Raw genomic sequence first — 72089 nt, forward strand, 5'->3', positions numbered from 1 at the left:
GACCATAGTCGGGCAAAGTAGACTCAACTACTCAAACCTATCAGTATATGCCCTGTGCTCGCCACTATCTTGCTTCAGAGAATCAAACTCTTTCTCCAACACTCGTTGCTCATGACGAGGATAAAACTCCCTCATTATAAGAGCTCTTAGTTCAGCCCACGTCTGTGCTAGAGCAACTTCTACACCACGGTCTCTCATTACCCCATTCCACCATGTAAGAGCCCTCTTCTGAAACACGCTTGAAGAAAACTCGACCTTGCGATTATCCGGACACTACACATGGCGAAAAGTATTCTCGATGCTCTCGAACCATTGAAGAAGCCCAGTTGCTCCCTCAGAACCACTAAACTTGAGTGGTTTAGCCGAGTTAAAGTTCTTGAAATTGCATGTACCATTGTTGTTGTTGTTGACTTGGTTCCACTGAGCAAAGAGATTTGGGAGTGCAGCAGCCATCTGCTGTGCAATAATTTCTGCCAGTTCGGCATTTGCCACTTGATTCTCGCGTCGAGGAGGCATTCTAGAAGAGGAAAACATGAAATGAAACGAGTGAGATGATTGGATGAAGAGAATGAGATGAAACAGAATCAACAAAAGCAAAGATGGGGGTTACGCATCGCAAAGCAAACAAGCGACACGAATGTCTAGTCAAAGTAAGTGAGTCAAAAATAATGTATCGCGAAGACATGTTCGCCTATAAGTGAACACTTACCCCAAGAGTTCCCAGGTAAGAGTGACTGGTCTGATTATGTGGATTTGTACGAACACTCTAGCCTTAGACAGAAAACTCAGGGTACAGGCATTCACTCTTCCAGTTCGCACGTGTTCACACTATTAAAACCCGAAAAACCTTGACGAGACTTTTGAAAATTCAAAGGGGTTCAAAACCTTATAACAGAGGGTTCAAAACCTAGTAATCAATCATCCTAGAATAGATGATTAATTTTCAAAGCGGATTCGGAACCGAAGTTCCCGTTGTGGTTATCACCTAAGGATAGGTGAAGTGCATGTTTTAAAATCTAAACACAAGATAACTTGTGTTAGGGTCCTAGAAAGTTATAGTCTAGGTCAAAGCATTACTAATAACCTAATTCCCTATAACCATTGGCTCTGATACCAACTCTTCTGTCACACCCCGGCCGCGTGTAACGTGCAACCGCGGCGGAAACGCCAGGGAGTGTTGTGGACAGAATTAATTGTTTCATAACCTTGGAAATTAAAGTTACATTTTATTTATTAAACACGAGTGTTACATTATTTCAAAACAGGAAATAGAGTGTTCAGAACATAATTAAACTATTCAATCTTCATTTTTAGTCTCTAAGGCACATGTCCGCCCTAGTGTCACCATTGTCATCCTACACAATAGCTCCTGAAAACACATGTGAAAGTAGGTACGTCAGCATAAAAATGCCTGTGAGATACATAGGTTTTGTGAAAATGGGATTCATGACTTGAGTTTAAAGAAATGTTTAATAACAGTCCGTCATGAACCTTGTAATTTGTCTTGCTTTGTAAACCATTTGAAAAACGATAATATCAGATGATATGTATAGATAAGTGTAAGGTTAAACGAGTAACCAAGTAAAATGAGTTGAATAAGATAAGTTGTTTGTAAAAATAATGTCTTGTGAAGAGTATGTTATTTGTGTAAAATGTAATGTGTCTAAACTGAAATGACTTAGATAACGCTACGATATGTAATATTATACAAGCATTTATATATAGGAAGTACCAGCGGCGTATCCACCATGTTTGTATCATATTACTTACGCCACGTTACTCTAACCATTTACCCAAACCAATCCACCATGTAAATTATTCATGTATAAATCAATTGTCAAGTGTTATTGTGTTAACCATATCGAAATGTCTATGTTTAATGTAAACCACCAAGTATGTATATCAATGTCAAAATGTTTATGTTTAATGTAGATAATGTAATGTGTACCCAAAATATATCTTGTATGATAAGCGAGATGTATCAACTCAACCATATGTAAAATGCACAAAACAAGGTGTTGAAGTAAAACATGGTTTAAATCAACGTTATGTTTTGTGGAACAATGCATCCTCTACTGATATAAACATTTGTGCGGTATTGTGAAATATGCATACATTCAAGCCTTGAGACTGTGGCGATAAACCCTTAAACAAATTAAAGGTTTATCTAAGTTATGTATATCGAATTCGGTCATTCCTTCTGATCCAAACAAACCCAGGATTTCAGGAACGGGAGTTGTCAATTCCTATGGTACCACTACCTACTAACGAACGGCGTAGCTAATGTTAATGAATGTATTGTTCCATGTTAAACAAACCAAATGCTATAACAAAATGGAGGCATGTGATGTAAACAATTGTACTAAATATGCACACAATGGGCATAAATAGCATGAAATGTAATGTGAAACGATGTACTAAGTACGCACACAATGGGCATAAATAGCATGAAATGTAATGTGAAACAATGTACTAAGTACGCACACAATGGGCATACATAGCATGAAATGTAATGTAAAACAATGTACTAAGTACGCACACAATGGGCATACATAGCATGAAATGTAATGTAAAACAGTGTACTAAGTACGCACACAATGGGCATACATAGCATGAAATGAAATGAAATCATGTACTATAATGTACTAACGAACATAGCAGGTATACGATGTGAAAACATGGAAAGCATGAAAGTAACAAGTAGGCACATGTGTTTCACCCCAAAACAGTTTAGAAAACAGTAAAAGAGGGGGTTCAATGTACTCACCTGAGATTGCTTTGAATTCCTTGTGTAATAATCACACAATGCTAGAGATCACGGGATATCAAACGGCACCTAATAGGTAGCTATATTAATATACCGGACCAAAATCGGAAGGATCAGATAGTATGCGGGTTCGTAAACCAAACGAGTATGGAGACTCGTGTAATATGGTTTAACAAAGCCTACATACTAAAATGAAACCTAACCTAAGTGCTTGCGACCCATTACGACCCGTTTAGGTAGCTTATGCTACCTTAATGCGTCGTTCGCATAGAACGCGTTTGGAACGCCTAACATCGTGACCACAAGGTATAACCTCGGAAGGTTACAGCTATGGTCACCTAATGTGTTTGGTCGGATCCTAATGATCGACCAAATGGGTCGGGTTCGAAATTATAAGCGATTGTTTAGATCGCTTACCTTACGACCCTATATAAGCACTATACTAAAAGTGACGAGCTAAGCATGTTAGAACATGCTTAACTATGTTTAGAAAACAGGTTTGGCATCAAAACAAACGGCTTTGATGCCCACGAGTAGATTGGTTACAAAAATACACAAGAATGCGCATTTTGGCTGAAACTACGACTCGTCACTGAGCCTAGATAACGTGGTAATCAGTAGGTATAGTCGCCATGGACTATAACCATCGTGATCACGCTCACGTTATGAAGTTCCATGAACTTCGTGTTGACCATAGGCTGGTCAATGCAGAAAGTCAACAAAACGTTGACTTTCGGACTCGAAAAGCGAATAAAAGAACGAAAGAATACTTACGGAGGGTCCCCGAATGCTAATCTAGATCAAAATAGCTCAGGTATGAAACAAAGGTTCCAACTTAGAGCTTAGATCAGATTTTTGTGGGTTTTATTCAAAAGGGGGGTGGGGTATTCATAGTATTTCCTGAACCGTTAGGATCGTTTCTTGAAAAACGTGATCGAATCTCGTGCGTACATTTGTCGAAAAGTTGTGGTTACTGAAAATGACCCTTAGTGAGCTGAAAGGGCAAGTGAAATCATGTGGTTGTGGTTTAATCAGCTGAGATTTGCTGACTAATTGATCTTATCTGATCTGCATGTCCCACGCGGCCCGCGTCAGGATTCACACAAGGCTCAGGCGGGCCGCCTGGCCCTGTCTGATCCGCACAAACTTTCAGCAATTACAGTTTTAGTCCCTGTTATGTATTTAAGCCATTTCCGACACTTCTAAGGCCCGTAAAGCCAACTTTAGGGCCCTAAAATGATGCCTAAACATTGTGGACATGAAACATGCTCAAAAATATGTCGGATGTTGGTTCGTTTGGCCGTACGATCGCGATGTTCGCTTAATTACGACGGAATGCGCATAAGCGCGAAAAACGATCCAAATGACGCGACGAATGGATTTTTCTCATGCCACACACTAAGGCATAATATAAGGATGCTTACATAAATTTTTGGATCTCCGGATGTATTCAGAACGTAAGTTATGCGCGAAAGTGAAAACTTGTGCACTTTTTGACACTTTTAGTCCCTAAATGATCCAACAGTTTGTTTTAGCATACCAAACCCCTCAAAGCCTATTTCTAAGCTATGTAAAGGATATTTATGGTATGTTTAACTTATGGACATGTTCCAGAAGGTTCGTTACAGTTCAAATTGGCATACTTTCGCAGTTTGTCAAGTTTAGTCCCTGTAAGCGAATTAACTTGTTTTTGCCATACCAAAGCCTTCAAAACTTATTTCTAAGTTATGTAAGGGTTATTAAAGGTATGTTGAGTATATGTTGATGTTCCGGAGTGTTTGTCGCATTAAACTGAGTATGTTTAAGCACCAGTTAGCGTATAACTCTCCAGAAAGCGATGTAGAGTTTGAAATTGAACAAAAGTCAAAACATGAAAAATGTAAAACACAACCAAACAAACATTGGGATCGAATAACATTGTTTTATTGATAATTGAACTGTTCACAATGATTACAAGCACAAATGTTACAGTCTCCCCTACTTGTGGAAATTTCGTCCCGAAATTTATTTAGAGGAAACTCGTGGAAAAAGATGTGGATATGTTGCCTTCATTTGATCTTCGCGTTCCCAAGTAAACTCGGGTCCACGCTTAGATTCCCAGCGAACCTTGACCAAAGGAATGTGCTTGCGTTTAAGCCACTTGACTTCACGTTCCACGATTTCTACCGGTTTCTCAACAAATTTCAGTGTTTTGTCAACACGAATTTCGTCAAGCGGTATGTGGAGGTTTTCATCAGCTAAACACCTCTTGAGATTGGACACGTGAAAGGTTGGATGAACATTTCCAAGTTCAGGAGGTAACTCAAGTCTGTAGGCTACCTTACCGATTCTTTCGACGATCTTGAATGGTCAACGTATCTAGGTGCAAGTTTTCCTTTCTTTCCGAATCCGATCACACCTTTCCAAGGTGAGACCTTAAGTAATACATGATCACCGACTTGAAAATCCAAGGGCTTGCGTTTTAGGTCCGCGTAACTCTTTTGACGGCTTCTAGCTGTCTGAAGGTTATCACGAACTTTCTTTACCTTATCTGTTGTCTCTAAAATGAGGGCAGGTCCAGTAAGTTGAGCCTCGCCAATCTCATTCCAGCAGACTGGTGAACGACATTTTCGACCATAGAGAGCCTCGAAAGGAGCCATGTTGATGCTGGAGTGATAACTGTTGTTGTAGGAGAATTCAATCAACGGAAGATGTGAATCCCAACTACCACCAAAATCGATCACACAAGCTCTAAGCATATCCTCCAGTGTCTGGATTGTTCTTTCAGATTGACCATCTGTTTGCGGATGATAAGCTGTGCTCAGATTAAGTTGAGACCCCATAGCAGATTGCATGGTTCTCCAAAAATGAGAAGTGAAACGAGCATCTCTGTCAGAAATGATGTTCAAAGGAACACCATGTCGAGCTACGATTTCATCCACGTAGATTTGAGCAAGTTTGCCAGCCCAAAAATCCTCACGGATTGGCAAGAAATGCGTTGATTTAGTAAGACGATCAACAACTACCCAGATGGCATCGTGACCTTTCTTTGTGCGCGGGAGTTTAGTAATGAGATCCATGGTAATGTTTTCCCATTTCCAAACTGGGATCTCTGGTTGCTCCAATAAACCAGAAGGACGCTGATGTTCAGCCTTAACCTTAAGACAAGTAAGGCATTTTGATACGTATAAGGCAATGTCTTTCTTCATACCAGGCCACCAATATTGAATACGAAGATCCTTATACATCTTATCTGAGCCAGGATGAATAGAATAACGAGACTTATGGGCTTCATCCATAAGCAAGGTACGAAGATTATCTTGGCTTGGGACCCACAAACGGTCCATGAAGTAATACGATCCATTGTCCTTCAGTTCAAGAGCAGGTGTTATGTGATAAGGAAATTCCTTATCCATCAAACCTTGTAAAACACAAGCTTGTTGGGCCTGAGAAATACATGCTTGGATATCGGATTGAGCTTGAATAACAGATTAGACACGTACACAATGAAGCTTAGTACGTTCCTTGCGACTCAAAGCATCGGCTACGACATTCGCCTTACCAGGATGGTAGCGAATTTCGCAGTCATAGTCATTTAGAAGTTCAACCCAACGTCGCTGTCTCATGTTGAGTTCTTTCTGGTTGAAGATATGTTGAAGACTTTTGTGGTCTGTGAAAACCACACATTTTGTACCGTACAAATAGTGTCTCCAAATCTTAAGAGCGAAGACAACTGCACCCAACTCGAGATCATGAGTGGTGTAGTTCCTCTCATGTATCTTCAACTGTCTCGATGCGTATGCTATGACTTTGTTTCTTTGCATCAGGACGCAGCCAAGACCCAATTTAGATGCGTCGCAATAAACGACGAAATCATCATTGCCCTCGGGCAAGGTTAGAACAGGTGCGTCGCAAAGTTTTTGTTTCAAAGTCAGAAACGCTTCCTCTTGTTTGACTCCCCAATCAAATGGCTTGTTCTTCTGAGTTAGAGCAGTTAGAGGAACTGCAATCTTCGAGAAGTTCTCAATGAAGCGGCGGTAATAACCCGCTAGACCAAGAAAAGAACGAACTTCAGTAGGGGTAGTAGGTGTATCCCAATCCTTAATCGCACTGATCTTGGAGGGATCTACATGAATACCTTGTTCGTTGACAATATGTCCTAAGAATTGAACTTCTTCAAGCCAGAATTCACACTTGGAGAATTTGGCGAAAAGTTGCTCTTTCTTTAGGAGTTCCAAAGTAAGACGGAGATGTTGCTCATGATCAGCTCGCGTCTTAGAATATATCAAGATGTCATCAATGAAAACGATGATGAACTTATCTAAATAAGGCTTGCAGACCCTATTCATCAAGTCCATGAAAACAGCAGGAGCATTAGTCAAACCGAATGGCATGACTGTGAACTCATAATGCCCATAGCGAGTGCGGAACGCTGTCTTAGGAATATCTTCTTCATGCACACGGAGTTGATGATATCCAGATCGCAGATCAATCTTTGAAAAATAAGAAGCGCCTTGCAATTGATCAAAGAGATCATCAATGCGAGGTAGGGGATATCGATTCTTGATGGTGAGTTTGTTAAGCTCACGATAATCGATACACATCCTAAAAGATCCATCCTTCTTCTTGACAAAGAGAACGGGAGCACCCCAAGGTGAAAAGCTAGGACGGATAAAACCTTTGTCAGAGAGCTCCTGAAGCTGCTTAGATAACTCTTGCATCTCAGACGGTGCAAGACGGTATGGAGCTCTGGCAATGGGATTTGCACCAGGTACGAGATCAATACGGAACTCGACTTGGCATGCTGGAGGTAGACCAGGTAAATCCTCAGGGAAAACTTCAGAATAATCCCGAACAACAGGAATATCTGAAATAGACTTTCCCTTGCCTTTATCTGCGGTAACATGTGCTAAGAAAGCCACACAGTTCTTCCGTAGATACTTTCGTGCTTTAAAACAAGACATGAGTTTGAGACCACCGGCAGGCTTCTCACCACGAACCTGTAGGATCTCGCCTGTCGACAACGGCACACGAACAATCTTCTCAGAACAAACTATCTCTGCACGATGCTTAGATAACCAATCCATACCCACAATAACGTCGAAGCTTCCAAGTTGCATAGGCGTGAGGTCAATAGGAAAAAGATGGTCGTTAAGGTTCAACTGGCAGTTGCGGAGAACAGAATTAAGAACAATGGGTTCACCACTGGCAACCTCTACTGTCAAAGGTTTACCTAGTTTCGTTCTAGACACGCGAAGCAATGGCTCAAAAGTCAATGACACAAAGCTCTTGTCGGCACCCGAATCAAAAAGAACAGATGCAGGCTGATTATTAATAAAGAACGTATCGTTCACCACTTCATTGTTTGCTTGTGCCTCTTGAGCATTCATGTTGAAGACTCGCCCTCGAGCCTGAGCCTGATTCTGGTTTGCATTCTGGTTCTGGTTGGCTAGTCTTGGGCACCGGTTTCTGTAGTGGGTCAGATCCCCACAGTTATAACAAGCACCTGGTAGGTAGTTTGGTCGTGCAGCCTGACCCTGGTTGCTGAGCAGGAGGCTGAGCAACTTGTTGAGCAGGGTTCTGAACTGCGCGATTTTGAGCAAACCGACAAACATCGGTAAGATGACCTGACTTCCTACAGTTAGTACAGAAACGGCACTGATGTTGCGGCTGATGGTGACTGTTGCATCGATTGCACAAAGGTGCACTTCCTGAATAGGGCTTCTTTGCTGGAGGCTGTGCGGCTTGGTTGGGAGCTGCCTTGTTAGCTTGGGCAGTGACAGCAAAATTTTGGGAAGCCTTACGCTTCCTTGACCCCCTTGAGGAACCAGAATCCTTTCCCTTCTTGTTTTGACCTTTCTTGCTATCTTCCTTGTCAGCCGACTGTTTCTTGCCCTTGTCACCCTTCCTGTGTAATTTATTCTTCCGAATCTGTGACTCAGTCAACGTCGCTGATAACTCGATCGCCTGACAGAGTGTGGTAGGTTTACTACCAGTAAGGATGTCTTGTACCGAGTCAGGCAGGCCGTCGATGTACCTTTCGATAGCCTTGTCGAGTGGGGCGACCATAGTCGGGCAAAGTAGACTCAACTCCTCAAACCTATCAGTATATGCCCTGTGCTCGCCACTATCTTGCTTCAGATCATCAAACTCTTTCTCCAACGCTCGTTGCTCATGACGAGGACAAAACTCCCTCATCATAAGAGCTCTTAGTTCAGCCCACGTCTGTGCTAGAGCAACTTCTGCACCACGGTCTCTCATTACCCCATTCCACCATGTAAGAGCTCTCTTCTGAAACACGCTTGAAGAAAACTCGACCTTGCGATTATCCGGACACTGCACATGGCGAAAAGTATTCTCGATGCTCTCAAACCATTGAAGAAGCCCAGTTGCTCCCTCAGAACCACTAAACTTGAGTGGTTTAGCCGAGTTAGAGTTCTTGAAATTGCATGTACCATTGTTGTTGTTGTTGGCTTGGTTCCACTGAGCAAAGAGATTTGGGAGTGCAGCAGCCATCTGCTGTGCAATAATTTCTGCCAGTTCGGCATTTGCCACTTGATTGTCGCGTCGAGGAGGCATTCTAGAAGAGGAAAACATGAAAGGAAACGAGTGAGATGATTGGATGAAGAGAATGAGATGAAATAGAATCAACAAAAGCAAAGATGGGGGTTACGCATCGCAAAGCAAACAAGCGACACGAATGTCTAGTCAAAGTAAGTGAGTCAAAAATAATGTATCACGAAGACATGTTCGCCTATAAGTGAACACTTACCCCAAGAGTTCCCAGGTAAGAGTGACTGGTCTGATTATGTGGATTTGTACGAACACTCTAGCCTTAGACAGAAAACTCAGGGTACAGGCATTCACTCTTCCAGTTCGCACGTGTTCACACTATTAAAACCCGAAAAACCTTGACGAGACTTTTGAAAATTCAAAGGGGTTCAAAACCTTATAACAGAGGGTTCAAAACCTAGTAATCAATCATCCTAGAACAGATGATTAATTTTCAAAGCGGATTCGGAACCGAAGTTCCCGTTGTGGTTATCACCTAAGGATAGGTGAAGTGCATGTTTTAAAATCTAAACACAAGATAACTTGTGTTAGGGTCCTAGAAAGTTATAGTCTAGGTCAAAGCATTACTAATAACCTAATTCCCTATAACCATTGGCTCTGATACCAACTCTTCTGTCACACCCCGGCCGCGTGTAACGTGCAACCGCGGCGGAAACGCCGGGGAGTGTTGTGGAAAGAATTAATTGTTTCATAACCATGGAAATTAAAGTTACATTTTATTTATTCAACACGAGTGTTACATTGTTTCAAAACAGGAAATAGAGTGTTCAGAACATAATTAAACTAGTCTATCTTCATTTTTAGTCTCTAAGGCACAGGTCCGCCCTAGTGTCACCATTGTCATCCTACACAATAGCTCCTAAAAACACATGTGAAAGTAGGTACGTCAGCATAAAAAAGCCTGTGAGATACATAGGTTTTGTGAAAATGGGATTCATGACTTGATTTTAAAGAAATGTTTAATAACAGTCAGTCATGAACCTTGTAATTTGTCTTGCTTTGTAAACCATTTGAAAAACGATAATATCAGATGATATGTATAGATAAGTGTAAGGTTAAACGAGTAACCAAGTAAAATGAGTTGAATAAGATAAGTTGTTTGTAAAAATAATGTCTTGTGAAGAGTATGTTATTTGTGTAAAATGTAATGTGTCTAAACTGAAATGACTTAGATAACGCTACGATATGTAATATTATACAAGCATTTATATATAGGAAGTACCAGCGGCGTATCACCATGTTTGTATCATATTACATACGCCACGTTACTCTAACCATTTACCCAAACCAATCCACCATGTAAATTGTTCATGTATAAATCAATTGTCAAGTGTTATTGTGTTAACCATATCGAAATGTCTATGTTTAATGTAAACCACCAAGTATGTATATCAATGTCAAAATGTTTATGTTTAATGTAGATAATGTAATGTGTACCCAAAATATATCTTGTATGGTAAGCGAGATGTATCAACTCAACCATATGTAAAATGCACAAAACAAGGTGTTGAAGTAAAACATGGTTTAAATCAACGTTATGTTTTGTGGAACAATGCATGTTCTACTAATATAAACATTTTTGCGGTATTGTGAAATATGCATACATTCAAGCCTTGAGACTGTGGCGATAAACCCTTAAACAAATTAAAGGTTTATCTAAGTTATGTATATCGAATTCGGTCATTCCTTCCAATCCAAACAAACCCAGGATTTCAGGAACGGGAGTTGTCAATTCCTATGGTACCACTACCTACTAACGAACGGCGTAGCTAATGTTAATGAATGTATTGTTCCATGTTAAACAAACCAAATGCTATAACAAAATGGAGGCATGTGATGTAAACAATTGTACTAAATATGCACACAATGGGCATAAATAGCATGAAATGTAATGTGAAACGATGTACTAAGTACGCACACAATGGGCATAAATAGCATGAAATGTAATGTGAAACAATGTACTAAGTACGCACACAATGGGCATACATAACATGAAATGTAATGTAAAACAATGTACTAAGTACGCACACAATGGGCATACATAGCATGAAATGTAATGTAAAACAGTGTACTAAGTACGCACACAATGGGCATACATAGCATGAAATGAAATGAAATCATGTACTATAATGTACTAACGAACATAGCAGGGATACGATGTGAAAACATGGAAAGCATGAAAGTAACAAGTAGGCACATGTGTTTCACCCCAAAACAGTTTAGAAAACAGTAAAAGAGGGGGTTCAATGTACTCACCTGAGATTGCTTTGAATTCCTTGTGTAATAATCACACAATGCTAGAGATCACGGGATATAAAACGACACCTAATAGGTAGCTATATTAATATACCGGACCAAAATCGGAAGGATCGGATAGTATGCGGGTTCGTAAACCAAACGAGTATGGAGACTCGTGTAATATGGTTTAACATAGCCTACATACTAAAATGAAACCTAACCTAAGTGCTTGCGACCCATTACGACCCGTTTAGGTAGCTTATGCTACCTTAATGCGTCGTTCGCGTAGAACGCGTTTGGAACGCCTAACATCGTGACCACAAGGTATAACCTCGGAAGGTTACAGCTATGGTCACCTAATGTGTTTGGTCGGATCCTAATGATCGACCAAATGGTTCGGGTTCGAAAGTATAAGCGATTGTTTAGACCGCTTACCTTACGACCCTATATAAGCAATATACTACAAGTGACGAGCTAAGCATGTTAGAACATGCTTAACTATGTTTAGAAAACAGGTTTGGCATCAAAACAAACGGCTTTGATGACCACGAGTAGATTGGTTACAAAAATACGCAAGAATGCGCATTTTGGCCGAAACTACGACTCGTCACTGAGCCTAGATAACGTGGTAATCAGTAGGTATAGTCGCCATGGACTATAACCATCGTGATCACGCTCACGTTATGAAGTTCCGTGAACTTCGTGTTGACCATAGGCTGGTCAATGCAGAAAGTCAACAAAACGTTGACTTTCGAACTCGAAAAGCGAATAAAAGAACGAAAGAATACTTACGGAGGGTCCCCGAATGCTAATCTAGATCAAAATAGCTCAAGTATGAAACAAAGGTTCCAACTTAGAGCTTAGATCAGATTTTTGTGGGTTTTACTCAAAAGGGGGGTGGGGTATTTATAGTATTTCCTGAACCGTTAGGATCGTTTCTTGAAAAACGTGATCGAATCTCGTGCGTACATTTGTCGAAAAGTTGTGGTTACTGAAAATGACCCTTAGTGAGCTGAAAGGGCAAGTGAAATCATGTGGTTGTGGTTTAATCAGCTGACATTTGCTGACTAATTGATCTTATCTGATCTGCATGTCCCACGCGGCCCGCGTCAGGATTCACACAAGGCTCAGGCGGGCCGCATGGCCCTGTCTGATCCGCACAAACTTTCAGCAATTACAGTTTTAGTCCCTGTTATGTATTTAAGCCATTTCCGACACTTCTAAGGCCCGTAAAGCCAACTTTAGGGCCCTAAAATGATGCCTAAACATTGTGGACATGAAACATACTCAAAAATATGTCGGATGTTGGTTCGTTTGGCCGTACGATCGCAATGTTCGCTTAATTACGACGGAATGCGTATAAGCGCGAAAAACGATCCAAATGACGCGACGAATGGATTTTTCTCATGCCACACACTAAGGCATAATATAAGGATGCTTACATAAATTTTTGGATGTCCGGATGTATTCAGAACGTAAGTTATGCGCGAAAGTGCAAACTTGTGCACTTTTTGACACTTTTAGTCCCTGAATGATCCAAAAGTTTGTTTTAGCATACCAAACCCCTCAAAGCCTATTTCTAAGCTATGTAAAGGATATTTATGGTATGCTTAACTTATGGACATGTTCCAAAAGGTTCGTTACAGTTCAAATTGGCATACTTTCGCAGTTTGTCAAGTTTAGTCCCTGTAAGCGAATTAACTTGTTTTTGCCATACCAAAGCCTTCAAAACTTATTTCTAAGTTATGTAAGGGTTATTTAAGGTATGTTGAGTATATATTGATGTTCCGGAGTGTTTGTCGCATTAAACTGAGTACGTTTAAACACCAGTTAGCGTATAACTCTCCAGAAAGCGATGTAGAGTTTGAAATTGAAAAAAAGTCAAAACATGAAAAATGTAAAACACAACCAAACAAACATTGGGATCGAATAACATTGTTTTATTGATAATTGAACTGTTCACAATGATTACAAGCACAAATGTTACAGTCTCCCCTACTTGTGGAAATTTCGTCCCGAAATTTATTTAGAGGAAACTCGTGGAAAAAGATGTGGATATTTTGCCTTCATTTGATCTTCGCGTTCCCAAGTAAACTCGGGTCCACGCTTAGATTCCCAGCGAACCTTGACCAAAGGAATGCGCTTGCGTTTAAGCCACTTGACTTCACGTTCCATGATTTCTACTGGTTTCTCAACAAATTTCAGTGTTTTGTCAACACGAATTTCGTCAAGCGGTATGTGGAGGTTTTCATCAGCTAAACACCTCTTGAGATTGGACACGTGAAAGGTTGGATGAACATTTCCAAGTTCAGGAGGTAACTCAACTCTGTAGGCTACCTTACCGATTCTTTCGACGATCTTGAATGGTCCAACGTATCTAGGTGCAAGTTTTCCTTTCTTTCCGAATCTGATCACACCTTTCCAAGGTGAGACCTTAAGTAATACACGATCACCGACTTGAAAATCCAAGGGCTTGCGTTTTAGGTCCGCGTAACTCTTTTGACGGCTTCTAGCTGTCTGAAGGTTATCACGAACTTTCTTAACCTTATCTGTTGTCTCTAAAATGATGGCAGGTCCAGTAAGTTGAGCCTCGCCAATCTCATTCCAGCAGACTGGTGAACGACATTTTCGACCATAGAGAGCCTTGAAAGGAGCCATGTTGATACTGGAGTGATAACTGTTGTTGTAGGAGAATTCAATCAACGGAAGATGTGAATCCCAACTACCACTAAAATCGATCACACAAGCTCTAAGCATATCCTCCAGTGTCTGGATTGTTTTTTCAGATTGACCATCAGTTTGCGGATGATAAGCTGTGCTCAGATTAAGTTGAGACCCAATAGCAGATTGCATGGTTCTCCAAAAATGAGAAGTGAAACGAGCATCTCTGTCAGAAATGATGTTCAAAGGAACACCATGTCGAGCTACGATTTCATCCACGTAGATGTGAGCAAGTTTGTCAGCTCAAAAATCCTCACGGATTGGCAAGAAATGCGCTGATTTAGTAAGAAGATCAACAACTACCCAGATGGCATCGTGACCTTTCTTTGTGCGCGGGAGTTTAGTAATGAGATCCATGGTAATGTTTTCCCATTTCCAAACTGGGATCTCTGGTTGCTCCAATAAACCAGAAGGACGCTGATGTTCAGCCTTAACCTTAAGACAAGTAAGGCATTTTGATACATATAAGGCAATGTCTTTCTTCATACCAGGCCACCAATATTGAATACGAAGATCCTTATACATCTTATCTGAGCCAGGATGAATAGAATAACGAGACTTATGGGCTTCATCCATAAGCAAGGTACGAAGATTATCTTGGCTTGGGACCCACAAACGGTCCATGAAGTAATACGATCCATTGTCCTTCAGTTCAAGAGCAGGTGTTATGTGATAAGGAAATTCCTTATCCATCAAACCTTGTAAAACACAAGCTTGTTGGGCCTGAGAAATACGTGCTTGGATATCGGATTGAGCTTGAATAACAGATTAGACACGTACACAATGAAGCTTAGTACGTTCCTTGCGACTCAAAGCATCGGCTACGACATTCGCCTTACCAGGATGGTAGCGAATTTCGTAGTCATAGTCATTTAGAAGTTCAACCCAACGTCGCTGTCTCATGTTGAGTTCTTTCTGGTTGAAGATATGTTGAAGACTTTTGTGGTCTGTGAAAACCACACATTTTGTACTGTACAAATAGTGTCTCCAAATCTTAAGAGCGAAGACAACTGCACCCAACTCGAGATCATGAGTGGTGTAGTTCTTCTCATGTATCTTCAACTGTCTCGATGCGTATGCTATGACTTTGTTTCTTTGCATCAAGACGCAGCCAAGACCCAATTTAGATGTGTCGCAATAAACGACGAAATCATCATTGCCCTCGGGCAAGGTTAGAACAGGTGCGTCGCAAAGTTTTTGTTTCAAAGTCAGAAACGCTTCCTCTTGTTTGACTCCCCAATCAAATGGCTTGTTCTTCTGAGTTAGAGCAGTTAGAGGAACTGCAATCTTCGAGAAGTTCTCAATGAAGCGGCGGTAATAACCCGCTAGACCAAGAAAAGAACGAACTTCAGTAGGGGTAGTAGGTGTATCCCAATCCTTAATCGCACTGATCTTGGAGGGATCTACATGAATACCTTGTTCGTTGACAATATGTCCTAAGAATTGAAGTTCTTCAAGCCAGAATTCACACTTGGAGAATTTGGCGAAAAGTTGCTCTTTCTTTAGGAGTTCCAAAGTAAGACGGAGATGTTGCTCATGATCAGCTCGCGTCTTAGAATATATCAAGATGTCATCAATGAAAACGATGATGAACTTATCTAAATAAGGCTTGCAGACCCTATTCATCAAGTCCATGAAAACAGCAGGAGCATTAGTCAAACCGAATGGCATGACTGTGAACTCATAATGCCCATAGCGAGTGCGGAACGCTGTCTTAGGAATATCTTCTTCATGCACACGGAGTTGATGATATCCAGATCGCAGATCAATCTTTGAAAAATAAGAAGCGCCTTGCAATTGATCAAAGAGATCATCAATGCGAGGTAGGGGATATCGATTCTTGATGGTGAGTTTGTTAAGCTCACGATAATCGATACACATCCTAAAAGATCCATCCTTCTTCTTGACAAAGAGAACGGGAGCACCCCAAGGTGAAAAGCTAGGACGGATAAAACCTTTGTCAGAGAGCTCCTGAAGCTGCTTAGATAACTCTTGCATCTCAGACGGTGCAACACGGTATGGAGCTCTGGCAATGGGATTTGCACCAGGTACGAGATCAATACGGAACTCGACTTGGCGTGCTGGAGGTAGACCAGGTAAATCCTCAGGGAAAACTTCAGAATAATCCCGAACGACAGGAATATCTGAAATAGACTTTCCCTTGCCTTTATCTGCGGTAACATGTGCTAAGAAAGCCACATAGTTCTTCCGTAGATACTTCCGTGCTTTAAAACAAGACATGAGTTTGAGACCACCGGCAGGCTTCTCACCACGAACCTGTAGGATCTCGCCTGTCGACAGCGGCACACGAACAATCTTCTCAGAACAAACTATCTCTGCACGATGCTTAGATAACCAATCCAGACCCACAATAACGTCGAAGCTTCCAAGTTGCATAGGCGTGAGGTCAATAGGAAAAAGATGGTCGTTAAGGTTCAACTGGCAGTTGCGGAGAACAGAATTAAGAACAATGGGTTCACCACTGGCAACCTCTACTGTCAAAGGTTTACCTAGTTTCGTTCTAGACACGCGAAGCATTGGCTCAAAAGTCAATGACACAAAACTCTTGTCGGCACCCGAATCAAAAAGAACAGATGCAGGCTGATTATTAATAAAGAACGTACCGTTCACCACTTCATTGTCTGCTTGTGCCTCTTGAGCATTCATGTTGAAGACTCGCCCTCGAGCCTGAGCCTGAGCCTGATTCTGGTTTGCATTCTGGTTCTGGTTGGCTAGTCTTGGGCACCGGTTTCTGTAGTGGGTCAGATCCCCACAGTTATAACAAGCACCTGGTAGGTAGTTTGGTCGTGCAGCCTGACCCTGTTGCTGAGCAGGAGGCTGAGCAACTTGTTGAGCAGGGTTCTGAACTGCGCGATTTTGAGCAAACCGACAAACATCGGCAAGATGACCTGACTTCCCACAGTTAGTACAGAAACGACACTGATGTTGCGGCTGATGGTGACTGTTGCATCGATTGCACAAAGGTGCACTTCCTGAATAGGGCTTCTTTGTTGGAGGCTGTGCGGCTTGGTTGGGAGCTGCCTGGTTAGCTTGGGCAGTGACAGCAAAATTTTGGGAAGCCTTACGCTTCCTTGACCCCCTTGAGGAACCAGAATCCTTTCCCTTCTGGTTTTGACCTTTCTTGCTATCTTCCTTGTCAGCCGACTGTTTCTTGCCCTTGTCACCCTTCCTGTGTAATTTATTCTTCCGAATCTGCGACTCAGTCAACGTCGCTGATAACTCGATCGCCTGACGGAGTGTGGTAGGGTTACTACCAGTAAGGATGTCTTGTACCGAGTCAGGCAGGCCGTCGATGTACCTTTCGATAGCCTTGTCGAGTGGGGCGACCATAGTCGGGCAAAGTAGACTCAACTCCTCAAACCTATCAGTATATGCCCTGTGCTCGCCACTATCTTGCTTCAGATCATCAAACTCTTTCTCCAACGCTCGTTGCTCATGACGAGGACAAAACTCCCTCATCATAAGAGCTCTTAGTTCAGCCCACGTCTGTGCTAGAGCAACTTCTGCACCACGGTCTCTCATTACCCCATTCCACCATGTAAGAGCCCTCTTCTGAAACACGCTTGAAGAAAACTCGACCTTGCGATTATCCGGACACTGCACATGGCGAAAAGTATTCTCGATGCTCTCGAACCATTGAAGAAGCCCAGTTGCTCCCTCAGAACCACTAAACTTGAGTGGTTTAGCCGAGTTAAAGTTCTTGAAATTGCATGTACCATTGTTGTTGTTGTTGGCTTGGTTCCACTGAGCAAAGAGATTTGGAAGTGCAGCAGCCATCTGCTGTGCAATAATTTCTGCCAGTTCGGCATTTGCCACTTGATTATCGCGTCGAGGAGGCATTCTAGAAGAGGAAAACATGAAAGGAAACGAGTGAGATGATTGGATGAAGAGAATGAGATGAAACAGAATCAACAAAAGCAAAGATGGGGGTTACGCATCGCAAAGCAAACAAGCGACACGGATGTCTAGTCAAAGTAAGTGAGTCAAAAATAATGTATCGCGAAGACATGTTCGCCTATAAGTGAACACTTACCCCAAGAGTTCCCAGGTAAGAGTGACTGGTCCGATTATGTGGATTTGTACGAACACTCTAGCCTTAGACAGAAAACTCAGGGTACAGGCATTCACTCTTCCAGTTCGCACGTGTTCACACTATTAAAACCCGAAAAACCTTGACGAGACTTTTGAAAATTCAAAGGGGTTCAAAACCTTATAACAGAGGGTTCAAAACCTAGTAATCAATCATCCTAGAACAGATGATTAATTTTCAAAGCGGATGCGGAACCGAAGTTCCCGTTGTGGTTATCACCTAAGGATAGGTGAAGTGCATGTTTTAAAATCTAAACACAAGATAACTTGTGTTAGGGTCCTAGAAAGTTATAGTCTAGGTCAAAGCATTACTAATAACCTAATTCCCTATAACCATTGGCTCTGTACCAAATCTTCTGTCACACCCCGGCCGCGTGTAACGTGCAACCGCGGCGGAAACGCCGGGGAGTGTTGTGGACAGAATTAATTGTTTCATAACCATGGAAATTAAAGTTACATTTTATTTATTCAACACGAGTGTTACATTGTTTCAAAACAGGAAATAGAGTGTTCAGAACATAATTAAACTAGTCTATCTTCATTTTTAGTCTCTAAGGCACAGGTCCGCCCTAGTGTCACCATTGTCATCCTACACAATAGCTCCTGAAAACATATGTGAAAGTAGGTACGTCAGCATAAAAATGCCTGTGAGATACATAGGTTTTGTGAAATGGGATTCATGACTTGAGTTTAAAGAAATGTTTAATAACAGTCAGTCATGAACCTTGTAATTTGTCTTGCTTTGTAAACCATTTGAAAAACGATAATATCAGATGATATGTATGTCACGACCCCCGACCCACCCTGGCCGGAATCGGGAGCCGCGAGCAGTCCAGTGGTACCGGTGATTATTTTGAAAAACATTGCAGCGGAAATTTCATCAGGACCGTGAGTTAGGAAAATATCAGAGTTTAGAAACACCGGATTTTATTTAAATAGATGGAATAAATTCCATGTTTTACAAAGGTAGCTTTTAATAAAAACAATATTTCTTAATTTGATTTAATTAATAAAATAAGCCACTTCTTGAAGTCTTTTAGTGCTGAATCCAATCCTTACTCCAATCTACTGTAATTACCTGAAACGCGTTTTAAAAAGGTTTTGTCAGCGGGAAATACTGAGTGAATCATTCAGTTTACTAAAAACGACACATTTGTTATAATTCACAGTATTAAGGGTTTTTACATATGTTTATTATCAACCAACTTTCAAGAATAGGTATTTGTCACAGACCAGCTCTGTGACTGTGGTCATATCACCATTGGCTGTCCCAATGAGTGACGTATGTCACCTTAGGCTCGCCCACCTAATGTGAAGGAAACAATAATAATAATACTGTGCACAATACCCCACATACCGGCTGTAATTTGGTGATTACATAAACTTAATCACTGTAATTATAACTTTTGGAAAATGATTTGGAGTATTGTAACACAGTTGATAAAAAGAAGAATGACTCACTAATCAGCATGCAGGATTGAGTTAACAAACTTCTTGATTCTACTTCTTCCGATAATTAAGCATGCACTTTATTATTCTGGATCTTCTGATGATTTAATAGTTTGTTTGATTGTAAGGGTGTAGTTGGGAGTATTTTTGGTGGTTTAACAGAATGGAATACGTATTGGTGCAAAACCCAAATCAAACCTTAACGGTAGTCATGAGATTCGAACCTTAACGAATTTCACAAAAACCGGGTTAATGATCAATACAGCTTTTACGATAACTCACGAGATCAAATTCTCACAACGAACGACAAAGCGCGATACTTAAACATTCATCGAATTAACGACGAACGACAAAGTATAACCCTAATATGGGCGGCACTTAAACATCCATTGGATATATTGATCGGTCGGAAAATGAATCGTAATAGCGATTGAATGATTATGGGTTAGAACACCAACGTATAGAGAGAAGAAGAAAGAAATGAGCAAAGGAAAATGAAATCCTAGGCTCCTATTTATAGGTAAGAAGTATGCCTTTCTTAGCTAGGAAGATTTCTTAGTTATTAAGTTTTACTTTTATTTATTTAATTTTTTCTTAACTATTAAGTTTGCTTAACTATTAAGTTTTACTTAACCATTAAGTTTCCTTAACTATTAAGTTTACTTAACCATTTAACTAAATAACTTACTTAGCTTAATTAATCTTGCTTAGCTTAATTAATATTGATTAACTGATTAATTAATCATACTAAACTTAATTAATTAATTAATCTACTCAGTTAACTTAACTGCTAAGTTTGATATACTAGTTTAACAGCTTACTGATTATGAGTTCTAATTTCTAGACACAAGAACTCGTATTAGTGTATTAACTCAATTTAACTTTAACGATAATCACGAGATAAAACCTTCACAACGATTTACAAGTGCAATACTTAATAATTCAGCGGATTCACAACGAACGACAGAGTATAGCCCGAGTTTGGACAGCACTCAAACATTCAAGTTGAAATCACAATGAATAACAAAGTATAACTCAATTTGAGTAACACTTAGATAATCATTGGATAGTTATAATCGATCGGATAAAGTATCGTACCAGTGATTAGAGTTATTACCCTAATAACGGGCAGAGTTTAGGGATTTAGAGGGTAAAATCCCGAGCTATAAAAGTTTGACGGAAAGAAAAGAATTGAACAGCGATTGAGTTAATACCCTGATTGCGGCAGCGATTCGAGTGCGGTGTGTGTTTAATTGTGATATATTTGCTCTAATTCGACGTCTACAGAGAGTTTATGCGTCGTTTTAAGTTCAGAATTCGAATGCCAATGTCGGCTATTTATAGTGAAATTTGAGACTCGCTTACGGACCGTATGCTTGATCCCTTACGGTTCGTAAAGGAACCGGTAAGCTTACGGTCCGTAAGGACCTACCCTTACGGTCCGTAAAGGGTGCAGTCTATTTATGTAGACTAGCTGAGTTCGGGACTAGCTTAGCTGATTCATCAAAATTTAAAATTTTAATTGTGACAACGAATTTAGTTGATAATTATCAACTAGGGTTTACCACCCCTGAGTTTTAGGGGCCCTGATCCTGATTCCGATTGTTCCGAAAATTTTAGGGTTAGTGCGGAATTACTTGGGTGTCTCAATTAGGGTTTCCTTATTGACTAATTATCATTCTAATTATTAATTTTAATGAGAGTTGTTACATCCTCCCCACCTTAATAAAAATCTCGTCCTCGAGATTTGGACTATGATATTTTCTTGGGTTATGTTTCTTCTTCTAATTAAGAGAAACAATGTATCGTGGAATGGAATCAAAAGATATTTTGAGGGGTATGAAAATTTAAAAACAAAAATGATTTATAGGAACAATTGGATTCCATATTCGAAATGAATTTACTTTGATCAATTGAGGGAGATTCTGAATTGATAAATATCTATTTGTGAATGGGAGTATGGAAAATGATTTGTTAATGATTATCCGAAAATCAATATCGTTTACTTAGATGGTACTGGACAATAGAATTTAGTGTATCGTAATCTGAGTACATAATGGTACCAAGAAAATGACAAATCAAACGAACGACGTATGAATAGGGTTTAGCACAGGCTATAAATCTATTCGGACGCTACAAAGCGTTTGTAATGATTCAATGATGACCGAATAAATTCATTGTTTTCGAATTTGAGAGTTTCAAGGAAGCGAATCTAGATATTTCAAAAGATGATACATTCCGATGAAATGATATAGTTTCTAAGTTAATTATATTTAAGCCAAAAGATATATGATCTATAGATTCTTAAAATGAATGTGAAGAACTTTTTGGAATTAGTAAAATTCTTTGTCAGAATAAAACTTACCTTAATTGGTACCTAAGGAAGACTTAAGATTGACTGGTTTAAAATGAAATGAAAACATGAAAATGTTTTGTCAAATATTGAATTATGATATGAGAAAATTAATGTGCTGAGATGGGTGATTTGTAAGAATATATGAAAAGATAATAAAGTTAGTGTATTTTTGTCTTAATACATAATTGTATTCAGATGATTTTTAATCCAAATGTTTGATTTAAAGAGAGGTGATATTTTAGTTTACTAAATACCTTTTCCTTTTATGTTATAATAAATAAATATAGATAGGTTTTAAAATATCAAAACCCGTAATAATAATGATATATATTTTATAAATAGGTTTACCCAATATCGTAGAACTCATGATTATTATTTTTAAAATCAAGTATGTTTACTATAAGATTAGGGTATTTTAAATCATAAATGTTTATTTTAATATCAAGCATACTTAAATGTTGGTTGGCGTAAGTGACATTTGATATTTTACCATATATATATATATATTATTATAAAAGAATATTTCTATAAGTATTTAATAGTTGTGAAATATTAACCAAGATAAAAATTTTTATTTATAACATGTCTTGTTTATGAATATTTGGACGATTATTTAGATAATTTTATTCATCCCTTTATTTGTTTTATGAAAATATGTTTTCTCTTTACAGTACGAAGTATATATATATTTCAATATATAGAAAATATTTTTACATATAATTGAAATTTATTAAATAAGTATGATGACTTAATTTATATATATTAAATAGTTATTATCATGGTTGGATATTGGGTAGTGCTGCCTTGTTTAAGCATAGGTGGCCAGTCCATGCCTAACTAAGGCTAGGCTATTCAATACATGCCCTTGATAATAACTCTAGTATCTGAAATAATAATACTAATAATATTAATATTAATTGCCAAAAATGCATAAACTTAAATGAGAGTATAAAATTTTATACGTAAAAATATAAATTCTTTACCTTAATGGTTTAACAAGAATTTTAAATATAGGAATATTATATTGTAAGTTTCCATATATAATCAATTAAATTTATATAATGTTTTTCGATCAATGATGATAAAGTAAGAAATATCACGAAAGGCTCGATTGAGGTTGTAAGGACTACGGAATTAGGACATGAAATGGTGGATCATTATCTTAGTACATAATTGTGTTGAGATTGCTTTTATAAAATAAATCAATAAAGCGGATTCAATATAAATAAATAAATAAATAATTAAATCCTAGATTAGCGCAATCTTTAAATTTGTGAAAATGTCATCACAAAGTGATCGCGATCAAAGAAATGATTTGATGAATTTGAAGACTAAACAAGCATGTTATGGTTCAAGAGAATTGAAGTGCTTGTTGGGACTATTTCGAATATGATGGTTTCAATCCATCATATGGGACTTCGAATTGAATACGTATTACGAGCAAGTTAACTGGGTTTTGGATAAAACGAGTTTTAATAAGGAAGTTCGGACATGATCACAACAGAAACCATGTATACCCTTCAAAAAGAAAATCGAGTTTTTCAAGAAATTCATTGATTCGATATTAAAGAGTTATCGCTTTGTAAAACGCGGTTTATAATGCAAAGATTAAGTATAGCAAAACGAGATTTGAACTTTTGATAAAACAGCAGGTTAGAATGAAGCCCTCCAGTGGTCTTCATACGAACCACACGTGCAACAACCAGTGCATGTGTAACGTGTGGATTTATCAAGAAATGAAACAGATCAATATTCGCTACCATGAAAGAAATCCTTATGGTATGATAACCTTTTGTGACAACTGTGATCTGTAATCATCGTATTATGTAAAACAATGTCCGATAATAATAAAACAATGTGCTTTGGTGTTATTATATGTGTTTTTGTGCTATTATGTGTGTATTTGTGTTTGGTGATTTTTACAATTTGATTCGATTCCGATTTCAAGCTTTAGATCCCCTTCTGGAAGGTTATACGCAAACTGGTGCTTAAACGCAATCAGTTTAACGCAACGTACACACTCCGGAACTGTGACGTAAGCTAAACATACCCTAAATATCCCTTTTAGAACTTAGAAATAAGTTTCGAAGGATTTGGTATGGCGAAAACATGTTTATATGAACTAAAGAACTAATTACGACAAAACTGCGAAGCGAACGTTGGTGACCGCCCGGATAATATCTAAATCCCAAAAATATTCTGTTATGATTAACAATTTATTTTAATCAGGTCCATGTTGAAAAATAAATTAAAACGTTATTTTTTTTTAGTTTAAGCGCGTACCGTGAGTTTCTACGCGACACAGTGCTTTTACTGCGAAACGCGGACAACGCAGCCAGTCTTGGCAACTGAAATTTATTTCAGTAATATTTTGGCAAGATTATTTTTTTTAGAATATTAAAAATAATCTAGAACACCATAAACCGGGGTTTAAACGCTAGATAAAATACCCGGTATCCAGTTAAACACCCGTTTTAGCCTACATATAACATGTTTATATAAAAAATTACACATGGACCCCCTCCCCCATATGCTTATACGGTTATAATAGGTGTATGGACCCCATCAAATATTTGCAAATCTCATATATGATCTTATTGTGACAAGTGTTGTTGCATGCTCATGTATGAATCTTCCCATATCTTACATAATCCTTCCTATATCTTCATACCTCCCACACACTCAAACTTCCTCACTCTCTCTCTCTCTCCCCAAACCGTCCACCCTCTCTCTCTCTATCCATCTTCATGCATTCAATCTTCCTTCATCCAATTCCAACTCCATTTCAAGCATATTTCAAGTGGTTGTGAAGATCCAAGGGTGTTTCCAAGGTACATTCAAGTGATTTCAAGCTCTCTATCATCACAATCTCATCCAACAACTTACTTGAATCTTGAAGGTATAACATTTATGTTTAAATCATACTTTAGATTCTTGGATGATTCTTGATGATTTGAAGTTTCTCTTGAATCTTGGGATTTTCACTAAACTTGAAGTCTAAAATGAAATGGGTCTTGATACAAAAAAAAATGGTGGTGATATATATGTATGTATAACCGTATATATATATATATGTGTGGATGAGTCTTGAAATTTGATTTCTTGTTAAGTACATGTTTATGTTGTTGCATGTTCTAGAAAAATGGTCTAAATGCAAGTATTTGATGATTTGTGCAAAAAGTGATAAAAAAATTGGTTGTATGACAAAAGTGATTTTGAACAGATTATAAACACTAAAAATGACATTATTTGGTGTAATATAATGGCATAAAACTTTGACATAGGGTTGATAGCTTTGCATGTTGTACATATAGCTTAAAAAGTGGTGGAATATGTGAAATTTGCATGATTTATATGCTCTATTTAAGACCTGCACTATTGTGAGTATAACCATTATTTTATTCAGTAAATAACATGGGTTGTGTCAAAATTTCAAGTCGTTTCGATTTGGGATGGTTCGGGTAACGTTTGATGCAAAACTATGCGGTAAAACGGTTAAAAATCGCCTTTTCGGAGGATTTTATTAAACTGTTTTAGATCAGTAACCAAACTGATATTTTTGGTATAAAAATAAGTATTTTAACTTATATTAAGTTTACTTGGTGATTGGTTAGTCATACGTGACTTCCGACGCCCAAAAATGTCACCGAATCGCTAAAATAAGTATTTTTTTCGACGTAACTAGAATGGGTTGTTCATAAGTAAATTTAATGTGTCACAACGTGCTATGTGTTTTACAATATGTGTATGATGATGTGTTAGTGTTGACAAGATTATGCGTGTTACGCTTGAGTATATGTATATATACAATACACTAAAATAATCAAAAATAATAACTTTTCGAGAATACTCAAAGTTATGTGGAAATCCTAAGTATCGGAGAAACTTCGGTATTTATGTGAACTTTGATTATTAAAAATCATCCTTACTTTATTTAGGACGCATAAACAATTTGAGAGATTGTGTTAACATTTAAAAACGCACCCAAGGTGAGTACATAGTTCCCCTATTTTACTATTTTCAATTGTTTTGGGGTGATTCATATGTATCAAAACGATTTTGATATTTTAACGATGGTTTCACAACGATTAAGGTGGTTTATACAAAACTAATAACGATTTCGATAAGGTGTACACGACTTGTTGGTTGTAATTACATAACGAATGACATTCATTAGCATTGATCAAGCCGACCAGTATTAGGTTATGGTACCATAGGATCTGACAAATCCCGTTATTGCACTGCACCCATGGTTATGTGTGGGGGTTGTGGGTAACGACTGAATCTGATGAATGTTAACTTACCCTTTGGTGGTTTGTTAATACGAAACGAGTTGAACAATAAAAGAGTCACACAGGTTTGAATGTTGTTAACGAGACGACCAAAAGTAGTTTCACTACTAAAACGAATACGATTTCGAGACAAGTTAAACAATTTGAAACGAGATACACGAGGTGAAACGAGTAAACGATTGGTTTTGGGCAATGATTAGCTAATGGGACGGGTGTAGTATGATAGTATCATGATAGATGCGCCGCTGGTACATCTTATGTATATAAAGTGCTTCTATCATATTACATTGCGTGTCGTTATTTAGCTCACCGAGGAAACGATTTTGAACAATATCACACAACGATGTTTTTCTAAGAGATATAAATTATACGAGTTTTTACGAGATGTTTTTACAAATTGATTTTCAAAAGCAAATGTTTTTGGGTTAAGAATCATGGCTACGAGGTTTTATAAACTATAACCCACTTGAATCAAGTTGGTTAATTAAGTTGCAACATTATACTCTTTTCAAAACAAAGTTTTTACTAAAGTATTGCAACACTTAAACTAGCCATGAATTCGACACTCCTTTAAAACCTATGTACTCGCCAGCATTTCTTTGCTGACTAAGTTTTTACATATGTTTCAGGTGTTGATGCTTGAATGACTGCTAGGATGCATGCGTCACATAGGATCCGGACGAGGCCTTAGTGACATAATAACTATGATAAACAATATAAAACTTGTTTATTCTATGTTAAGACAATGAAATGCTTAATATTATCAATAAAACGAAACACTTTTTGTATCCATGGTTGTGAAACAATTGCTTCTGTTACAACACTCCCCGATGTTTCCGCCACGGTTTGTTGTCCTACGTGGTCGGGGTGTGACAGAAGAAAGTTGGTATCAGAGCCAATGGTTATAGGGAATTAGGTTATTAGTAATGCTTTGACCTAGACTATAACTTTAGGACCCTAACACAAGTTTACTTGTGTTTAGATTTTAAAACAATACCGTCACCTATCCTTAGGTGATAACCACAATGAGAACACAAATCCGAATCTGCTTCGAGAATTTATCATCCGTTCTAGGATGATTGATTACTAGGTTCTGAACCCTCTGTTATATGGTTTTGAACCCTTCCAATTTGATTCATATTTGGCTTAGTGCCTTTTTAATTTTCAAAATCTCGTCGAAGTTTGGGTTAAAATAATGTGAACACGTGCAAACTGGAAGAGTGAATGCCTGTACCCTGAGTTTTCTGTCTAAGGCTAGAGTGTTCGTACAAATCCACATAATCGGACCAGTCACTCTTACCTGGGAACTCTCGGGGTGAGTGTTCACTTATAGGCGAGCATGTCTTCGTGATGCATTATTTTGATTCATTTACTTTGATTAGTCACTGCGTGTCGTTTGGTTGTTCGAGGTAACGAACAAATGATCGCATTCCTTGTGTTTTGTCGATACATCTTTCGCTTTTCCTAATTATCAACCTTACCCGTTTCTCATATTTCCTTGTTAGACAATGCCTCCACGACGTGAAGCACAGTCTTTCACCATTGAAGAGATCGCAGCCCTAGTCTCTCAACAAGTAGCTGCTGTGCTGCCCGGTGTTGTAACTCAAGTTCACGAAATATACAACAATAACAATAATAACAACAACAATGCGCAGTGTAATTTCAAGAACTTCAATTCCGCTAAACCTCTAAAGTTTTCTGGGTCGCAAGGAGCAACTGCGCTCCTACAGTGGTTCGAGAGTATTGAGAACACATTCAGGCATGTGCAGTGTCCGAATGCACGTAAGGTTGAATTTGCTTCAAGCGTGTTTGAGAAGCGAGCGCTTACCTGGTGGAATGGTATTATGCGCGATAGGGGTGCCGAAGTGGCGTTGGCACAAACATGGGATGAGCTTCGGGCTCTCATGATGAGAGAGTTCTGTCCCCGTCACGAGATTCGAGCCTTGGAGCGAGAGTTTGACGATCTAAAACAAGATGGGGCTGAACATCGTGCGTACACGGATCGCTTTGAGGAACTCAGTCTATTGTGTCCCACCATGGTTACCCCACCAGACAAAGCGATAGAAAGATATATCGATGGTCTACCCGATTCTATGCTGGATATTGTGACCGCTGTGAATCCCACTACCCTTCGTCAAGCGATCGAGTTATCTGCTACCTTGACTGAATCCCAAGTCAGAAAGGGTAAACTCACCCGCAAGGGTGACAAGAAGAAATCATCTGATTCTGCGAAAGACAAGAAGAAGGGTAAAGGTAAAGAAGGTGAGTCGTCGAAGAAATCAAGGAAGCGAAAGGGTGCACATAACTTTGTTGTTACAGCACAGACTGCTCAGAACCCTCAGAACCCACCAACTCAACCTCCTGCAAAGAAAGCATATGCTGGTACCGCACCACATTGTGCTCGCTGCAACGGTCATCATGTTGCACAACAAGCTTGTAAGCAATGCACGACATGTGGTAGATTTGGGCATTTGGCCAATGTTTGTCGTTCAGGGCAAAATCAAGTTGCCCAGGTTCAAGCTCCGGCACAAGGGAATGCTGCTAGATTCCCACCAGGTTCATGTTTTAATTGTGGAGAGTTTGGCCACTTCCGCAACAACTGCCCGAGGCTGGCAAATGCTAATGCAAATCCGAATGCGAACGCCAATGTGAATCCTGCTCGAGGGCGAGCATACAATTTGAATGCAAACGAAGCGAGGGCCGACAACGAGGTTGTTAACGGTACGTTTCTTGTTAATAATCAACCCGCATCTATTCTTTTTGATTCTGGTGCCGATCGAAGTTTTGTTTCGTTATCTTTTGAACCTTTGCTTGCGATACCTAGAACTAAATTAAGGAAACCCTTATCTGTCGAAGTTGCTACTGGTAAACCTCTTGTTCTCGATTCTGTTATTCGTGATTGTCAGTTAAACCTTGATAGCCATCTTTTTCCTATTGACCTCACGCCAATGCAACTTGGAAGCTTCGACATCATCATTGGAATGGATTGGTTAACCAAACACCACGCTGAGGTGGTTTGCTTCGATAAGATTGTTCGTATTCCTCTTCCGTCTGGCGATATTCTGGAGATTCGTGGTGAGAAGCCATCTGGCGGTTTGAAGCTTATGTCGTGTACAAAGGCCCAAGGATATTTAAGAAAGGGATATGTTGCTTTTCTAGCACATGTCACCGAGGAGAGAAGCAAAAGTAAGAATGTCCAGGATATTCCGATTGTTCGGGATTATCCAGAGGTGTTTCCCGATGAACTGCCTGGTTTGCCTCCAGTTCGTCAAGTTGAGTTTCATATCGACCTTGTACCAAATGCCAGCCCGATTGCGAAGGCACCCTATCGTCTTGCACCGTCAGAGATGCAAGAGTTATCGAAACAGCTTCAAGAGTTATCTGATAAAGGATTCATCCGTCCGAGTTATTCACCTTGGGGAGCTCCGGTCCTCTTCGTGAAAAAGAAAGATGGGTCTTTTCGAATGTGTATCGATTATCGTGAGCTTAATAAGCTTACCATCAAGAATCGATATCCCCTACCTCGAATTGATGATCTCTTTGACCAGCTGCAAGGTGCTTCATGTTTTTCTAAGATCGATCTGCGTTCTGGGTATCATCAACTTCGTGTTCTCGAAGAAGATATTCCCAAAACTGCTTTCCGCACGAGATATGGGCATTACGAGTTCACAGTCATGCCTTTTGGCTTGACGAATGCTCCAGCTATCTTTATGGACTTAATGAATAGGGTCTGTAAACCTTATTTAGATAAGTTCATTATTGTGTTCATCGACGATATCCTCATTTATTCGAAGACTCGAGCCGATCACGAGCAACACCTTCGCTTAACGTTGGAACTCCTTAAGAAGGAACAACTTTTCGCTAAATTCTCCAAGTGTGAATTCTGGCTTAAAGAAGTTCAGTTTCTTGGTCATATAGTCAACGAGCAGGGTATTCATGTGGATCCATCCAAGATTGCTGCTATTAAGGAGTGGAATACCCCGACAACGCCGACAGAGATTCGATCTTTTCTTGGTCTTGTCGGTTATTATCGTCGATTCATTTCTAATTTCTCGAAGATTGCGGTTCCACTCACTGCTTTGACTCAGAAGAATAAGCCTTTTGAGTGGGGACCCAAGCAAGAAGAAGCGTTCCAAACACTGAAGCAGAAGTTATGTAATGCTCCTGTTCTATCTCTGCCCGAGGGAAACGAGGATTTCGTTGTCTATTGCGATGCATCCAACTTAGGCCTTTGTTGCGTCCTCATGCAACGAGGTAAAGTTATTGCATATGCATCTCGACAGCTGAAAATCCACGAGAAGAACTACACGACTCATGATCTCGAGTTAGGAGCTGTGGTTTTCGCGCTTAAAATCTGGAGACATTATCTTTATGGCACGAAGTGTGTGGTTTTCACAGACCACAAAAGCCTCCAGTATATTCTTAATCAGAAAGAGCTGAACATGAGGCAACGACGTTGGGTGGAACTCTTGAACGACTACGATTGCGAAATTCGCTACCATCCTGGTAAGGCGAATGTCGTGGCCGATGCGCTTAGTCGAAAAGAGCGAGTCAAGCTTCATTTCGTTCAAACTCTATCTGATCTTCAATCTCGTGTTCTTCACGCTCAGCAATTTTGTGTATCACAGAGTTTGATGGTTATGGAATTACCACATCAGCTTGAGCTTAAACTCGAAGCAAAAAGCGATGGTTTGCTTTATTTCAAGGATCGTTCGTGGGTCCCAAAACAAGACGATCTCCGCACCCTAGTGATGGACGAATCTCACAAGTCCCGATATTCTATCCATCCTGGTGCTGATAAAATGTACAAGGATCTTTGTACTAAGTTCTGGTGGCCTGGTATGAAGAAAGATGTTGCCTTGTATGTATCGAAATGCCTAACTTGTCTTAAAGTCAAGGCTGAACATCAACGACCTTCTGGTTTGCTTGTACAACCAGAGATACCGGTTTGGAAGTGGGAGAGCATTGCGATGGATCTCATCACTAAGCTACCGCGTACTTCTAAAGGTCATGATGCTATCTGGGTTGTTATCGATCGATTAACGAAATCAGCTCACTTCTTACCAATCCGTGAGGATTTATCTGCTGAGAAGCTTGCAAAGATCTATGTAGACGAGATTGTATCACGACATGGTGTTCCTTTGGATATCATTTCTGATCGTGATGCTCGATTTTCATCTCATTTTTGGAAGGCTATGCAATCTGCTTTGGGAACCCAACTGAACCTAAGCACTGCCTATCATCCCCAAACAGATGGTCAATCTGAGAGGACGATTCAAACTTTGGAGGATATGCTTAGAGCATGCGTGATAGACTTTGGTGGTAATTGGGATTCTCATTTACCATTGATCGAGTTCTCATACAATAATAGTTATCATGCTAGCATTAAGATGGCACCATTCGAAGCTCTCTACGGTCGAAAATGTCGTTCACCTGTCTGTTGGGATGAGACCGGTGAAGCTCACCTTACTGGACCTGAGATCATTCTGGAAGCAACAGACAAAATCAAGAAAATTCGCGATAATCTTGTGACAGCTAGAAGCCGTCAAAAGAGTTATGCGGATTTAGGACGCAAGCCCTTAGAACTTCAAGTCGGAGACCGTGTCCTGCTCAAGGTTTCACCTTGGAAAGGAGTCGTGAGATTTGGAAAGAAAGGAAAACTTGCACCACGATATGTAGGACCATTTAAGATCGTGGAAAGAGTTGGGAAGGTTGCCTATCGACTAGAGCTACCTCCAGAGCTTGGAAATATTCATCCGACTTTTCACGTGTCCAATCTGCGAAAGTGTTTAGCTGACCCTGATCTTCACGTCCCTCTCGACGAGATTCAAATCGATGAAACGATGCACTTTATCGAGAAACCTATGGAGATAGTGGACCGTTCATACAAACAGTTGAAAGGCAAACGGATTCATTTGGTCAAGGTTCGCTGGGAATCCAAACGTGGCCCCGAGTTTACTTGGGAACATAAGGACCAGATGAAGGAGAAATATCCGTATTTGTTTTCACAAGCTTCCTCTAGTTAAAATTTCGGGACGAAATTTCCTAAAGTAGGGGAGACTGTGACAACTGTGATCTGTAATCATCGTATTATGTAAAACAATGTCCGATAATAATAAAACAATGTGCTTTGGTGTTATTATATGTGTTTTTGTGCTATTATGTGTGTATTTGTGTTTGGTGATTTTTACAATTTGATTCGATTCCGATTTCAAGCTTTAGATCCCCTTCTGGAAGGTTATACGCAAACTGGTGCTTAAACGCAATCAGTTTAACGCAACGTACACACTCCGGAACTGTGACGTAAGCTAAACATACCCTAAATATCCCTTTTAGAACTTAGAAATAAGTTTCGAAGGATTTGGTATGGCGAAAACATGTTTATATGAACTAAAGAACTAATTACGACAAAACTGCGAAGCGAACGTTGGTGACCGCCCGGATAATATCTAAATCCCAAAAATATTCTGTTATGATTAACAATTTATTTTAATCAGGTCCATGTTGAAAAATAAATTAAAACGTTATTTTTTTTAGTTTAAGCGCGTACCGTGAGTTTCTACGCGACACAGTGCTTTTACTGCGAAACGCGGACAACGCAGCCAGTCTTGGCAACTGAAATTTATTTCAGTAATATTTTGGCAAGATTATTTTTTTTAGAATATTAAAAATAATCTAGAACGCCATAAACCGGGGTTTAAACGCTAGATAAAATACCCGGTATCCAGTTAAACACCCGTTTTAGCCTACATATAACATGTTTATATAAAAAATTACACATGGACCCCCTCCCCCATATGCTTATACGGTTATAATAGGTGTATGGACCCCATCAAATATTTGCAAATCTCATATATGATCTTATTGTGACAAGTGTTGTTGCATGCTCATGTATGAATCTTCCCATATCTTACATAATCCTTCCTATATCTTCATACCTCCCACACACTCAAACTTCCTCACTCTCTCTCTCTCCCCAAACCGTCCACCCTCTCTCTCTCTATCCATCTTCATGCATTCAATCTTCCTTCATCCAATTCCAACTCCATTTCAAGCATATTTCAAGTGGTTGTGAAGATCCAAGGGTGTTTCCAAGGTACATTCAAGTGATTTCAAGCTCTCTATCATCACAATCTCATCCAACAACTTACTTGAATCTTGAAGGTATAACATTTATGTTTAAATCATACTTTAGATTCTTGGATGATTCTTGATGATTTGAAGTTTCTCTTGAATCTTGAGATTTTCACTAAACTTGAAGTCTAAAATGAAATGGGTCTTGATACAAAAAAAAATGGTGGTGATATATATGTATGTATAACCGTATATATATATATATGTGTGGATGAGTCTTGAAATTTGATTTCTTGTTAAGTACATGTTTATGTTGTTGCATGTTCTAGAAAAATGGTCTAAATGCAAGTATTTGATGATTTGTGCAAAAAGTGATAAAAAAATTGGTTGTATGACAAAAGTGATTTTGAACAGATTATAAACACTAAAAATGACATTATTTGGTGTAATATAATGGCATAAAACTTTGACATAGGGTTGATAGCTTTGCATGTTGTACATATAGCTTAAAAAGTGGTGGAATATGTGAAATTTGCATGATTTATATGCTCTATTTAAGACCTGCACTATTGTGAGTATAACCATTATTTTATTCAGTAAATAACATGGGTTGTGTCAAAATTTCAAGTCGTTTCGATTTGGGATGGTTCAGGTAACGTTTGATGCAAAACTATGCGGTAAAACGGTTAAAAATCGCCTTTTCGGAGGATTTTATTAAACTGTTTTAGATCAGTAACCAAACTGATATTTTTGGTATAAAAATAAGTATTTTAACTTATATTAAGTTTACTTGGTGATTGGTTAGTCATACGTGACTTCCGACGCCCAAAAATGTCACCGAATCGCTAAAATAAGTATTTTTTTCGACGTAACTAGAATGGGTTGTTCATAAGTAAATTTAATGTGTCACAACGTGCTATGTGTTTTACAATATGTGTATGATGATGTGTTAGTGTTGACAAGATTATGCGTGTTACGCTTGAGTATATGTATATATACAATACACTAAAATAATCAAAAATAATAACTTTTCGAGAATACTCAAAGTTATGTGGAAATCCTAAGTATCGGAGAAACTTCGGTATTTATGTGAACTTTGATTATTAAAAATCATCCTTACTTTATTTAGGACGCATAAACAATTTGAGAGATTGTGTTAACATTTAAAAACGCACCCAAGGTGAGTACATAGTTCCCCTATTTTACTATTTTCAATTGTTTTGGGGTGATTCATATGTATCAAAACGATTTTGATATTTTAACGATGGTTTCACAACGATTAAGGTGGTTTATACAAAACTAATAACGATTTCGATAAGGTGTACACGACTTGTTGGTTGTAATTACATAACGAATGACATTCATTAGCATTGATCAAGCCGACCAGTATTAGGTTATGGTACCATAGGATCTGACAAATCCCGTTATTGCACTGCACCCATGGTTATGTGTGGGGGTTGTGGGTAACGACTGAATCTGATGAATGTTAACTTACCCTTTGGTGGTTTGTTAATACGAAACGAGTTGAACAATAAAAGAGTCACACAGGTTTGAATGTTGTTAACGAGACGACCAAAAGTAGTTTCACTACTAAAACGAATACGATTTCGAGACAAGTTAAACAATTTGAAACGAGATACACGAGGTGAAACGAGTAAACGATTGGTTTTGGGCAATGATTAGCTAATGGGACGGGTGTAGTATGATAGTATCATGATAGATGCGCCGCTGGTACATCTTATGTATATAAAGTGCTTCTATCATATTACATTGCGTGTCGTTATTTAGCTCACCGAGGAAACGATTTTGAACAATATCACACAACGATGTTTTTCTAAGAGATATAAATTATACGAGTTTTTACGAGATGTTTTTACAAATTGATTTTCAAAAGCAAATGTTTTTGGGTTAAGAATCATGGCTACGAGGTTTTATAAACTATAACCCACTTGAATCAAGTTGGTTAATTAAGTTGCAACATTATACTCTTTTCAAAACAAAGTTTTTACTAAAGTATTGCAACACTTAAACTAGCCATGAATTCGACACTCCTTTAAAACCTATGTACTCGCCAGCATTTCTTTGCTGACTAAGTTTTTACATATGTTTCAGGTGTTGATGCTTGAATGACTGCTAGGATGCATGCGTCACATAGGATCCGGACGAGGCCTTAGTGACATAATAACTATGATAAACAATATAAAACTTGTTTATTCTATGTTAAGACAATGAAATGCTTAATATTATCAATAAAACGAAACACTTTTTGTATCCATGGTTGTGAAACAATTGCTTCTGTTACAACACTCCCCGATGTTTCCGCCACGGTTTGTTGTCCTACGTGGTCGGGGTGTGACACCTTTAGGGGAAGTAGCAAGGCCAAAGTCTATTCACAAAGGTTAGAATTTTAACGAAAGAAATATAAGAACTTTATCTGGAATCTCGTGTGATAACCTTTGTTAAGTGATATTACCAAGGAATGTCGAATGAAATGAAATGAAATAGGGGATTTGCAAAGGTAGATAACTTCTTTTGTAGTGCCAATAATTATGACTATAATTAAACTGTGCACCAATGGTTGTGAAATATTGTTCCAACGTACCTCAGCGATATTGTAATCGTTTGTAAGATCATGTGGCAAAGTGCCGCTTTTTGATTAGGAGTACTTTTACCGACGGAATTAATATTGATGTCATCGTGCCTAATTTATATTTTTCAAAGGTCTTGCCTTGGAAGTTGTGTGTGATAAACTTTAACGTCTGTGGACATATAATTTAAGTTTCATGTGTTTTCTTGTGCATTAGCACAACTTTACATGCTTCTTACTTGCGTTCATAATTTATGGCGTTAATAATTTATGGTAACGCATTGGTAATTCTTATATTTTTGATGATGTCCCAACTTAATGGGTTTCCAGTATTATTTTGTTGCACGAGTTACGAAATAGATGATCAAACAAAATAATGTTTGATATCGATATAGGTAAGAGATTCTTGATAAAGGAATCTAGATTTATTATTGACGCATATACTTGTGCTTGATTCTTAATTATCAATTGTTATGGCTTTTGGAATTTCTTATAGATATACATATCTATATAATCATATATTTCACATGCTGTAATATACATACCCTTTATAAGGTTAATGTATTTAACAGATTCTTATTTTCAAAAACAAGTCTGATATTAGGCCATGATACTATTTAGGGAAATCTTGTCACTTGTTTGACATTTTATATACCCCATCTTACCCAGTTCGCGCCGGAGAGGTAACTTCAGTATATCCGGACAAGCTGGAGAGTCTGCTACTCTATACCCAGTTTTGCCGGAGAAAATTTTCTATTTCCCATAAATAGTATCTTTTCAAAATTTTAAAAGTGCCTCTTTTATTAGGGCTTTTATCCAGAATTAAGGAAATTTGTATTCCCATAACATATTTTATTCTAGACCAAATAATATCAATAAGCAAGAATAAATAGCAATTAAGTGCTATTGCCTGCTAACCGTCATTCTTATGACATACCAGTATCCATTACATTATACTTATATAAGTAATTTACCTTAAAGTTTATTTTAAGGCAAAATTCTTAAGTTCAAGTCTAAATATCATCCGAAGTGCTATCAGATAACATTAAGTTTCTAATTCTCCGTTTCACTTAGGTAGTATTATAACACCTAATTGCGTAAACCAGTGGCTTAGCTTATACTAAAGCATCTTTTCTTATGTTCAAGTCTAACTGTTATCAGCTGTGCTACCATTTAATAGTAATCTCCTAACTCTTTTATTTAAGCTTAAGTATTATTATCACAACACTTACAGGCTTAAAGCAGTGGCTTAGCTCTGATACCACCTTTACTGTCACGACCCCCGACCCACCCTGGCCGGAATCGGGAGCCGCGAGCAGTCCAGTGGTACCGGTGATTATTTTGAAAAACATTGCAGCGGAAATTTCATCAGGACCGTGAGTTAGGAAAATATCAGAGTTTAGAAACACCGGATTTTATTTAAATAGATGGAATAAATTCCATGTTTTACAAAGGTAGCTTTTAATAAAAACAATATTTCTTAATTTGATTTAATTAATAAAATAAGCCACTTCTTGAAGTCTTTTAGTGCTGAATCCAATCCTTACTCCAATCTACTGTAATTACCTGAAACGCGTTTTAAAAAGGTTTTGTCAGCGGGAAATACTGAGTGAATCATTCAGTTTACTAAAAACGACACATTTGTTATAATTCACAGTATTAAGGGTTTTTACATATGTTTATTATCAACCAACTTTCAAGAATAGGTATTTGTCACAGACCAGCTCTGTGACTGTGGTCATATCACCATTGGCTGTCCCAATGAGTGACGTATGTCACCTTAGGCTCGCCCACCTAATGTGAAGGAAACAATAATAATAATACTGTGCACAATACCCCACATACCGGCTGTAATTTGGTGATTACATAAACTTAATCACTGTAATTATAACTTTTGCAAAATGATTTGGAGTATTGTAACGCAGTTGATAAAAAGAAGAATGACTCACTAATCAGCATGCAGGATTGAGTTAACAAACTTCTTGATTCTACTTCTTCCGATAATTAAGCATGCACTTTATTATTCTGGATCTTCTGATGATTTAATAGTTTGTTTGATTGTAAGGGTGTAGTTGGGAGTATTTTTGGTGGTTTAACAGAATGGAATACGTATTGGTGCAAAACCCAAATCAAACCTTAACGGTAGTCATGAGATTCGAACCTTAACGAATTTCATAAAAACCGGGTTAATGATCAATACAGCTTTTACGATAACTCACGAGATCAAATTCTCACAACGAACGACAAGGCGCGATACTTAAACATTCATCGAATTAACGACAAACGACAAAGTATATCCCTAATATGGGCGGCACTTAAACGTCCATTGGATATATTGATCGGTCGGAAAATGAATCGTAATAGCGATTGAATGATTATGGGTTAGAACACCAACGTATAGAGAGAAGAAGAAAGAAATGAGCAAAGGAAAATGAAATCCTAGGCTCCTATTTATAGGTAAGAAGTATGCCTTTCTTAGCTAGGAAGATTTCTTAGTTATTAAGTTTTACTTTTATTTATTTAATTTTTTCTTAACTATTAAGTTTGCTTAACTATTAAGTTTTACTTAACCATTAAGTTTCCTTAACTATTAAGTTTACTTAACCATTTAACTAAATAACTTACTTAGCTTAATTAATCTTGCTTAGCTTAATTAATATTGATTAACTGATTAATTAATCATACTAAACTTAATTAATTAATTAATCTACTCAGTTAACTTAACTGCTAAGTTTGATATACTAGTTTAACAGCTTACTGATTATGAGTTCTAATTTCTAGACACAAGAACTCGTATTAGTGTATTAACTCAATTTAACTTTAACGATAATCACGAGATAAAACCTTCACAACGATTTACAAGTGCAATACTTAATAATTCAGCGGATTCACAACGAACGACAGAGTATAGCCCGAGTTTGGACAGCACTCAAACATTCAAGTTGAAATCACAATGAATAACAAAGTATAACTCAATTTGAGTAACACTTAGATAATCGTTGGATAGTTATAATCGATCGGATAAAGTATCGTACCAGTGATTAGAGTTATTACCCTAATAACGGGTAGAGTTTAGGGATTTAGAGGGTAAAATCCCGAGCTATAAAAGTTTGAGGGAAAGAAAAGAATTGAACAGCGATTGAGTTAATACCCTGATTGCGGCAGCGATTCGAGTGCGGTGTGTGTTTAATTGTGATATATTTGCTCTAATTCGACGTCTACAGAGAGTTTATGCGTCGTTTTAAGTTCAGAATTCGAATGCCAATGTCGGCTATTTATAGTGAAATTTGAGACTCGCTTACGGACCGTATGCTTGATCCCTTACGGTCCGTAAAGGAACCGGTAAGCTTACGGTCCGTAAGGACCTACCCTTACGGTCCGTAAAGGGTGCAGTCTATTTATGTAGACTAGCTGAGTTCGGGACTAGCTTAGCTGATTCATCAAAATTTGAAATTTTAATTGTGACAACGAATTTAGTTGATAATTATCAACTAGGGTTTACCACCCCTGAGTTTTAGGGGCCCTGATCCTGATTCCGATTGTTCCGAAAATTTTAGGGTTAGTGCGGAATTACTTGGGTGTCTCAATTAGGGTTTCCTTATTGACTAATTATCATTCTAATTATTAATTTTAATGAGAGTTGTTACAATGTATAGATAAGTGTAAGGTTAAACGAGTAACCAAGTAAAATGAGTTGAATAAGATAAGTTGTTTGTAAAAATAATGTCTTGTGAAGAGTATGTTATTTGTGTAAAATGTAATGTGTCTAAACTGAAATGACTTAGATAACGCTACGATATGTAATATTATACAAGCATTTATATATAGGAAGTACCAGCGGCGTATCCACCATGTTTGTATCATATTACATACGCCACGTTACTCTAACCATTTACCCAAACCAATCCACCATGTAAATTGTTCATGTATAAATCAATTGTCAAGTGTTATTGTGTTAACCATATCGAAATGTCTATGTTTAATGTAAACCACCAAGTATGTATATCAATGTCAAAATGTTTATGTTTAATGTAGATAATGTAATGTGTACCCAAAATATATCTTGTATGGTAAGCGAGATGTATCAACTCAACCATATGTAAAATGCACAAAACAAGGTGTTGAAGTAAAACATGGTTTAAATCAACGTTATGTTTTGTGGAACAATGCATGCTCTACTGATATAAACATTTGTGCGGTATTGTGAAATATGCATACATTCAAGCCTTGAGACTGTGGCGATAAACCCTTAAACAAATTAAAGGTTTATCTAAGTTATGTATATCGAATTCGGTCATTCCTTCCAATCCAAACAAACCCAGGATTTCAGGAACGGGAGTTGTCAATTCCTATGGTACCACTACCTACTAACGAACGGCGTAGCTAATGTTAATGAATGTATTGTTCCATGTTAAACAAACCAAATACTATAACAAAATGGAGGCATGTGATGTAAACAATTGTACTAAATATGCACACAATGGGCATAAATAGCATGAAATGTAATGTGAAACGATGTACTAAGTACGCACACAATGGGCATAAATAGCATGAAATGTAATGTGAAACAATGTACTAAGTACGCACACAATAGGCATACATAGCATGAAATGTAATGTAAAACAATGTACTAAGTACGCACACAATGGGCATACATAGCATGAAATGTAATGTAAAACAGTGTACTAAGTACGCACACAATGGGCATACATAGCATGAAATGAAATGAAATCATGTACTATAATGTACTAACGAACATAGCAGGTATACGATGTGAAAACATGGAAAGCATGAAAGTAACAAGTAGGCACATGTGTTTCACCCCAAAACAGTTTAGAAAACAGTAAAAGAGGGGGTTCAATGTACTCACCTGAGATTGCTTTGAATTCCTTGTGTAATAATCACACAATGCTAGAGATCACGGGATATCAAACGGCACCTAATAGGTAGCTATATTAATATACCGGACCAAAATCGGAAGGATCGGATAGTATGCGGGTTTGTAAACCAAACGAGTATGGAGACTCGTGTAATATGGTTTAACAAAGCCTACATACTAAAATGAAACCTAACCTAATTGCTTGCGACCCATTACGACCCGTTTAGGTAGCTTATGCTACCTTAACGCGTCGTTCGCGTAGAACGCGTTTGGAACGCCTAACATCGTGACCACAAGGTATAACCTCGGAAGGTTACAGCTATGGTCACCTAATGTGTTTGGTCCGATCCTAATGATCGACCAAATGGGTCGGGTTCGAAAGTATAAGCGATTGTTTAGATCGCTTACCTTACGACCCTATATAAGCACTATACTAAAAGTGACGAGCTAAGCATGTTAGAACATGCTTAACTATGTTTAGAAAACAGGTTTGGCATCAAAACAAACGGCTTTGATGCCCACGAGTAGATTAGTTACAAAAATACGCAAGAATGCGCATTTTGGCCGAAACTATAACTCGTCACTGAGCCTAGATAACGTGGTAATCAGTAGGTATAGTCGCCATGGACTATAACCATCGTGATCACGCTCACGTTATGAAGTTCCATGAACTTTGTGTTGACCATAGGCTGGTCAATGCAGAAAGTCAACAAAACGTTGACTTTCGGACTCGAAAAGCGAATAAAAGAACGAAAGAATACTTACGGAGGGTCCCCGAATGCTAATCTAGATCAAAATAGCTCAGGTATGAAACAAAGGTTCCAACTTAGAGCTTAGATCAGATTTTTGTGGGTTTTACTCAAAACGGGGGTGGGGTATTTATAGTATTTCCCGAACCGTTAGGATCGTTTCTTGAAAAACGTGATCGAATCTCGTGCGTACATTTGTCGAAAAGTTGTGGTTACTGAAAATGACCCTTAGTGAGCTGAAAGGGCAAGTGAAATCATGTGGTTGTGGTTTAATCAGCTGAGATTTGCTGACTAATTGATCTTATCTGATCTGCATGTCCCACGCGGCCCGCGTCAGGATTCACACAAGGCTCAGGCGGGCCGCCTGGCCCTGTCTGATCCGCACAAACTTTCAGCAATTACAGTTTTAGTCCCTGTTATGTATTTAAGCCATTTCCGACACTTCTAAGGCCCGTAAAGCCAACTTTAGGGCCCTAAAATGATCCCTAAACATTGTGGACATGAAACATGCTCAAAAATATGTCGGATGTTGGTTCGTTTGGCCGTACGATCGCGATGTTCGCTTAATTACGACGGAATGCGCATAAGCGCGAAAAACGATCCAAATGACGCGACGAATGGATTTTTCTCATGCCACACACTAAGGCATAATATAAGGATGCTTACATAAATTTTTGGATGTCCGGATGTATTCAGAACGTAAGTTATGCGCGAAAGTGCAAACTTGTGCACTTTTTGACACTTTTAGTCCCTAAATGATCCAAAAGTTTGTTTTAGCATACCAAACCCCTCAAAGCCTATTTCTAAGCTATGTAAAGGATATTTATGGTATGTTTAACTTATGGACATGTTCCGGAAGGTTCGTTACAGTTCAAATTGGCATACTTTCGCAGTTTGTCAAGTTTAGTCCCTGTAAGCGAATTAACTTGTTTTTGCCATACCAAAGCCTTCAAAACTTATTTCTAAGTTATGTAAGGGTTATTTAAGGTATGTTGAGTATATGTTGATGTTCCGGAGTGTTTGTCGCATTAAACTGAGTACGTTTAAGCACCAGTTAGCGTATAACTCTCCAGAAAGCGATGAGTTTGAAATTGAACAAAAGTCAAAACATGAAAAATGTAAAACACAACCAAACAAACATTGGGATCGAATAACATTGTTTTATTGATAATTGAACTGTTCACAATGATTACAAGCACAAATGTTACACATATCTTACGTTCTGAATATACCCGTACATCCAAAAATTTATGTAATCATTAAAATATTTTATTTTAGTGATTGGCATGATAAAATTCCATTCGTCGCGTAATTTGGATCGTTTTTCACGTCCGTTCGTGTTTCGTCGTAATTAACCGAATAACGTGATCATACGGCCAAACGAACCGACATCCGACATATTTTTGAGCATGTTTCATGTCCACTATGCTTAGGCATCATTGTAGAGCCTTGAAAATGGTTTAACGGGATTTAAAAGTGTCAAAAATGGACTTAATTGCATTCAGGGACCAATTCTGTCATTTCTGCCAAACTTAGACCACGCTGGTCGCGTAAGCCTATACTGGCTTTTACGCGGGGCGTGTAAAACCTGCAGGACAGCAAAAACAAGTTGTTTCAACAGCAGCTGGGTTTTTCTTGTTAGCACTTGGTTTTGAACTATCTATGGGCTGGTTTAGGGGTGCCCAAGGTATTACAAATCAGGGGGCACACTTGGACGGCCCAGATAAATGCTCGTTTTACGAGGAACGATCTTAATGGTTACCCGAAAACTATAAATACCCCCACCCAATTCACTTGCATCTCACACTTGATCTGATCTATTCTCTAAGTTGGGGTGTTTTCACTTCATACCTGAGAATTTTCAGATCAAACCTCCATTTCTTGGACCCGTTGTAAGTATTCTTTCGTTCTTTTGCGCATTTAACACGAAAATCAAACTGTGTTTGACTTTCTGCTTTGACCAGTCAATGGTCAACACGAAGTTCGTTTGAACTTCGTAACGTGAGCGTAATCACGATGGTCATAGTCCTTTGTGACTATACCTGCTGATTACCACGTTATTTAGGCATAGTGACGAGTCGTAGTTTCGTTAAAAATGCGTATCCTTGCGTATTTTGTAACCAAACTATCCTTGGGTATCAAGACCCTTTGTTTTGATACCAAACTTGTTTTCAAACCTCGTTAAACATGTTTTAACATGTTTAGCTCGTCACTTTAGGTTTAGTGCTTATATAGGGTCGTAAGATAAGCGATCTAAACAATCGCTTAGACTTTTGAACCCGACCCGTTTGGTCGATCATTAGGATCCGACCAAACATGTATTGTGACCGTAGTTGTATAGGGAATAACCTTCCGAGGTTATACCTTATGGTCACTTCGTTTAAGTAGTTGTATGATAGGTAGTTTATATGCCTTAGGAAAATGACCAAAATGCCCTTTTTACGTAGAAATTCATTTTAAGCATATGTAACCTAAATTTTGACATCTAAACTGATTAGGCAACATTATTAGACATGTTAAGGCATATATTACTTGTCATGGGACTAGTTAGGCGGTCCGAACGCGTTTTACGCGAACGACGCGTTAAAGTAGCATAAGCTACCTAAACAGGTCGTAATGGGTCATAAGCACTTAGGATAGGTTTCGTTTTAGAATGTAGGCTTTGTTAAACCATATTACATGAGTTCCTATACTCATTTGGTTTACGAAACCTCATTCTATCCGATCTTCCGATTTAGGTCCGTTTATTTACATAGTTATCTATATTAGGTGCCGTTTGATTCCGTGATCCCTCTAGCTTTGCTTGGTTGTTATTCAAGACTTCTAAGCACCCTCAAGTGAGTACATAGTCCCCTCTTTTACTGTTTTACAAACATTTTGGGGTGAAACACATGTGCCTACTTGTTACTTTCGTGCTTTTCATGTTTTTATATCCTATACTTGCTATGTTCATTAGTACACTTATAGTACATGATTTCATTATGTTTTTGCTATGTATGTCCATTTAGTGCATACTTAGTGCATTGTTTTACATTACATTTCACGCTATGTATGTCCATTTAGTGCATACTTACTACTTAGTACATTGTTTTACATTACATTTCACGCTATGTATGTCCATTTAGTGCATACTTAGTGCATTGTTTTACATTACATTTCACGCTATGTATGTCCATTTAGTGCATACTCAGTGCATTGTTTTACATTACATTTTATGCTATGTATGTCCATTTAGTGCATACATAGTACATTATTTTACATTACATTTTATGCTATGTATGTCCATTTAGTGCATACTTAGTACATTATTTTACATTGCATTTCTGTTGCATATGTTCTCGTAGCATATGGACACATTGTTTTACATTTCTACCTTGTATGTTCACTTAGCATGCTAGGTACATTATTTTCATAAAATATGCTTACATTTGGTATAACATTTGGTTTGTTTAACGAAACTAATACATTCATTAACACTGATCATGCCGCTCGGTAGTAAATAATGGTACCATAGGACTTGACAAATCCCATTCCTGATATCCTAGGTTTGTTTGGATGTAAGGAATGACTGAATCCGAAAACATTTTTGATAACCTTTACTCTAAGGTTATCCTAGATTCTCAAGGCTTGGATTAGACGTTTAACATACCTCATAAGTGTTTGTATCAGTAAAGCATGCATTATTTTGCAAAACATAACTTTTGATTATAAGTTATCAAATGCAATGTTTTGTACATTTCATTCGTATAGGGTTGAGTAAATGCTTTTAAATCAATAAATGCTTTAATTCACTATACATTACATTTGTTTACACAATAACATCTCAACATTTGTTTAAACATTACATTTTGGTGGTTTGTTTGGTAAGTGATTTAAATAACGAGGCGTGTGTAATAAGATAAAAGCATGGTGGATACGCCGCTGGTACTTCCTATATATAAGTGCTTTTATGGTATTATATATCGTAGCGTTATTTAAACCATTTCAAGTTAGACATAATACATTTTACACTTATATCATATCTTCATGAAACATTGTTTTACAATCAACATATTTTATACAAACTCATTTTGCTTGTTCATTTGTTTATCTGTGCATCTTTCTTTTATATCATCTGATTTCTTGTCACTGTTTATATGATTTATAAAAGAAAACATTTTACAAGGTTCATGACTAATTTTTGTTAAACATTTTCTTTTAAACTTACAAGTCATGAATCCTGTTTTAATAAAACCTATGTATCTCACAGGCATTTTTATGCTGACGTACATATTTTCACATGTGTTCTCAGGAGATGATGCATAGGATTTATCAAGATACACTTAGGTGGACTTGGGCCTTAGTGACAATAAAAGATGCAAGACTAGTTAATTATGTTATGTTTCGTTGTTTGTTAAGACATTGTAACTTCTTTTAATCAATAAAACAACATTTAAATTTCCATGTGTTATGAAACAATGATTCTGTTACAACACTCCCCGACGATTCCGCCATGATTTGTTGTTTTACGTGGTCGGGGTGCGACAATTGTCGACCGTTTGACCAAATCGGCCCACTTTCTTCTTATCCGTGAAGATTATAAAGTGGAGAAACTTGCTCGAATCTATACCAATGAGATTATATGCCGTCATGGCATACCCCTTGACATAATTTCTGACCGTGATGGTCGTTTACTTCTCGTCTTTGGCAAACATTTCAGTCTGCTATGGGTTCGCACCTGAATCTTAGCACGGCCTTTCATCCTCAGACGGATGGACAGACCGAGCGTACTATTCAACCCAATAGGATATGCTCCGTTCTTGTGTCATTGACTTTGGTGGAAACTGGGATGTACATTTACCATTGAGTTCTCGTACAACAACAGCTATCAGTCCAGTATTCAAATGGCTCATTTCGAAGCTTTGTATGGCCGCAAGTGCCGATCTCCTCTCTGCTGGCATGAGATTGGTGACAAGCAGTTTACTGGCCTTGAAATCATTCAAGAGACAACGGATAAGATTCTTCAGATCCATGATAACTTTATCAAGGCTAGGAGCAGACAAAAGAGCTATGCTGATGTTAGGCGTAAGCCTCTGGAATTTAATGTTGATGACCGGGTTCTACTCAAGGTATCTCCCTGGAAGGGAGTAGTTCGTTTTGGTAAGAAGGGAAAGCTTGCTCCTCGCTATGTGGGTCCTTTCACGATACTCGAAAGGATTGGCAAGGTAGCATACTGACTCGACCTGCCACAAGAACTAAACAACGTACATCCAGTTTTCCACGTATCTAATCTACGTAAATGCCTAGCCGACGAGGAACTACAGGTTCCCCTCGAGGACTTGCAAATAAATGAAGCTGTGCAATTTGTGGAAAAACCGGTCGAAATCATGGATCAAACTGTCAAGCATCTAAAGTGCAACAAGATTCCCATTGTCAAGGTTCGATGCGAAGGAAAGCGTGGCGCCGAATTCACTTGGGAATTGAAAAGTGATATGAAGGCCAAGTATCCGCAGCTCTTCGAGCAGTCTTCTTCTAAGATTTCGGGGACAAAATCTCCTAAATGAGGGGAGACTGTAACGCCCAGTGTCCCTAAACTTTAGGCTTTTGTCAGATCTAGCCCTTGAACTTTATCTATTGGCAAGTCTGGTCCCTGTACTATATAATGTGTGATACTTTGATAACTTGGAATATCTATGTTTGGAATGTCTAAATCTATCTGTTTGGAATGCCTATATCTATGTTTGGAATGTCTAAATCTATCTTTTTGGAATGCCTATATCTATGTTTGGGATGTCTAAGTCTATATGCTGAGAATGTCTAATTCTAGATACTTATGTGATGCTTGACTCTCGAGACTCGTTAAACTTGATTCTTGGTTGAACGAGAGACTGGAGTCTTGTCACTGGCGGAATCTATTAATCTTGGAAAACTTTTGGTGATTATGATGTATTCTAGTTATACTATTACCAAATAATACGCAACGCTTATCTAATTCGCAAACCAAATCAAAGACGGGAACTCGGAAGGAATGGGATTGACCAAGTGGCAATCCAATCGGATGACCACCCGATCGGATGGCCACTCGGTCGGTCAGCCATCCGATCCGTGCACCACCTCCTTAAACTCCTCACACACTATAAATAGGCCTGTCACATCACCAAATTCCCTGATGTGACAGCCTCATTCGGACAGATGCACGCACACTACTTTTCTTCACTTTCTTGGCGATTTCGGAACGTTTTACACTAGATTCTTGTACTTTCTTGATCTACACCTCATTCTCTACGTGATTCACCTTTAAAATCACACTTTTCACCAAAAAAATCTCTCGGATCTAAGCTCGTGAGGATGATATCATCATGGTGGTTTGTACAAACTACTATATGATGTCATTCATGGTAAGATCTAGCTTAGATCTAAGGAATTTCAGGTATTTTGCACCAAATCTAAGCTAGATCTAGGTGTTTTTCATAATAAAACTTAAGCTTTCTTCATCTTTTCTTCAATCTTCCACATTAAACGGTGGAATCCGGGTATAAACGGACTGTAGACTTGATGGGTAGTCTAGAGTAGGTTTGGAAACGGATTGTTGCCAGAGAAGACGACCATGGAACGGATTCTGACATAAACTGTTGTAAACGGACGACTGACCGGACAGGGGGTGATTCCCACCCGATCAGGATGACTGTAAAATGAAGAGTTACCATTGTCTCAATACGTCCCGTATTGTCGTCGTCAATTCAGAAACTTAGAAAATTTACAAAATTACAAACGGGACAAGGATCACTCGATCGAGTGACAATCCGATCAGATGACCATCTGATCGAACAGCCACCCGATCGGGTAACATTTGTCTAGCTAACACTCGAGACTTAGAAACTTTTCAGAGACTTGGAACTTTGGAAACCCCGATCGAGTGACAACCCGATCGGATAGCCATCCGATCGGGCAGCCACCCGGTCAACGTAACCAAGGCACTTAATCAGCAAACTTGAAACTTGGCACTCGGATCGAGTGGCAACCCAATCGAATAGCCATCCGACCGGACAACCATCCGTCCGTCTCACACTTCAGTCACTCGCTCGAGTGGCCTTCCGATCAGACAGCCATCCGATCCAGTGAACAAGTCCGACACTTTGTGTAATTCTGTTATTTTGCCAGACTCTTATCCATTGCAATCTAATCAGACTAATTCTAAAAGAGCTCCCTTTGATCCAATAACAATCTATATTGTTAAGCAATCACAGTGAGTATACTCGATCCCTTTTTGCTTTAAACTTTGGGATGTAACATGTATTATATTAAACTACAACACTTGATACTTTGCAAACTAAACTCTACCCTACGTGTATGTGAAACTTGTGCATTCTAGTATTCTATTTTGTGCTATGTGATGTTTAATCCAGGGTGTGTAGTTCTGCCTTAACAATAGTAGCACTATAGGAGACGCACCTCTCCCATTATTCTCAGGGGGTATTGTTAGAAGGATTCTAGTTTACCTTGAGTCTTGGGTAAACACTAAAGCATCGGGATACTTGGGCTAACACTGCGTGGACTGCGACACTAGCACGACTGAAACTATTTTTATTACTTACATTGTGGATATGAGTTGTTTTAACCTATTATGCTATTATTCAAACTTGTATACTCGCCGGTACATTTTGTACTGACTCTATTTTAATACATGTTGCAGCCTGATAGGATGCTGATAACATGGAATCAAGCTAGGATGAAGCTTAGAAACTCACCTAGTTAACTTCATTTATGAATAATGTTTAAAACTCGATGTCCTGTTTGATACTTGTGGTTTATTTTGGTGTTGAATTTTTGTTAGACAATTTTGCATGAAATCTATTAATCTATATTGAAACAATAGTGTTATGGAACCTCGTGAGCAATCTGAACGCTTAGTGCTTGCACCCCGATGTTTACGCCATCGGTTGGGGTGTGACACTTAGTGTGTGCTTGCATGAAACAATAAGGATGGAGAGTTCCCACTTAAATACTCATTTAAGTTCCATCTCTCCTCCTATGTGGGACAAGGTGCAACTTTCCCTTTTGTTTCAGCATTCAATGTTTCAAACACCCAACTTTGAGCATCGATATCTCATTCATCTTAGCTCCGTTTTGGACGTGGTTTAGTTCGTTGCGAAGCTCTTCCAACATATAACACAAACCCACAAATAAATATATAAAGAAACCTCTGTTTCTTATATTTATTTTTAGTCCAAAATAGGAAAAAATCATTTTCCTATATTTGTGAAAATTGCTATTTTCACCAATTTTTCCAACAATCCCCCACATGAAAAATGTTCTTTTCATCAAATTTCCAACAATCCCCCACATGTATGGAAATCGATCTTTCCTTACACTTTTCAACAATAAACTTCGATAGTTGAGTATTGCAAGATAGGTAGGTTGTTACCTTTGAACCTTTTTTTGTGAAGCATACTTAGCTTACTAGCGGTTTGCAGACGCGATGTCCTTGAACATACCCCCATTTGTGTAAACGACAATACATTTCACACAATACTCTCCCTGGTCTGGCCAACCCCTCATTGCTGTGTCCTATTATGGTCCTGGAACACTAGCCTGGTTCTGCGAGAGCTCTAGGATTGCGCACCCCACAAAGCCATTCGAAGCGACCCTACTTCTATCTCACATAGGTGATTCCCATGGATCATTAAAAGCATCATGGTTATTTGATTTCCAAAATCGTTAACCTTAATATGCTTAGCCTCACTTTAATGTCAATGATTGGAATGGACTAGGAAGTATATAACTCCCTTTTATTTGGTTTGGGGTACTCCCCCATAGTGACTCCGTTTTGGTAATATGATTAAGTTGTCCTATTGAACTTAGATCTTGGGATCTCCAGTCAACTAAGTTAGGTTTCCCTCATATTCCCATTTATCACGGGCTTTAGTCCTATTCCTCTTGACGACGTTTCAACTAACTCTCTACTTACGCCTTTTGTAAACGGGTTCGCAATGTTATCCTTTGATCTCACATAATCAATTGTGATAACACCTGTTGAGAGTAGTTGTCGTACCGTGTTATGTCTACGTCGCATGTGCCTTGATCTGCCATTGTACATCAAGCTTTGAGCTCTACCAATCGTTGATTGGCTATCACAAATCTTGGAATATATTCCACGAATTGACGTAGCCATTCCGCCTCCTCTCCTAATTTATCCAGGGCGATAAATTCGGATTCCATTGTGGATCTCACTATGACCGTTTGCTTGGAAGACTTCCAAGCAATAGCAGCTCCTCCTAGTGTAAACATGTAACCACTTGTTGATTTGGAATCTTTATTATCTGATATCCAGTTTGCATCAGTGTATCCTTCGATCACTGCTGGTTGTCGGTTATAATGCAGTCCATAATCTCTTGTGTATCTTATGTATCTAAGCACCCTTGTTATACTTTTCCAATGTACATGACTTGTATTTCTAGTATATCTACTTAGCCTACTCACCGCGTACGCCAAGTCGGGTCTAGTACATGTCATTAGATACATTAGACTGCCAATAATTCTTGAGTACTCTAACTGAGTAACCCCCTCTCCTCTATTTTTCATTAGATGTTGGGAGGTATCAACTGGAGTTCGAGCTACACTCGTATCTCCCGAATTGAATTTTTTAAGAATTTTGTCCACAAAGTGAGATTGACTTAACAGAAGACCATCTTGGTTTCTTATGATCTTTACTCCAAGAATCACATCCTCTAAACACATGTCTTTCATGTCAAATCTCGCTTTCAACATGCTTTTAGTAGCTTTGATAATTTTATCATTACTCCCAATGATAAGCATATCATCTACATAAAGGCATAATATCACATAACCTTCATTTGTGTCTTTGAAATAAACACATTTGTCGCACTCATTTATTTTGAAACCATTGTCAATCATGACATGATCAAAATTTTGGTGCCATTGTTTTGATGCTTGCTTCAAGCCATACAAAGACTTGACGAGTTTACATACTTTACCCTCTTGACCTGGGGCGGAGAAACCTTCAGGTTGCTCCATGTAAATCTCTTCTTCTAAATCGCCATTTAGAAATGCGGTTTTAAAATCCATTTGGTGAACTTCCAAATTTCTTAAAGCCGCTATAGCAAGAACCGATCTAATCGAGGTTATGCGCGTCACAGGCGAGTAGGTATCAAAGTAATCTAGACCTTCCTTTTGTCTAAATCCTTTAATCACCAACCTAGCCTTGTATTTATCAATACTTCCATCAGTTTTCATCTTCCTTTTGAATATCCAACGATATCCAAGTGGTTTGCAAGCAGGTGGAAGATCTACTAACTCCCAAGTATCATTTTGCAATATAGAATCAATTTCATTCTTTATTACTTCTTTCCATTGAGGTCTTTCTGAAGAGGAAACCACTTCGCGATATGTATTGGGCTCACCCTCAACCATATAGCTTACGAAGCCTGGACCGAAGGATTTTTCAACCCTTGGCCTTTTGCTTCGCCTACGATCACCTTCTTCAGCCTCAGGTCGTTCATGTGTCTTATCATGAACTACCTCATCAACTGGTGTAGATGAGCTTTCACCTACTTCAAAATTAGGTGTTGATGACGTTGCATGTGTTTGTCTTCTCAAAGGAAACACATTTTTAAAATATGAAACAACGTTAGGATTCACTTCCATGATAGTGTTTACATGTACATCTGGATTCTTGGACTCATGTACAAGAAAGCGATGTGCACTACTTTGATGTGCATACCCAATAAATATGCAATCAATAGTTTTGGGTCCTATCCTAAGAGCCTTAGGAGGTGGTACAATCACCTTTGCTAGGCACCCCCACACTTTCAAGTATTTGTATGAAGGCTTCTTCCTTTTCCATAACTCATATGGAGTTTCGTCTCTCTTTTTGAGTGGTATCTTGTTCAAAAGATAATTAGCCGAGAGAATGGCTTCCCCCCACATTTCCTGGCTCATCCCAGAACTTATCAACATGGCGTTCATCATTTCTTTCAATGTACGGTTCTTTCGTTCCGCCACGCCATTTGATTGTGGAGAATAAGGAGGTGTACACTCATGTACAATGCCACTTTTGGCGCATAAATCGGCAAAAGGTGCAACATATTCGCCTCCTCGATCGCTTCGCAAAGCTTTTATCTTCTTTTGAAGTTGATTCTCAACTTCATTTTTATACAAGATAAATTCACTTATTGCTTCATCTTTACTTTTTAATAAATATACATAGCATTATTTAGTACTATCATCAATAAACGTGATGAAGTACTTATTTCCACCTCTTGTGGGTACCGCTTTTAAATCACAAATATCGGTGTGAATTAACTCAAGGGGTTCGGTTATTCATTCAACCGACTTTGATGATGATCTTGTAAGTTTGGATTCTGCACATGTTTCACATTTATAATGTGAATCAATATGGAATGTTGGTATACAATTTAAATTGATTAAACGGCGTATTGAATTAAAATTTATGTGACCTAATCTACCATGTCATTTATTCGAATCAGAAAACTCAAGCATATAAGTAGAAGTAGTAGCAATTTTATTCATGTTCTTTTTTACAGCCATTACATTCAATTTGAACATACCATTTTGGGCATAGCCCTTACCAACATACATTCCTCGTTTAGTAAGTACAAATTGATCGCTCTCAAAAACTAAACGAAATCCAAACTTATTAAGCAACCATCCCGAGACTAGGCTCTTGCGCAAGTCTGGGACATATAACATGTTGCTTAAAGTGAGCTCTTTCCCTGAAGTCCATTTCAAAATCACTGTTCCTTCAGCTTTGATGTTCGCGGTGGCTGCATTTCCCATGTACAGCTTCTCATCTCCCGCAAGCTCTTTGAAGGTGGTAAAGAGGCTCCTGTCTGGGCACACATGACGGGTCGCGCCCGTATCAACCCACCATCCTTTTGGAGTATTGGGCACAGCATTGACCTCATCCAACATTGCGGTTTTGTCGGAAATCATTGCCACCAAAGGTATTCCGTCTTCATCCACCATGTGCGCACGCTCATGCTTTGGTTTCTTGCATTGGTTAGCCCAATGCCCCGGCTCGTCACAGTTGTAACAAGTCTCTTGGAACGCTTGAGGTTTCTTTTTCACAACCCCTTTCTTCGGTCCAAGTTTGCTAGCCTTTGCTTTCTCTTTGTCCTTTTTCCCCTTGCCCTTATTGCTCTTAGAGGATTGCCCATACTCAACCAAATTTGCACTAGCAGAATTTTGCGCAAGGCTGCATTTTTGGGCAATTCTATTGTCCTCTTCAATCCGAAGACGAACAATAAGATCCTCTATAGTCATCTCCTTTCGTTTGTGTTTAAGATAATTCTTAAAATCCACCCAACCAGGAGGTAACTTCCCAATCATCGCTGCCACTTGGAATGTCTCGCTAAGTGTCATGCCATCCGCAAGGATGTCATGTAGTATAATTTGCAATTCTTGGACTTGAATTCCAAAAACTATCTTGAAGTATAATCCGCAAGGATGTCATAACTATCTTGCAATTCATGTAGTATAATCCGCAAGGATGTCATAACTGTTTTGGAATCAACCATTTTGAATTCCAAAAAACGGGCTACCATAAATTTCTTTGTGCCAGCATCCTCCGTTTTGTACTTCTTGTCCAAGGCATCCCATAAATCTTTGGAAGTCTTGACATTGTAGTATACATTATACAATGCATCCGAAAGCCCATTTAACACATAGCCCCGACATATGATATCCGAATGCTTCCACGCATCTACCACGCACTATCTTTGTGCGTCAGTCTCCCCTTCCACAGGTTGGGGAGCGGTTTCAGTTAAGAACCTCGCAAGGTTCATGGTGGTCAGGTAGAAGAACATCTTCTGCTGCCACCTCTTGAAGTGTAGACCCGAGAACTTCTCCGGTCGTTCAGCGTGATTGGCCACTGTGGACGCTCCCACAGTGGTGGCGTTCAAGGGGGTTCCCGTCACAACATTTGTGTTGTTAACCGTTTTCGTTCGACATTCTGAAAAATAAAATTACCAAATTTTAGTCCAAAAAATTCTATTTTACACAACTAAACAGAATTAACCAGTTAATTTTATTTTACCACAAATTTAATGTTTCGGCTTCTAAGTCTAACTTTGAAGACCAAAAAACAGAAAATTTATAATTATAGAACTTACTGTTTGGCTTCTAAGTCCAACTTTGAATACCAAAGCAGAAAGTTTATTACAATTTGTAGGACAGAACTGAATGTAATCAGAAATGTTTTCAACCAAAGTCACTCATTTGAAGATGAAAACAAAAAAAAATTGTTTTTAAAATACAAACTGAGTGAAACAAAACTGGTTTGAATCACAAAACAGAATGGTTTTTACTACACGAACGGTGTTTTAAAATTTGTTTTAAGATTGTAGGAACTGTTCGCGTAATTCAAATAAAATAAAACAAATTTTATTTACTGATTACAATACAAGGGAATAAAGAAAGCTGAAAAAATAGAAATACTATTACAACTGAAATAAACAAATACAAGAATTGGTGTAGAAGAAGAAAAACGATGACTGAGGCACGTGTTCAATACGCTTCCCTTAAAACAAATTCCGAGTCTCCCATGAGTACTCGTTTTGTTTCCCAGGTTACAACAGCCGGAGCAGTAGTACTGCCATAGCTGGCCTACAACCCGAAGGCTACCTTGAAGAGAGTAGGAAGAAGATCAGTAAGCTGTATAGAATTGTTTGCATATGCTGTTATATTCATGGTATCTTCTGTAGTGACTAAGAGGCTGTATTTATACAATCTCTGATTCGAAACAGCCAAAAACAAATTAAATGAGAGGAATAAATTGCATTAAATGTCTTCAATGCAATTTAATTCGTCATTTAATTCTCAGTCAAAACCGTTTGACTCGGCGGTTTCAAAGCTGAACTGTAACTGCACTGTCATTCAATGCTGGAAGCTTCTACGCGCGCGCGCCCTAGGGCGCGCAGGTCTGCACGCTCCATGCGCGCGTGCGTCATGTCACCTGTGAGCCTATACGAGCACGCCACACAGTCACGCCATATTGGCTCACTTTGGTGTGCCGCGCACGTCACATCAGGGCCCATGCACCATGCGCGCAACCGCTCGCCTTCATGCCACGTCACTATCCACCTGGTCCTTGCAACCCTTGTACTCCACCACGTGCACGTGGTAAAAAATACAAAGGCGGCTCTCAAGCGGCTCGCAGCGATGCGAAGTGCAAAGTGCGCCATCAAAACGCCACATTGCGCCTCATCGCGCCTCATCGCCCACGCCACGCGCGCGCGTGTGCGAGTGCGAGTTAGGGTGCTCCGCACCCTTCGCGAGTACACTTAGTGTGTGCTTCCATGAAACAATAAGGATAGAGAGTTCCCACTTAAATACCCATTTAAGTTCCATCTCTCCTCCTATGTGGGACAAGGTGCAACTTTCCCTTTTGTTTCAGCATTCAATGTTTCAAACACCCAACTTTGAGCATCGATATCTCATTCATCTTAGCTCCGTTTTGGACGTGGTTTAGTTCGTTGCGAAGCTCTTCCAACATAGAACACAAACCCACAAATAAATTTATAAAGAAACCTCTGTTTCTTATATTTATTTTTAGTCCAAAATAAGAAAAAAATCAATTTCCTATATTTGTGAAAATTGCTATTTTCACCAGTTTTTCCAACATATTGAAGTGATGCGTTAATAAACTTATAATTTAACTTCTTTGATGATAAAATAGGAAAAGAATGGCCTGAAAAATGTCCATTACATTTACTCAACCTAGAGATAATCTGGTTTTTTCTCAAACCAGTTCGGATTTTTTTTTTTCAAAATGATTAGAAACGGTTTTGGCCAAATCGGTACGAGCTAGAAACTTGGTTGGGCCAAAAATAAACTAAACTCCTAGAACCGATTGGATTTGGGGAAAACTAAAACATTTTTTAGTAATATTTAGTTCTAGGTTTTCTTTACGAGTGTTATTTTTACTGTTTCAACTACATTTCCATTTAAATTTCATTTAAAATCGGTGTGTCCCTTTGCGAAAACGGCAGGTCCCTTCTAGTATATATATAGTATAAATTAGGGAGAAAACACAAGTTAGGGAGAAAACCCGTGAAACTCCTATTAAACATTTTTTTTTGAAAAAAATTAACATATATAATACAAATGTTTTAAGAGTTTTGAGCATTAAAAAATAATCAAAAAGCACCGAGATGATTTAAAAAAATAAACAAGTTTCTACGTAACAGTGCGTAACGCGACTTTTACATATGTTGCATAAAAACTTGTTTATTTTTTAATTTGGTCGACGTATTTTTGATTTTTTTTTTGCTCAAAACCCTTAAAAACATGTATATTACATGTGTTATTTAAAAAGAAAAAGTAAAAAATTGGGAGGTTAGAGTTTCCAGGATTTTCTCTCTAATATCGGGGTTTCTATCTATCCTCCCCCCCCCCCACACACACACATATATATAAGCTTTGGTTCAATTAAGAGCCACCATGAGTTGTGAGAACCATTAGAACTCCTACTTCCCGCGTGAGTTGGGGCACAACTTTTTGCACAAACGTAATTGAAAATATTATAAACACATCTGTAAAAAAATAAAAAAATTGTCGAGTCGGTAGTTTTGCCTAATGTAAGTTTTGTTTACGCGCTGATGTAAATTTCGTTATGGAGATGAATTTTTTTTACACTTCATGTAATTTGTGCATGTGACTTTTAATTTTTTTTTTCTGAAACAAGTGATTTTTTTAAGATTTTTGAGATTTTTTTCTTTTTGGAAAAACCTTTTGTAAGACCTAGTTCTCATAGTTCTCACAACTCAAGGTGGTTCTCATTTTATCCTAACCCTATATCTATACTATATATAATATACATATCCAAAGGACTTCTTAAAGTCATTAAAATTTTCTAAAAACACCCTTAAAGCATGATGTACAAGTGTTTTAAGCATTAGAAAACATCCATTTCCACTTATACCCTTCAACTAAAAAAACACGGATACATCAGGGCACCCTCATTTCAAAACATTTCAAAATGCCCGCTTCCCTGCTCCTCTCTCTCTCTCTCTCTCTCCCTGGCGATTCCAGATCTGGATCTGGATCTAGGGTTTTTCTCCATCACGTTTCTACTACTCCAATTGCTCATGGAAATCATTGGAATCAAACTCAAGTCTAGGTTTTGAAATTCACGGAGTAAGTGCTTTTCTAGATTTTGTCCAAATTCATTGGAATTTTATATTGTAGATCTAGGTTTCAAACTTTTGATATGAACCGATTTCGTTGAGGTAATTATTGTTTGGATCTGTAATATGAAATTCGTACCATTTGTTTTGTTACAGGAGTTGAAGATGATGCAAGCTGTTGTTTTAATTGGTGGTGGTTAGCAACGATAGAGATGGTGGTGGTCTGCGGCTTGTGGTGGTAATGGTTAGCGTCAACTGGTGACCCAACCTAGGGTTTAGAGTTTCGACCAGATTCTTCTGGTAGCCCTATCTAGGGCTCTGACCATAACCCTAATCCGGTGAAAGTTGTAGATCTGGTCAGTAAGGGAATGAAAACGAATTTCGTGTTGTGTGGTACTGTATCTCTCATTTCACCATTTTTAAAAAATTTTAAGTTATAGCAAAAGATGAGGTTTTAATTTTAGCTAAGGTTCATAAAAACTTCATTAGAGATGATGGGGTTTTAGTTTTTGAAATGGGGGGTTTTGGGTTTAATGGGGTTTTAGTTTTTGAAATGGGGGGTTTTGGGTTTAATGGGGTTCTGAAGGGATAGCTCAAAGGTAAATATTTGGGTCCTGTCAAAACGGTACACCTTTTGTTATTAAGAAAAGAGTCCCACAAGGAGATCCACTTTCCTGTCCTCATCGCCATGGAGGCATTAGGGGTTCTTATTTATAATAGCCATGGAGCCATTAGGGGTTCTTATTGCCAGGAACAACTTAAATGTGATTATAATTATTTTTCTTTTGATATATTCCTGGTCTTTCATGCATGTTTATGCTTGGATTTTGTTATAAAAAGTGTTGGGCGCTCCGGAGTTTGATGATATTTTACCAAGTTGGACTTACTTTGAGAACAAGGATCCTGCTGAACAAGAGTCACTGATTTCTGATGTTCATGATGTGACCGCAAATGCAGCTTCTGTTATTGATGTCTGCATGCTAAGAAATGCAGAATCCTCTGCTGTTGATGGAGATAGTTTGAATCCACATGTATGCTTATACTGCTATATGAACATGTAATGCCATATTAGCCATTAACTGCATTCGACTTAATATTTAATAGTATAAATTGCATATATATGTTGGTACACCAATAACCAATATCATACTTGTATGCATTCAACCAGATTGAAACACCAATTTTAGTCTACTGAAAATTTGGTGGTTTACTAAATTAAGTCACCAAAGCCTGGATGCGATTGGGGGGCTGTTTGGTGAGCGGGCCAAGTTGGTTAACTAGGCCAGTCACGGTCTGATCAAACCATCAAACATGTTGGGTACTTTTTTATTTGAATATACTTTTAATTGATAAAACCCACATTATATATGTAGATATCATGGGCCACCACAACTAATATTTGATATCATGGGTCACTTGGGGAGGACCATAAGCCTAATGAAGTTTTTGCTTTTTTTTTTTTTTTAGAAAATTTAGTAGAATCCTATAGTTATTATTAAAGCTAAAGAAATCAATGAATGCCATTTTTTGCAGGATGAAAAATTGCAGAGAAGAGCCGGGGGCATTTAGTGCAGAGTAACCGTATGCATCTTAGACCGAAGTTCAGCCCGCACATGGTAAATGTGCAGCTTTCGACTATTTCTCATGTTTCATTCTGATATTGATTGAGTTACCCTTGCAGGAAGTCGATCCTTGTGAGGACTTGACTGATAATGACATACTAAACTGTTATGCCATGAGGTTAAGCTGGAGCTTCATATACGGATGAATGGGTCAAACGGGTCAGATGTGTTGCAGCACTGGGTCATTTGTTGCTAGGGTTGTTTTTAAGTTGTTTTCTACACGTACAGGTGGTGGGGTTTTAGGTATTAAAAGTCTCGTGAGTCTTCATTGTATGCAGGTTTTAATTTCAACTTGTGTATACATATAGTTATGGGTGGAAATGGGTAGGCTCGGTAATGTCTTTTATAATTTTTCTATTTTTTAATCTTTATTTTATTTAGAGCAAAACGGATCTGATGCTAATAGTTGTATTACAGCCTTTAAAGAAAAAAATGACAACATGTTAAGCCTTAGACCTATGTTGTCAAAGACGCAAGGCGCAGGCGAGGCGCATAGGCCTCGCCTGGAGCCTAGGCGCATAGGCCTCGCCTGGAGCCTAGGCGCATAGGCCTCGCCTGGAGCCTAGGCGCATGGCGCAAAAAAAGCGAGGGCTTTTTCAAGAAAGGCGCCTACAGAGGAAAAAAATTAAAAGATATTTTATGCTTTGAAAATTAACACAATTCCACATATAAAATAAAGAAACTATTATAAAAGCCATTAGTTTTGGTGTTTTAATTTTAAAAAAGATGAGTATGGTCTGGTGGTGGCTGATTAGAATAAAAAGGACAAGGAGACACATCTTTATCCAATGGTTAAAAGGTTGACTTTTCAAGTCAGTTGAAATAATGGTTTACAGCTGTGAAAAAACTATAAAAAACTTTATAAAAAAGCATAAAAAAAGAAAGGAGCTCCTGACAGAATTAAGCTCACGTTTTTCTCTCGCTGCGCGTGGTTCCGGGCGCTCGCTCGAGCACCGTTTTTACAAAAAAAAAAAAAAAAGCCAAGTTTGCGTCTAAGCTACCACCAGGCGCTATAGCCTCGCCTCGCTGCGCCTGAGCGCCTTTTTTGCAATTTGTGAGCGTGTTTGAACCAGTTTGGGGCTGCTATGATATCAAGTTTGCAAGCCCTTGATTTGGGTTGTTTTGGTGGAGGAATTGACTCGTTATGCACTTATGCTTAAGCTTTGCCAGGATTTTAAGTGATCTTGGGATCCAATATTGAAGGTAACGAGTTAAGGGCTGCTGCATGTTGGTTCTTATTTAGTAAGGGGCAGATGGTAAATTAGCATAACTTGTACCAAATTGCAACAGTTTGTTTCAATAATTATTGTTGTTCTTGTCGGACGCCGGATTTGCATGAGACACCATCATGCTATACTTGCCTCTTTTTGATGTTGAACTTGGCTAATGATTTGAAAATAACTCTGTTGCAGAGGTATCTCGGAAACTATGTTCATGGACTCAGTAAAAAGCCTCTCAGTATCAGCGTGTGGAAAGGTATAAATATAATCTTCGTTATTTCTTCAATTTCAGTGTTATACTCTTACAAGCAGGCTTTTAGAAGCTTCAATTTATTGTGTATATTGTTCATGTAGGTTTTTTTTCACGGTTGTGTGGTCGAAATTCAGGTTAATTGTGTTTGTTCTTTGTAAAATAGTTTTACGCATCTATGATACAAATGAAGAAAGAATCACATTCTCTTACATGGTTAACAAACTTTTTTAAACTCCGAGGAATGGTTCATGATCTGTTGAATTAAATCAAAATTTATTTCTTAGTTCCATGTGTTTCACCATCTTTTGACTTTTTAAATTGCAGATCCATGGCTTGCATATGCACTTATAAAGAATAATCCAGAATATGCTGCAAAGGTAGTTCTATAAGCCTTGTAACAGATAACTTTTTAACTAAGATATGAATTATAGGTACCCAAGGGAAACCCGTATCACAATGCCACTTTTGGAGGAATGGCAATATATTGCTCTAATAGCATGATTCTAAGAAAGGTTAGCACCTTTTTTCGTTCAAGTTACTGTTCGGGTTTATTTTAATCTTTTTATTTTTATTTTTAACGAATTAATGGTTTCATATGATTGAAAAAAAAAACTAATGCACTTTATTAGAAGCCTACCCATTCTCACCTTACATTTTGTAATATGCCAGCAGTATTGGATATAGTCCTAATATCTTTTTGATTTTTCCAGAAATAAAAGTAGCTAAACCTAGCAAAAAGAAGGCCAAAGGCACACACATTTAGTCCTAGCTGAACCGTTACTTTTTATCCGAGTTCTCTTTTACAATGCAAGAACTCTCTCTTAATTAGCATTCATGTTAATTTACGTTCCTTCATTATGCAGGTGAATCGTCATTGGTGGGGGAAGATACCCAGAACCATTACCTATCTGACAGGTTTCGAGTTTAACTTGGTTGACCGGACCCCAGGCTTACGATTTATATAAAGTTACCTTATAATATGTAATTTCTTCCTCATTTATTGTATAGAAAAAAGGCAACTAAGGAATTATATGTTACCCATGGCTTTATAGCCTAGTGGTATCTTGGGGTGAGATAAGACTTTAGACCAATAGGTCCTGAGTTCGATTCTCATAAAAGGGGGTTTTCCCATATTTATTGGGTTTCCTCCTGAAATGGTGTATAGGCATTATGCTTAGTGGAGATGGATATGATCGGGTGGTTCTGCTGGTGGCACGATGATACTCCAGTAGTCCGTCAGTGATCCAAATTTGCCGTTCAAAAAAAAAAAAAAAAAAAAAAAAAAAAAAAAAAAAAAAAAAAAAAAAAAAAGGAATTATATGTTTTTCCTAGCTGCAACTATTATTCAAGTGAAGTTGCATTGGAACAAAGCAAATTTTGAAGGGTTCCAAACTCCAAATGTGTGCTGGATTCATAAGGGTTACTAGAGTAAATATATTTTAAAAAGAATTGAATACAACTGGTTTTGTTGAAGCTACACTTTTATCATAATGGATTTGATGGAAGATATGTTGTTGAAACATGCTAAAAGGCTTGATTATTATAAAAAAAGAGAGAAGCATTGTAGTATATTATTTTAATCTTATACACGACTTACCTATCATTTCTTGTGAACCTTAAATACTTGACTTTAGTTACTCTTTGATGGGTCAAGTTATTCTACAAAGGCTTCTAATTGTAAGAAGTGTAAGAAAGATTTATAGAGTGACAAGTGTCCAATAACCTAAAACTAAACCCACTACATCACCACCAAAAACTTAAACACCAACCCCCACCCCACCACCACCCGAAAACCTAACCCCCCCCCCCACCCACCCCCCGAGTCCGGTGGGGTTTTTTTTTTTTTTTGTAGTGGGGTTTTTTTGTGTAGTGGGTTTTTTTGGGTTATTGGACACTTGTCACTCTATAAATCCTTCTTACACTTCTTACAATTAGGATCCTTTGTATTTGATCCTAATCCACACTTTGATATTTGGGTTAATGTTTGTAGTTAGGATAAACTTTATGTAAAATGATCTTATGGGTAGTCACACATGTTATCCACTATCCGAGTCCGGTCGAAAGATGTACAATTTGGGTATAATGTATGTTTTAACAAGAGAAAAAGGGTTTTGGGTATATACATATGTTTTAACAAGAGAAAAAGGGTTCCTAAAGTGGTTGATGAAAAGTTGTCAACCAAGAGAAAAACGGTCTGCTCTCCCTATGCAGAGTTCCTAAAATGGTTAATGGGTTACCCGATATTCTTTTTTTTTTTATTTATAACAAATGGGTCAACAACCGGGCTAATTTTATTCTCTAATGGGATGGTCTTTAAAAGTTAAGCTAAATCGAAAATAAGGCCTTTCATGTATGAGTCGAATGTAGCTCTAAAGCTTTTTCGGAATGTATAAAACCTCCTAAACCATTTGATTAGAGAAATTATAATATTATTGTCATTATATAAAGTTTTATTCGAACATCAACAAAGTACATGTATGTTTATAACACCGAGTGAGAAAAGGGAAAATAAGCACATAAAGGCAAATTCCATGTGTAAATGTGAATGTGATTAATAGGTGGGTGCACAAATGTCATTAAATCCTTATGACCGGTTTTGAAGTACCTTAATTGAAAATTTAGATTTTAGTTATGACCCAACTGAAATGAACCTTTTCATGCACACCCTTAGAATTACTAACAGGTGTTGTGTTTTCCATTACATCGCGAATTTGGTTTTGGTTATGGCTCAAAACCGAACCGCCCTATACATAGCCTTAAACTCACCAATCTAAGTGATATGTTTCCCGCCGCATCGCGGGGGTAAACGACTAGTATATATATATATATATATATATATATATATATATATATATATATATATATATATAGGGAGAAGATCATGCGAGAACCACCTCTTATTGTGAGAACCGCGAGAATCAATGTGAACACACCAAAAATGCCTAAAAATAGCTAAAAATCACACAAAAAATTTTTTTTTTGAATTTTTTAATATTTTTTATAAAAAAATCGCTACTTTTCGAAGCCAAAAAAAAACTTTTTTTTAAAAAAAAAAAAAAAATTTGGCTTCTAAAAGTAGCGATTTTAACATAAAAAATATTTAAAAATTCAAAAAAAAAAATTTAGATTTTTTTTTAAATTTTTTTAGATTTGTTTTAGATTTTTTTAGGTTTTTTGGGGGTTTAGTTTTTAGCATTTTAGCTTGGGGGGGGGGGGGGGGGGGGGTTTAGGTTTTTGGGGGGTGGGGGAGGGGGGTTTAGGTTTTTTTTTTTTGGGGGGGGGGGTGGGGTTAGATTTTTTTTAGGTTTTTTTTAGCATTTAGCTTAGAGGGGGGGGGGGGGTTAGGTTTTTTTTTTTTGGGGGGGGGGGTAGGGGTTAGGTTTTTTTAGGTTTTTTTAGCTATTTTAGGTTGTATTCATATTGGTTCTCAAGGTTCTCACAATAATGGTGGTTCTCGCATGAGTCCCTCCCTATATATATATATATATATATATATATATATATATATATATATATATATATATATATATATATATATATATATATATATATACATATACATATATATGTATAGGGGAATTATAGAGAGAAAACTCACTCGAGTTACAAAAACTCAAGAAAACCTTATCTAACAAACTTTTTTTTTCTAAAAAATTTAGGGAATATAAAGTATATGTTATCGAACGTTTTGAGCCAAAAAAAAACAAAAAGCGCCGAATGGTTTTTTTATATATTTTTTTTGAAAGTTCAGTGTTTATATATATATATATATATATGTATATATATGTGTATATATATATATATATATATATATATATATATATATGTATATATATGAGAAGGATCCCTTAGGAACCACCCTTTAATGCGAGAACCGCGAGAACCGAGAGAACCAATGTGAACACAACAAAAAATACCTAAAAATAGCTAAAAAACACACCAATTTTTTTTGAATATTTTTTATAAAAAAATCGCTGGATTTCATTACCAAAAAAATTTTAATTTTTTTTTGGCTACTAAAAGTAGCGATTTTAATGTAAAAAAATTGTGTTTTTAGATTTTTTTAGGTTTTTAGGGGTTTATTTTTTAGCATTTTAGCTTGGATGAGGGGGGTCAAATTTTGCAGGTTTTTTTATATAAAAAAAATTTTCAAAAAAAAAAAATTGTGTAGTGCACATGTGTAATAATACTACACAACATGTGTATACACATTTGAAAAAAAGTTTTTTTTATATATAAAACCAGCGATTTTTATAAAAAAAATTGAAAAAAATGTTTTTTTTGTGTGTTTTTTAGGCTTTTTTTAGTTAGTTTTCAGGTTTTCACAATAAAAGTGGTTTTCATTTGAACCATCCTCTATATATATATATATATATATATATATATATATATATGGGTTCGGCTACAAAGTTCATTTTTCTACAAAGTGTACAAAGTCATAAAACACCACAATTTCAACCATAAACACACCCAAAACCCACAAATAACAGAGTGAAGATCACTAAAACACAATATCCAAACCCTAACAGTCTATAAAAACTTGAAACACACCATCGCAGAACTATGAATATAAAATACAACATGATAATCAACATAAAACACACTAATGTTAGTCATTCGATAATCAAAGCCTTATCATCCAAAACACAACACAAAACTCACAAATATGGCGTTTTAGTAATCTTCACTTTGTTCTTTGTGGGTTTTGAGTTTGTTTTATGGTTGACATTATGGTATTTTATGACTTTTTACACTTTAAGGAAAAAACGGACTTTGCAGCCAACTCCCACCCTATATATATGCTAAAAACTGAATTTTCATTTTTTTTAACCCACTCGACACTTTTTGATTTTTTTGGCTCAAAACATTCGATAACATGTAATTTAGATTCCCTATTTTTTTAGAAAATGAAAGTTTGTTACATAAGGGTTTCTTGAGTTCTCTCTATCCTTCCCCTATATATATATATATATATATATATATATATATATATAGGGAGAAGATCATGCGAGAACCACCTCTTATTGTGAGAACCGCGAGAACCAATATGAACACACCAAAAATGCCTAAAAATCACACAAAAAAATTTTTTTTGGATTTTTTAATATTTTTTATAAAAAAATCGCTACTTTTCGAAGCAAAAAAAAATTAAATTTCTTTTTTTTTAAAAAAAAAAAATTAAATTTCTTTTTTTTTAAAAAAAAAAATTTTGGCTTCTAAAAGTAGCGATTTTAACATGAAAAATATTTAAAAATTCAAAAAAAAATTCTTAGATTTTTTTTTATTTTTTTAGAATTTTTTTAGATTTTTTTTAGGTTTTTGGGGGTTTAGTTTTTAGCATTTTAGCTTGGGGGTGGGGTGGGGCGGGGGGGGGGGGGGGGGGGGGTTTAGGTTTTTGGGCGGTGGGGGAGGGCGGTTTAGGTTTTTTTTTGGGGGGGGGGGGGTGGGGTTAGGTTTTTTTAGGTTTTTTTTGGCATTTAGCTTGGGGGTGGGGGGGTTAGGTTTTTTTTTTTGGGGGGGGGGGTTAGTTTTTTTTAGGTTTTTTTAGCTATTTTAGGCTGTGTTCACATTGGTTCTCAAGGTTCTCACAATAAGGGTGGTTCTCGCATGAGCCCCTCCCTATATATATATAGTAGGAGTTGGGTAGAAAGTGGGTTTTTCCTAGAAAGTCTAGGAAGCAATCAGAATGCGACATGTGGCATTGAAGATTTTTAACTAGAATAGCAATTGTGTGCTTTCACATTCTATTTTTATTTTTGGAATTTATCTTCATTAACTAACTATCCATGTCCATATTTTGTAACCGTTTTTCTCCATGATTTTCTGAATAATTTGTTTCGAAATCTAAACCAATCGCATATTCCATTGTTCAGAAGATTACTGGAAATTATCAGCATGTTCTTGGTGCTGTGTTTTAACAGTTTACAGGGCTAAAGTCAATTTTTTTATAGATCCCATAATATAAAGGTGGTTTTGTAATTGGCAGATTACTGTTTTGTAATCTGCTTGCTGTTAAAACACAGCGTCAAGAAATCCTCCAGCATTACCAGCATGGATGGTAAAACACAGCGTATGAATCTGTTTGCTGTTAAAACACAACTGTATGAATCTGAATGCTAAAACACAACTGTATGAATCTGCTTGCTGTTAAAACACAATTGTATGAATCTGCTTGCTATTAAAACACAACTGTATGAATCTGAATGCTAAAACACAACTGTATGATTCTGCTTGCTGTTAAAACACAACTGTATGAATATGCTTGCTGTTAAAACACAACTGTATGAATCTAAATGCTAAAACACAACTGTATGAATTTGCTTGCTGTTAAAACACAACTGTATGAATCTGCTTGCTGTTAAAACACAATTGTATGAATCTTAATGCTAAAACACAACTGTATGAATCTGCTTGCTGTTAAAAACACAACTGTATGAATCTGAATGCTAAAACACAGCTGTATGAATCTGCTTGCTGCTAAAACACAACTGTATTAATTTGCTTGCTGTTGAAACAAATCGTCAAGAAAACGGAGATCATACGAACATTATTTGAACGGTGATGATGAACTCGGAGATGATGGAGATGGAGAAGTGTTTTAATTTGATCTGGTGCTCTCTATCCTTTCTAAAGTTATCTTCTTCCATGATTGTAGTTATTTTTGGTAGGGATTGGGGTTTCGAAGATGGGTTTGGAGAGAGAGAGGGAAAATCGCGTGAAATTAGGGACTGGGTTTGACTGACGGTTATGTAATTGATTTAAAACACGATATATTGACAAAATTGCCCCTAGTCTTTTAAAACAATGAATTAAATAAACTAAAAAATTACAAGATTGCCATTGACTTCATCTTAACCATTAAACACACCCATTGGATGGCCCAGATCGCTTCCTAGACTTTCTAGGAAAAACACACTTTCCGCAGGATCTCTATATATATATATATATATATATAGAGAGAGAGAGAGAGAGAGATAAAGAGAGACATACACACTACATTACATAGATATAAAGTGTAAAGAAAAAGTAAGTTTACATAATTTTTACAATTAAGTAACTAGTGTATAGGACCCTTGCGTTGCAACGGAGTCGTTAAATCGAACAAAAGATAGACGTAAAACGTTGAACGACACACACACGTTGCGACGTGTTAACTTACCAAATGCAAACCGAAACGTAAAATCATAAGAATATGGAAAATTGGGTGCTTCATTAACTTGTACACTAAGCTTTAAAGAGTTGTAAAAAAAATAATAAATGATACTCACAAAAGAAACTTTTAAATTAATATATGGGATTAATTCAATAAAATAATAGGTGTCACACCCCAACCGATGGCGGAATCATCGGGGCATGGCACTGAGCGAAACAGATTGTCCAGAAGTTTCCATAACAATTATCATTACTATTCAATTTAAAATAACATGTCCCATACCATGTCTCAAACAGTAATCAAATTATTACAGACAAAATCTAGGCAAATAGTTCTATTCCAACAACTCAGATTTAAATAGAGTAATTGTTTATCTGCTTCTAGAGACGCCTGATTACATTAGTACAGATAACTATTTGTTGGCCTCTAGAAACTTATTATAGCCTCGCTTTCCTAGTAGCTAAGCATCCTAAATACATGTCACATACGTTAAAATAAAAGTCAATACACATAGTGTAAAGGCGAGTATACAAGTTTGTGTTGGGATTGAACCCTAACAGATAATTAAAGCCAAAACTGGATCAGAACAGTGGATTCTGAATAAGCAGATGCTGATATACAAATCTCTCCCCTTGAAAGTGATTACAACTACTGATGACCTCCTATCTGCTGATCTTGCTAAACTGCTGACCCATAACTGCTGCTCAACTAAAGATCTGATGGATGACTAAAGTCCTGCTGATTCAATCTACTGCCTTGAGTCAAGCAATGCTGATCCGGACAAGTGTTGCTGGGTTCACAGCAGTAGAAGGTTGCAGCAGCTGTTCTAATGTCTGTTTTGTAATAGAATGTATTAGCAGTAGTTAACACAAGCAGTGTCTGTATAGATCAGATGTCACTTTCATGGTGACGTCAGCAAAGATGCTTAGTAGTTTGCAAGTGCCTATAAATAGTTCAGTACTTGGTACTGTTCTATTAGCTCTTTGCATCATTCGTCTTCTTTGCACGAACAAACTAATGAGCTCTGGCTGAGTGGGAGTTTGCATTCTTACATCAATCATTGTAATCGTAGTTGAAATAAATTCAATCTTTCGGTTCTCTATGTAAAGATGTTTGATAAAAGTATTACTCTCGTTTGATTGTATGCAAAGTTTGTTTTCATTATAATTTCCGCTGCACACTCATCCATCTTCATCTTATTTTCAAACATAAAATACAATCAAAAACAAACTCAGATCCAACAATTGGTATCAGAGCTAGGACAGTTAAATTTGATTTAACAATCATTTTGACGTAAAAAGTTCAGCTCAAAACAGTTGATACTGATCGTTTGTTCGTCATTGAAAAACAGAGTAAGGATTAATCACCATTAAAGTTGATTTCTCAGTACCTGTAAAACAACAAGAATGACGTCACAATCTCAAGACGATAAAAACAACATTGGTTCTCTTTTTAAACCACCTATGCTAAAAAGAAATGAGTACAACATCTGGCAGAGGAGGATGGGTTACATCCTCGCTCAACAAAGCACAGGTTGTTGGAAGTCTGTCATCTTTGGTCCTCATGTTCCTACAGTGCCAAGCGCTAAAGATGCTAAAAAACAAGTTCCAAAACCTGTTGAAAATTATACTGAAACGGATTATCAAAATTTTGAACTAGATGCTAAAGCGTTTAGTATCATAGCATCAGCGCTGCCCAACGAAATATATGCTGGATTGTTACATTGTGACAATGCCAAATAGTTGTGGGACGCGCTTAAGGAACAGTTTGGAGGTACCGAAGAAGTCATAGAAAACAATAGGGAAATCCTGAACCAACAGTATGAAACATTTTGTCATGTAAAAGGTGAATCACTGACGCAACAATTTGAGCGTTTCAGTTGTCTCATCAGTGAACTGAGGCTTGTTAAAACCACTTTTACAAACTCAACTCAAAACAGCAGGTTCCTCAGGTCACTGCCAGAAAAATGGGACACAATAGCTTTTGTCACCCGAAATTCACCTGAGTTCAAGGATCTGACCTTGACCCAACTCCATGGTCGACTCCTGACCTACGAAAGGGAGTTGAACCAGAAAAGGAAGTTACAAGAGTCAGGGAAAACCGTTGATGATTATTCATTCGGTAACACTGCTCTTCTGGGTCAAGAAGAATCTGGTGGTAGTGGTAAGGATCAGGCTTATGATCACTTCATTGACATAACTGCTGGTGCAAATTTTAACAACCCTGGTCCTCACTCTACAGGTTATGCATTCACTGCAAATGAAAACCAGATGTCAGACAATTTAAGCTTTGAACTCAATGATCTACAGCATTTCGACCCCACTGATCTAGAGGAAATGGACATCCTGCACCAACTGGCCTTGCTAAGTGTTAGAACTAGCAAGTTTTATAAAAGAACAGGGCGAAAATTCCCAGGGTTGCATGGGAATCTAAGGGTTGGGTTGGATAAATCGAAAATCAAGTGTTATAGGTGTAACAGGTTAGGACATTTTGCTAGAGAGTGTAGGAGTCAAACAACTGGTCCCATAATCACTCACCCTAGTTCAAATCCTAGACCTCAAAATCAAAACACTGTGCACTATGCCCAATATGCCCCAGCAGCACATGTGAACACTGCTCACTATGCTGTTGCTCCTGTGCGAGTGCATTATGTCCAAACAGCTGCTCCACAGATCCAATATGTTCAAACCCCTGCTCCCCGAGCACAAGTGCAATCTGCTCCACAAACCACTGCTCCAGTAGCAAAACAACCAGATCAACAAAGTTTCTTTACTCAAGAGTTTGTTGACTGGAGCAGTATGCCTGAAGACCTTAGTGATGAAAATTTTGCACTCTATGCTTCTAATGTTTCTTCTCATGATGAATTTTGTTTGATGGCATTAGAGTCAATACAGGAGGGGGTTGAATCTGAAGAGGAACAGCTGGCCTCTGAAACAGTGGATGAGGTGATTGAAGAAGTGGTTACTGTTGTGGCAAATGAAGTACTGTTGGAAGAAAGTTCAGACACCCTGATTGAACCACTGACAGATCCATGGTCCGAAGAAGAAAAGACAGGTGAGTTAGAAGAGAGAGCTAAAGATGAGGAAAATCCTAAATGTGATTGTGCATGATGGTTGCTGCAAAGGTATCACCTCAAGTTCTTGAAAAACTGTGTTCTGACAATTGCATTTTTGCTTTTGCTAACATCAAAGAGGTGAATGAAAACCTTCGTGATAAAATCTTATCTGATGAAGCCATATTTGAAAGGTCTCTAAAAGAACTTAAAAACAAATTGGCTGAAAAAGAGAAAGAAATTTGCAGCATGAAAGAAGAGCAAAGCATAACCAAAACCCAACTTCAAACCTTGATAGAAAAATACCAAGGTTGCAAAAAGGAGTTAGAGTCCACCCAGATCACATGTGAGAGATGGGTGGAATCATGCAAAGGGTATGAGGTTATGCTTGAGAAACAGATAAAAAGCAATGTGAAATTTGGGGTTGGTTATAGAAAACATGATGATGAAAACACTGCTTTTGAAAAATCTGTTTCAACCACTAATGTAACTACTGAGTTCAGCCCCACAAACAAGAATGGCCAAGAAGTGAAAATCACTGACAAACTTGGTAACAAAATCACACTTGACAGACCAATGGGTCCCTCTGCTTTTGAGGAGATTGAAAATCATCAATTTAAACCAAAATGGTATGATGAGTGTGATATTCTTGAAAATTTCAAGCCAATGGACTTTACATCAACTGATGGGGTTAAAGCTCCAAAAGCTAAAGTCATCCCTCTTAAGGACATCCCAGCATTGGTTAAAACCTCTGCTGCAAAGGAGTCTGAAAAGAGGAAGAAGAAAGAAAAAATTGATAACTTGTTTTGTGAATTCTGTGAGAAGAGGAACCATCTAACAAAAGATTGTTTTCACTTAAGAGCTTATGAT

General features: G+C 37.8%; 1 protein-coding gene and 1 long non-coding RNA gene across 14 annotated transcripts; one reads left to right on the plus strand and one right to left on the minus strand.

Annotated features, from left to right (window-relative positions):
* Positions 1-23730: 23730 nt before the first annotated feature.
* Positions 23731-36254, minus strand: LOC118480370. Its single transcript, XR_004862235.1, has 2 exons — positions 35919-36254; positions 23731-23982 (listed from the first exon to the last, which is right to left on the minus strand). It is a non-coding gene; the product is annotated as an uncharacterized LOC118480370 (long non-coding RNA).
* Positions 36255-57753: 21499 nt separating this feature from the next.
* Positions 57754-62105, plus strand: LOC110867796. Of its 13 annotated transcripts, none has more exons than XM_035975175.1 (10): positions 57754-57929; positions 58076-58312; positions 58760-58976; positions 59453-59535; positions 59601-60797; positions 60954-61017; positions 61116-61148; positions 61339-61391; positions 61446-61526; positions 61878-62105. In XM_035975175.1, the coding sequence occupies exons 5-10, from the start codon at positions 60795-60797 to the stop codon at positions 61977-61979; spliced, it is 336 nt and encodes a 111-aa protein (XP_035831068.1). In that variant the 5' UTR covers positions 57754-57929; positions 58076-58312; positions 58760-58976; positions 59453-59535; positions 59601-60794; the 3' UTR covers positions 61980-62105. The 13 variants fall into 13 exon arrangements, 8 of the variants coding, with proteins under 8 accessions (XP_035831068.1, XP_035831065.1, XP_035831066.1 ...); XM_035975172.1 differs by having other exon boundaries at positions 59601-59784; positions 60703-61017; XM_035975173.1 differs by having other exon boundaries at positions 59601-59784; positions 60712-61017.
* The last annotated feature ends 9984 nt before the right edge of the window (positions 62106-72089 follow it).

This window comes from Helianthus annuus, chromosome 7 (genome assembly GCF_002127325.2).
Source record: "Helianthus annuus cultivar XRQ/B chromosome 7, HanXRQr2.0-SUNRISE, whole genome shotgun sequence".
Classification (NCBI taxonomy): domain Eukaryota; kingdom Viridiplantae; phylum Streptophyta; class Magnoliopsida; order Asterales; family Asteraceae; genus Helianthus; species Helianthus annuus.

What these genes read in the sequence shown, in the direction of transcription:
- LOC110867796 (XM_022116798.2), top strand. Translation starts at nt 60,912, where the DNA reads ATGTTGAACTTGGCTAATGATTTGAAAATAACTCTGTTGCAGAGGTAT. An exon ending in GTTGTGTGGTCGAAATTCAG is followed by an intron (nt 61,149 to 61,338) that starts GTTAATTGTGTT and finishes TTTAAATTGCAG; the next exon opens with ATCCATGGCTTGCATATGCA. An exon ending in ATCCAGAATATGCTGCAAAG is followed by an intron (nt 61,392 to 61,445) that starts GTAGTTCTATAA and finishes TATGAATTATAG; the next exon opens with GTACCCAAGGGAAACCCGTA.